This window comes from Netta rufina, assembly GCF_964035555.1.
Source record: "Netta rufina genome assembly, chromosome: 4".
Taxonomy (NCBI): Eukaryota; Metazoa; Chordata; class Aves; order Anseriformes; family Anatidae; genus Netta; species Netta rufina.
Genome location: NC_140127.1, coordinates 22,894,140 through 22,966,228, shown reverse-complemented (window position 1 = coordinate 22,966,228; position 72,089 = coordinate 22,894,140).

Genomic DNA, 72,089 nt, shown 5'->3' with positions numbered 1-72,089 from the left:
GAGTCTTCACTCTTTCTTTTTATACACTGGTATTTATGCTGAATATTAGGCAGCTCTATAATATGTTCAGAGCTGCAGGTAATTTTAAATACCTCTGTTTTAAAATACCTTCAAGGAATCGGTTTTATGTATTTGGAAAAATAATACTTTGATTAATGGATTCTGAAAAGAGAATGATATCAGATATTCTTTATAGGGAAAAAAAAAAAAAAAAGAAAGAAAAAAAAAAAAAGAAAGAACAGTTATATAACCCCTGGTATGGAATGGATTCACAAGAAAATGATTTTTGTCCACCATCAGACCTCTTGTCATATTGCCAACCTCCATGCTCAACCTTACAGAATTGTCATCCACCCTCTCTGGCACATGGCATACAGCGAGAAAAAGTTCAACACACTTCTAATTTGAAAGGCAATATGAAGAAGTGAGGGGACAAATAGAAGCATCAGAATATAGAATAAATATTGCTATATGTCACCAAAGAAACAACAGGATGTACAGCAAGAAGTTTATGACAACAATCTTGGAATAAAAAGAAGCTGTATACCCAACTGGAAATAAATCATTCAACAATATGTAGAGATCAGAAAAACAAACATCAGAAAGCTGGAGACAGCAGAACCTCAACTTATATCCACTAAACATCCTAAAAAGCAGGACATGCAAAAGCTAAAAGTAATGACAGTAAAAAATAATGACTTCTGTGGGTCTTTATATTGCTAACAATATATTTACCACAAATTGCTTATTAGGCATACTTCCATAGCAGCAAATAAAAATGTTTTTTTGTTTGTTTGTTTGAAAACTCATGTGTGAATAGTGCAGGTATTGTTAATTAATCTGGTGACAGCATCAACATTTTACATTTGTTCTGGTTGCAGGGGATTTAAGGTGAGGCTACCACAAGAACAGAACCACACCACTTAGGGGCATATTATCTAAAATGTACATGCTAAGCAGGGTGAGCATGGAGAGTGACTGCAATTTCTATTCTATTCTATTTCCAATCTGTGACACTCAGCACACATTTGCTCCATCTCAGCTCATATGGGCACTGTTTCCCAGAATCAGGACCCTCAGTCCGGCTGCTCCAGCTGCTCTAGTAACTCCAGACATCAGGTCCTATCCTGTGGCCTGGCCACAATATGTCCTGGCTCCAACTCAGGCTCAGCCTTCTGTATATCATCAGAGGTCCATTTATGTGTTTCTCAACTTCCCTGGTCTAATAAAAGGTTCTACTCTCTTATTTTTACTTCTGTTATGAAATGTTGAATGTTAGTAACAGGTGTATATCTATGTCGTCTACATCTTTCAAGTAACTATTAAACCAGTCAGCTAGAGGTGGGCAATATTTTTATTTTAGTCATATGTCTAATGAAATATTAGTCAATGTTTTGGTTTTGGGGGAAATGCTTTCACATAAGCTTCAATCCATGGCAATTCTGAGTTATACAGTAAGCTTCATTCAAAGATCTCTACTTAATTTAAATTAACGGTGTCACACTTATGCGCACCATAAGTAAATTATTTGTCTAAATTTTTAGATGTCAATTTTTATTTTTTATTTTTTCCAGCTGTATGATACAAAAACTTGTTCATGGGTTTCTCTTCCAGTGTAAAATTATGTTAGCACAAACCCTTTCAGTTCTCTGGTTTACACTCTTGCATGTTCAAGTGACTCCATACTAAGGGCAAGCAAGCTGTTTAAATAGTTTAACAAGGTGATATCCACATGATTCTAAGTAATTCAACAGAAACAAGAAAAAACATTACCTAGCAAGTTGTTGATACAAATGCACAGATGGCATATATTTACTTTTTACACAATAAATAATATTCATGTGCATCACATAAACTTTCTGTGAATTCATCATATAAGGAAAAAACAGATTGCCCTCTTCATGAAGCTATTAATTATTTTAGTGGAACCACTCTCATGAGAAAGGAGAGGTAGTTCATGACTTGTACAGCATGACACTGTGGTGACAGGTATGTAACCATGATAAAACTCTGGGCCAGATTCTTAGTGTAGATCAGTATAGCTTCACTGAAGTAACTGGAAGTATGCCAATTTATATTTACTGTTGATGTGGCCTTCTGCTCATATTATAAGATTATCCTTAAGTAATTTGTCTTCCACATTTTATTCCAAGGTCAGACTAAGAACAAACTCTGCCAAATTCTCCCTGAATGTGCAGAACTATTGCAGTCAGCAGCTGATATAGATACTTTTAAAAGGTTTGTTATCTGGACTATTGGAAAGTAGGGACAGATAAATTCATCTGATTTGATTTCAAGTCCATGCAAGCATCATAGGTTCAAGAGGCTAACTGAAGCACAGAAGTCATCAGAAATAAAGACTTAAATTCTTTAAAGAAAGTATAAAAAGAGTAGAGGGAGGAAAAACAGAGGATATATGTAAAACACAGAATTAAATGAAAATTACATAGAAGCAGAGAGGAAGAGATCAAAACCAAAACTGTTTTCTTTATTTGAAATTATTAATTTTGATTTTTTTTTTAATGGACTTCTCATCACAATCATATAAGTTCGAATTGTCTTCCACGTTAGTATCTCTTCATGCTGCTGTGATGTTAAAGTCACTCTGAATACATGATATTCCGAAGACTTTATTAGTGGAAGTATTTTCCTGTGGTATGCTGTAAGATGTTGGGGTAATGGAAGCCCAGCTCATTTTTCCTTGGGTCAAAAGTACTGGGGAAGAGGATAGCAGGTTGTGATTTATAATTCTGCCTCAATGATATCGTTAAAAGTCTCTACAGGGATCTACAACCTCAAACTAATTTTGTATCACTATCAGTCACATATGTTTTTCACAATTCCATGGAAACGGGATTTCATGTTCTCTCTAGAAAATACGATTTTTAAAAAATAATAAAATTTAAAATCAATTGTTCTTTATGTTATTGCTAGTATTTGCATTTCATTCAGCTCAGACACCTACCATTTCACACACCTTTCATGCTTAGCTTCAAACCCTGTTCTCAGATGCTAATCTAATACTGAATTTTCAGCTTGACATTTCTCTGTCTGGACTTTTTCCCCCAAGCTTCATAGGCTTTGTCATTACCTTGGCTTCTGAGAGTCAAGCAGTTTACATTTTTGTGCTTCTCAGACTCCTAAATAGACAAGTCACTAGCATCTTTACAAACAGTCTTGTTTCTGGTTATCAAATGTAACCTGATGGCTTTGTCTGTTTCATGCTTTCTTTTTTTTCACAACAGGTGTTCTGGATATACTGCTATAAACTTCCATGTCATACACTCATTGGTGAAAACCTTCTGTGATAAAAAATAAAGCAAACAAGCAGTGGTATGAATCTGCCATGCACACTGCCATTATATAATTTGGCTTCTGAAGGATTTTTCACAGAATGATGCTTGCAATAGGGACAGGATGCTGAGCAGGATTCACTCAGCTTAGCTTTTATATAAGGATCAAACCAATTGCCAGATCTGAGGCAAAGAAAGGATCCAGGTCTTCCACATCCATAATCACTTGGATAATAAATGCCATTTCCTACCTTGGCAGCTTCACAACACTAGCCTTAAGGATTTTGTTTGTTGATTTCTTTGCCTTCACAGCTGAAACTGTTCAGCAGATTCAACAGGAATTCATTAGCATTTTTGGAATACCAAAACTCTGCTTTATAACAAATACACCATTCATTTAAAAAAAGAATGCTAAAATCTGGCTGTGAGGCTTGAGTTACATCTGGACTATCAGAATCCTTGAATGTCACGACTCTTGATTATCCAAAAGTTACATTTTCTTGTTAAAAATATGTGATAAGGCCTATCAGAAGAGAAACAGGTGGCTTGGAAAAGAAAACAAATTAAAAAATGGAGAAAAAAAAAAAAAAAACTACCAGAAGAAATCATTCAATTTAACTGTGCTTTTTTCAATATTTACTGATGTTTCTCTCTGTTTGTTCATATTGCAAGATGTAAATTCAATATAGTGAATGAGAAAACAAAAAATCAAAGCAAAATACTCCACTACTATACTAAATATCCAGGAAACTGAAAGAACTGCAGAGTGGTAATCTCTCAGGACAGCCATTTTAGCTTCAGCAACATAAACATCTTTTGTTGACCTTTATTCGTAAAGAAAAAGCTATATTGTTATGTTAAAAGGAGCACTTTGGAGCATGTTGAAACGGATAGATTACAAGAATCCAGGCACCGCATCAATGAGATTGACAAGTTGTGACAAGGGAATGAAGAATTTTTTTACAGAACTAAAAGTCAAAATTTAGATGCTTTGTTGACAATACATGATATTTTAATAAAAGGAAATTGTTGAAAATGCTTTTCAATATACTTCAGATTAACAGTCTAGATGACTGAAATTAGGTGAATATTGGACTTATTGTTAGATCCAATCTAAGAAAAAAGTTTCAGAAAAATAGAGGACATACTGAGAAGGTTTTCTTCAGACATATACCTGCAAAATATCATTTGATATTTAAGGTTAAAGACAGCCTTGTTATTTCAGTGACAAAGTATACACTGGCTAGCAGCAAATGATTGTCAAGATGCTTCTACTGTTCACTGTCAAATTCTATAAAAATCATGTACATGGTGTCTTATAAGTCTTGAAAAGAAACAACTGGGAAATGTGCAGAAAAGAAAGAGAAGGCCCTTCTTCATACATCCTAAAAATTATGATTGGATGAAATTTTGTTTTGAGATAGGCATGTACTATATTTCTATGAATTGTCATCCAGAACTTATATTCTCAGTACTTGTAACGCTATGTTCTTTGAAATACTGATTTATTCTTTCCAGAATAGGCTAGAATTTTGAAGAGGAATGAGTATCTAATTTTCAGAGTCTTTACAGATGTCCAAAGAAGAAAAACTCTGTTCATTACTTTCTATATACACTTATAAATTTCAATGGACAGTGACAATTGTTGTGAGTCCTTCCTCAGAGAAACCATGTATATATGCACAAGTTGGAAATCAAAATATAAATTACTACTAATATTAGTAATTATATTAAAACTTATGGCCAGATTAGGTCTTTGAAGATTTTCAGAGCAAGTAAAAGGAAGCCTGTTTCTCTGTCTGTCTTGTAAAGGCAAGAAATGGGATCATTTCTTTGAATTTGGAAGGTGTCATACCTTATGATCATTCATTTCATATAACTCATTTGTATGATTAGACAGGTAAGGGACCTGTCTAATTGGTGTGAGAATGCTATTGCTATTAAGAAAGTGAGAGAAAAAAAAGTGACTTCGCTGCATTACTGTTTGAGGAATAGCAGCATCAAATACTCATTTTAACAATGTGATCAAAAGTAAGGTTTATTTTTATTTTTTTTTCTCAATCTCCAAATCTCTCCTGCTATCATAGTAGATCCAGATGCTGGGAAAGCAACAGAATTCTGGCCAGAGAGAGAATTTAGTTCAGGGAATGTCAAGGTTCTGAAAGACAAAAATGTGGCAGCAATAGAGATGGGCTCTTTTTCTTCTTGAAGAAAATTCAGAGTACCACTACATCTTGTAAGAAACTAAAATAAAATCTAAGGTTACATTAGTAACAATTATCTTGGTATCAAGGAAAGAACTGGAAGCTGTCATTCGCTCTTTCTTTTCCTGCTACTCTTTCTGTTACTAAGAAACAAATGCTAGAAAAATGAGTGTAAATGCACAAGGTACCTATAGTTCCTTGTTAGTAATAATTAATTACACAGAAGATACTTATTTTCACTGGATAGCTTTGTTTGTTTGTTTGTTTGTTTTTAAGGAATTTTTACATAGTACAGCTTGTACAGCAGAGAAACATTGTTTTTTACTAAACGTGTTAGTGGCTTTTGAATATCACTGAGAGTGAGAGTCAATGGAAATAACACAGTGACAAGAAACATTTGAATCTGGCCCTTACAAAATAAATCTACAGCATCCATAAAAACTATACATACAACACAACTCCAGGAGAAGAAAGGACTACTAGACCTTCTCATATTGTTAGAGATTGGATTAAACTTTATTTTAACTGAAAGCATTAACTCCATGTTTCGCATGGAATAACTCAAATAGATCAGTACATTGAATGTTAAGCCTCCACCACAAACACAGCCTAGTGTCTTTGGCCAAACAATAGCAGAAGGCAGTTTAATGTAGAATCTGAACAAAAATTTTCCTTGAATAGTCTTTTCCTAAATGTGTATATTTGACAGAAACAATGGCAGTAAAGAATGAATTGGTATATTCATGGAAGCACTAGTAGTTTTGACCAAAGTCTAAGAAACTTTTTCTCATGAGCATTATCAAGTCTAAAAAAAACTTTTTTTTTTTTTTTTCCCCCCCATCCTCTCACCAAGGAAACAACCCAAAGGCCTGGAATTTTGGCTAATGGCAAGAGTCACACTGTCTTAACCACTGAGGTGGGCCACGTATTCAGTTCTACTTTCTTAACAAAGCAGTAGTGCTTTTTACCTCTTGCTGCAAAAAAAAAAAAAAAAAAAAAAAAGTCTTGCAAATTAAACTATACAAAATTAAACTATACAGACAATGCCTGGCAAAAGTTGGTCTAGATCCATAGTTAGTTAATGTGCCTGCTCAGTTACTTATGAGCTGATTCTGATGAGGTCTGATGGGGACCTAACATCCTGGTTTCTGAATGTTCAGAGCAAGAAGTGAAGATTCCTGATTAGCCAGGAAAATTCCTATTCAGTCCATGTACCTGAACTTGAAAGCTCAGAGGCTGCTTGGAAATTTTTGTCTATTCTGAAATTTCCTAACTACATAAATCTCATTCTTTTGTTTGTTTGTTTGTTTGTTTTTTTAAAGAAGGATAATACATGTATATATCGTTTTTATCTGCCATTTCTGTATTCTATTTTTATCCCCAATAGTTTGGATGAATCTGCTACCAGTTAAGTTTTCTCTAAATTGTCTAGATTGTAACAGAGGATGTCACAGCTTACCTTTAATTTTTTTATAATCTTATCCTTAACGTTCACTTATGTCCATGCCAGAAATGTGGTATTAAGCTTGTTTATCCTTTAAAAAGTCACTATCCTGATGGTCTTTGTCATAAATCAGAAGTCTGTCTCTAAAGAAAATTTTAGAATAGTGCATATGACAACAGCCTTATTTATTAAAATACCTTCCCCATTTCAGTGGAGTTCTATGTGGATTCATGAACTAATCCACTCAAAACTAATTGCATATTTAAAGCACAAGACAATACACAATAAGAGTAAGAATGGAGAGAAACATTCATGTTTTTACACATACATGTATTTTAAACATACATGTATTTTACACAAACAATATATTCATAGCAAATATGCTTATACATTATGATTAAAATGAACATTTGTACATTTCTTCCAGTTATTTGGCATATATTTCACAGGAGATACAGACCAGATTAAAGGATGTCTTAAAAGTATCTTATCAGAGAGAGTTTCATGTTCAAGGATAAGAATGGAAACAAAAATGTGTCACATTTTGGGTTATCACTAATGAAACAGAAGAGATGCAACATACAATAATGAATGTCAGAAGCAGAAGAGTCAGTGGAGCAGATTTCCGAGGGATTAAAGCTTTTCATTGTATATGTATAAAGAAAGTGATTTATTAAAAAGAGTTGCTGAAGAACAAAAGGGAAAAAAAATGCACATTCTTTTGAAAAGCATTTTCCCTAGCCACCCTAGGAACATCATTATAAACCTGTACAGTAAATAGGAAAGCTAAGCAAAGAATAACATTAGTATATGCACTTATAAAAAAATATAAGAAGTGCAAAAAAATCTGGCCAGCTGGTAAAAAAAAAAAAAAAAAAAAAAAAAGGTAGAATTAATGTGCCTTTGTGTATCAGATTTGCAAGAATGCAAATATTTCAGCTTTTGGTCAGCTGGTTTAGAGATTAATTTCAAACAAGTAACTTTTTTTCCTTAAGGAAATGGACTAATAATAGACAGGTCATAAGTATGCAAGCAGGGCTGACTCTGCCATAAAAGCAGAATAGGTTGCCAACTAGAGCAGCAAAATATCAAGGGCAGCAAAATTAATTGTGAACATCGTTTGTGGGTCTGCAGATTTTTTCTGCATTATCTTAAAGTGCAAGTCTTTTGGACTTGTATGCAATCGTATGGGTTATCCAGCAGATCAAATAAATTTTATTTCATTGGTCATTTAAAGCGACAGATGTATATTTAAAAAATCTTTGTATTATCACTAAATATATTATCATGATCAATATAACTTGGTTTAAAACACATCATCACCTAACATACTCCAGAGTTTTTTCTCAAGTTTTCCTATCTTTTTTCCTAAAAGAAGAATGTGAAATGCAAGATTTACTTCCTTCTTCTTTAGAAGAACAACTCAGAAGATTTGTGGAGCAGATTTAAAAACAAAAAAAAAAAAACAAACAGTTAACAGACAAACAAACAAACAAAAAAACAAGCACAACAAGGTAACATGATTTGATAGTTTCTTAGATTTCTCAGCTGAGGTGCTGCTTCCTCCTTCTGTTGGTGGACAATGTTGGAATTCCACATGAAATAAGCCCAGTGGCATAGATGACATAAAGAAAAAATTGAGAGATTTAAATAAACTATATGGGCTTGAAATGGAAAAGGTACTGTATTAGAAATTAATTAATAGAAACCTTAAGATCACTACCAGTTCACACTACCAACTATTTCTATTTCCATTTGTTCCTTGTCTTTCGTATTATGAGACATATTCATACCTTTGTAAATGGTCCTGAAAAGCCTGAAGTTTAGAAGATTTAAGACATTTTCTTAGCAATTTCTTAAAATATTTTCTTCTGCACATTTTACAAAGCAACAGTCTTTTACACTACTGTTGTAGAGCACTCCAGCAGTAGTGAAAATCTTTGAAAAAAAAAATCAAATGTAATGTGAAGGGAAATAGCTGTAAGGGTAAGGATTTGTGTTTTGTCTGTGAAAACTGAAATAGTGAGGCAGCAAGGAAGGAGAAAATAAAGAAGTGAATGAAGAAATGAGGGTAGGAAGAAGAAAGGGGGAAAAAGGGGGGAAGAGGAAGAGGATGGCAGGAAGGCAGGAAGACAGGCAGGAAGGAAGGAAGGAAGGAAAGGAGGAATTTAATTTTGTACAGAAGGATTCATTTTATACATGAAATATGAAATAGAAAATTATGTCTAAGAAAGAAACATTCCTATCTGCTAGGCAGAAATGATGAGGGGACTGCAGAATGAAGGTAAAAGAAACTTGCAGTTTTATGTTTTCAAAAATGTAGTGTTTCCAATAGTGAAGTTTAAGTTGCAGTGACATATTATTTTGGCATATTGTTATTTTTTGCTTTCATTATGGTTAAGACTCAGCAGAGATGTTATATCAGTACTGTAAGGGACTATATTTATTAAAGAAACTTCAAGAGCACATCGTACTGCTGCTGTGTAACATCATTTTTAAAAGCATTTACATTCATCAGTGTCTTATGGGGTTGCTATAAAACCCAAGTGCTGGGATTTGGGCAGTTTGGCAATACACAAACATCATATGCCAGCCATTATATGATTATAATAAATTGCTGATTAATAATGCTGAGAAATATTTTAGTAACTTAAATAGTAACTTTTCTGGGCTAGGATGTAATCAACCTTTCCAGACTACATATTTAGATGCATATTGTAACTGCAATTTTATGTGTAACTAAAATAAACAAACAAATGGTGCATTCTTAAAGCCCATTTCATCTTTACATATCCACATACAACTTTCTGCCTTGCATAGCATGTGTTATATATTCAAAATAAAACAGACTTCTGAAATCCATGTCAATATATGCTTTCAGTAGCTGCACAACCAAAGGTATTTTTAACTTCTTTTATAAGATGTAAAAATGAATATTTTAAAAGCAGGGACTACTATCCCTGAGTTTGAGCAACTTGTGGCAGAGTTTTATGTCTGTGAAGAGCCACGGTTGCTCTCATGTTAAAACAACTAACGGTTTTTAATTCTCACAGCTTAGTATTTCACTCAAGGCCAATCTAAATATGGATGTGTTTATGCACACACAAATAGTATATAAAATAATATGTAATTACCTACAGGTAAAACAATCTTTATACTTGTTCTACATATTACTATGTGGTAGACTACTTCCTACTAGTAAAATAAGAAATATTGGTGTTAAAAACATATATAATGAAAATAAGCTGGTATTTTTCTGGTGTTTTAATTTTTCATGTGAACTCATTTTCACTTTCCTCATACAAGACCAGGAGTAAAATTGCCAGAGCACTATAGCAAACAAATTTCCCAACTGTTTCTGATACAATTGCAATATTTTATCACACAGGAAAACCAATTAACTAGGTAGACCAAGTACATAACTGATGCCAGTAAATAAATGCCAATACAATATTCAGGCTCTTCAGGAACTGTTATTGAGCAATAAGCATGAGTAAAACATGTAAATGAAACCACTAGCTAGCTACTCAGAGGAGCTACGACTAGGACTCACTTGGCATGGTTTATTTACTGACCCTTTCCCACACACAGGACAGGTTGTTATAGTCTATCAAATTGATCATCTCCATTTTCAAACCAACAACCTCATGCCTTGCCTATGAACAGGTTATGCATCTACTTTGTACCCTCTGTGCAATTTGGATAAAAATTATCAGTACTTCCTAATTGGGTGATCATTGTGTTTCTTGGAACTGAACTGTTACTCCATGATCTCCAATGCCTATTTTAGATTTCTGTGTGCCACACACACACAAAAATGTCTTTCAAATCAGAGAAGAAACTTTTGCAAGACTGCTGTTTTGTGTAGATGTTGGGAGCAGCATATAGCTCAGTTTATACCAATGGAAAATGGCCACACAAGCACCAGGAGAGTTCATCACAACAGCGACTCAAGGTCTTACTGCAGTGGAACAGCTCTGAGAGCTCATATGTGATTTAAAGAGACCTGGAAGGTTAAAGAACAAAGTTCAGTGCTCTGGAAAAAAGGGAAAACAATCAGTGTGGAAACAGATATAATTGATTTGGATGACATGATGCATGCTGCAATTGTTGCCCTGTATTGAGGCACAATGGTGGCAGAAGTTCTGTAATTGAAAACCAAGTGGTGAGAAAATTGAAGGGCTTTCTCCAATTCAGAAGTGGTTGCTGTCACTTTAGGAACTTTCCAGCCTTTTATAGCTTTATGCTGCCAGATCAACTGCCAGAGACAACTCTTGATATTTTTGTGATGCTATTTACCTCAATATCTTGGATGTAGCTGAACATATAGCTGATTTTCATTGATTTGAGTTTCCAGATTGTGTTAATAACATCGATGTCTATAAGCTCATCTCCAATCCCTGATCTGTTGCTGAAAAGCACACAGAAAAATAACATATACAAAATGGGTAGCAATGTGAAACTATTGTTTGGTTGGTTGGTTTGTTGTTTTCTCACCAGTGTGCGAAATAAAAATGAAAAAAAAAGCTTTTCTTTCATGTAAGGTTGCTGTGACAATGATGTGAATCACATGATTATCAGTCACTGCTGATGTGCATCAGATCCAAGTGTACATGATGATGTACATAGATGTACATAAATCTATGGTAATCAATCATGCATCTATTTTTTGTGATCTTCTATAATAAACTTTAAAATATAAAATGGAGCCACATTACTAAATCCTAAGAGTTTTGTACAAAACATTTTGCAGAATACTCCACAGTGCTGCTCCTTTGATCATTCAGATTAGGCACAGAACTGCAATATTTCTTCCACCTTTCCATGAGGAGCACATCTCTTTTTTTCTTAGTGAGAGAAGTAGAAAAGGATGCAGGGCAGGAGGTGAGTCTAAGGTACAGGAAATTAAGTCACAGACTCAGGACCTAGAAAGCAAGTCTTCATCCTACAGATTATACATAGTCAATAGAAAGTTTTCATTATTTTTAAAGAACATTTTTTTCTGAATGTGAGTTACTTCCTCTGTTGTTGCAGCTGAACAGACTTCAAAACCAGGTTCAAGCACTGGATAACTTTATCAGACACACAAATATGATCAATGTTTAACAAGAATGTGGTCAGATCTGCAGACTGCAAACAATAATAAATGAGGGGTTTTAAACAGCAGAACAATGTACAAACCAAACCAAGCCAAAGCTCCTCATCAAGCTAAAATTCAAATATAATTTAAAGAATCAGAATGTTTAAAAGTAGAATGCGATCAGACCAGAGAGAGCAGCCTTTGCTACTTAACTCGTTTTTTTTTTCTCTTTCCACTTCTACCACACATGGTATTACACAGGAGTAATTGAGAGTAAGAGACCTGGCTAGCACCCACTGTTCTCTGAACTCCTCTGCTCTGAAAGGTCAACTACCATTTCAGCTTTCTGTTGCCTGCTTCACAGCTCACTGCAGAGCACAGGAAAGGCTGGAGGAGCTGAGAAGTCCTGCTGGTTCACCGAAGGGTTCCTCTTCAGTAAACTCTTACTAAATGCAGATTTACATGTGTGGACCTTTGTAGTATAATAATTCACAGTGCTTGTATAGGCATTTTAAGTATTTTTGACCCTGTCTAAGGGCATATCTCTATCCAGTCATTTCTACAAGTGCTTATAGTAGCATCAATGTCTGCATGAACTCACAGTAATCTCTGATCTTGATCCTCCCACTTATGTCCTCTGCAGAAAGAATCGAGTAGAGTATACTTACATGCTTCAAATGTTACTTTCATGCCTTTACAGTAGTTTGGTGCATATGTAGGAGTTTTAGTGGGAGTTTGGTCTGTGGAGAGATTCTTCTTTTCACACTATAAAAAACTTAGATAGCGATAGATAGTAATCTGTCTTCAGGTGAATGATGGAGGCATTGTGAGTGGTTTTCTGGCTGAACTCACAACAACATATAAGCACATGTAAATGATGGGAAACAAATAGAAGGTCTGGCTGTAAAGTGCCTGAGGGACAGGCTGACTAATCTGTGCACAAACTGGTATTGCTCAATGGCATACGTTTACCTCAGGAGCTTTCATATGGATTAATAACTACAGACTGTTTAGGTTTACAGTAAATTCACAAATTATTGAATATTAGGCAACAGAACTGCCCATATAATATGTATACTAATTAATAAACTCATTTTACTGAAATATTTTATTTACTTTTCTAATTCATAGTGGTTACATTGATCAAAAACTGTGTAAGGAAAAATACTTCAACCTTGTAATTGAAGGAGCTATATGATTATCTGATAGTATTCAGAATTGCAAAGACAGCACTACATGACATTTACAAATGAACTTGAGACATGAAAAATATTTTCGGAATGCCTTTTAGCTGGTGACCATTGAATCAATAATGTGTCATGATATGGAAGCAAGGAACAGGTCAGATTGAGCATTTCAAAGCTGAAATACTATTGAGAGAAGAGCAAAAACCTAATATTTCTCCATAGCTGGAGAAATAATTCTCCATATATACTGGAGCAATTCTGAGCTGTCTAACATGAAAAGTAATTTTCATATGTAAAAATGCACCCTCTCTGAACTTTGTCCTCATGTTCCTTCAGTTCTCTGTATGTCAAACAGTGGCAACAACACATCAGGAGAACTGATAAAATCCCCAATAACAACACATGCACATCACAGATGTCTGTGATGGAATCCAGTTGTGCCCCATTTGAAGTTTCTTCTGTCTGTTCTTACCAGTATAATGGAATGATAAGGCTTCAAACATCAGGGGAGAGAAACAGATTATGTACAATTGCTCCTTAATCATATTTCACAATATAAAGTTACATTTCTTTTGAATTTTTACTATTAAGTTGCACCATTTTTTCAAACCTTATGTTCTTCTTTTTCCTCTCTACTTCCTTATCGTCCTTATCTACAGCACCTAAAAATAAAATTTTCATATATGCATAATTTGGAAGTTCCATCTAAAACAAACAAACAAACAAACAAAAACAAAAACAACCAACCAAACAAAACAAAACAAAACAACCAAACAAACACAAAAACAGTGGTTCATGTACAGCAGAAATATGAACAGTAAATTTTTCCTTTTACTTCTCAGTGGAAAAAAAGAAATAGGAACCAATGGGAAATTCACACCACGTTTACTGTTTCCAAAATGTCCCCCTCTGATTTAACCATCTGTAGAAATAATTGTGTCTCTCTGGAAAGACCTGATAGGTTTAAAAGTTTTTTTCAAATCTCCTTGCTGTAGAAAAAAAATAACATTAGAAAGAGGAGTTCCACACAGGAGAGCTCTGATGCTGTACTATGTAATGCCAAAGTGGATTCAACTCAGGAATTGCTCTAATCTGTCCTTTTTTATGCATATACAACATAAAAAATGTGTTGATCTTTCTAATTTTTTTTTTGTACCTTTTCTCGTTATTGTACCATCCATTCATTCACAACAGGTTGTCTTTTCATGTACTGGATTAAAGTGTGTAGTGGGATAATTCTTGTATTGAAATCAAATACCATTTTGTACTACAATTGAGAGCTTTCAGATAGAATGGGTGCTCCACTGAATAAATGAAATCATTCAGGAAGAATTCATCTTCCCATAGTTTGGTACGATTATTTTCTTCTTTTCTGACCACAAATAAATACATCTATGTACATAGTACATATAAGGAGAAGAAACAAGACAACACGTAGTGCAATCTATGTGCAAAACATTAAGTTATAACTCTTTTTTATTATTATTATTTATGTCTTTCCCATAGTTAATTAGCACACCAAAACCAACTACACCTCTTAAGGTAAGTTAAGAAGAAAAAGTCTCCAAAAAGCAGTAGGAATCTTAGACAAATAACCATGTGTTTTTTTTTCTGCTTGGGTAGGAGCACTAAGAATGCAAAAGTTGTAAAGCAAGAAATTCTAGAAGAACTTTGTTAAATATAGTTTCTTCACAGTTTTTTAAGGTCTCCACTTTAACAGCATAGAATAAATTGTATTTATTTATTTTTATATTTTATCCAATTATATTTGCCTATGTAGATAGGTATGATGAGGTTTGATTTTTCACTAGGTTACTCCATATACAAAATTGATGGCACACATTCCATCCTAAAGTTGTATAGCTACACATTCAAATAATCTTGAGTGTTATCAGCTGAAACTGCACTGAAACAGAACAATACTTTTATCCCTGTCTATAGAGAATAAGAGAAGTTTTCTCATTGAAATTCTAGGGAAAACTAATCATGAGTTCTAAACTAACTTGAAGGTAACATTTTTGGAATATGCTTTGTGACTGACTGCACAAAGATGTGCATGCTTATATACTCACTGAAACTTAAAATACCATGATGTGAATGAAACACAACACTGTGGTGTCTTTCTTTCATAGACATTTGGCTCACTTTAAAGAATGAATGAAAAGCATGCATTAAATGAGTAATAAATATAAATAAATAAACAAAAGCATGAATTTAATGAATTAAAACCTGTCATAACCTACCAAAATGATAGCATTTATCCCTACTTTGCATAGAAACACTCCAAATAAGTCTATGAAACATTAGGTATGTTGATATTTAGCTCTACCAACAATTAATTCTCCACTGACTTATCAGAACCATCATCTGTTTTTACTTTTGGTAAGAAAGAAAGAATTACAGTTTCCACTAATGCACTGTAGCATCAGCAAAATACCTTTTTGACCACTCCTCTTTTAGAAGTATTTTGACCTCTCTCACACTTTGTCTGTACCCCCCAGAGATTCTTAGTTCCTTAGATCTTGGTATCCTTAAATGGTACCTTGAAGATAATAACATATTTTCTTTCACTCTGTTAAGAATCATTCTGCATTTCCTAGAAGGCTCAAATTTAGGCTGAAAGCTACTGGATGTCTGCTGCTTTCTACAGTGACACAATATTAGTACTTGCATTAAAATAAATAAATAAATAAATAAATAAATCCAAACCAACAGTTCTTTCAAATGAACTGCAAACAGGAGTTGTAGGAAACTTATAAAACCTGGTAGATTTCATATTTCGTAAAAAAAAAAAAAAAAGTGATTTTAATTAAAAGATGAAACATTCCAAACCTGTTCATGTCATGACCTTGTCATATTACATATTAAAACAGCAAAGTGACAACTGTTTTGTCAGTATTTACACTTAATACCCTTTTTAATGCTTTTGTTAAAGATAGTTATTTTGACAAAATTGCCACAGAATGAGCATATTATACTATTTTGTCTTCTGACCAAAAACATTGCCCAAAGTTTAGAACCATGTGGATAAAAACTTCCAAAAATGGCAATCTCTTCAAAGGATGAATGAAACAGAAAATAAAAATAAAAAAGTAAATAAATAAATAAAAGTTTTCCACTCACAATTCTATTTCCAATTAGGAAAAAAACTTCCCTAAATCTGCCTTTTTTCTTTGATGTTCCCAATGTTTGCTTGGGTTATAACTGGTGCCCTCTCTTCTCTTCAGTTTTGGTCTATTGCACATTTTGCAGTTCCAGAGTATATCCCCAAATGAACTAGTGAAATAAGTCTTCCCACATGTGCCTTGCCTGTACTTCAGGTCTACTTGTCTTCAAACCAGTCTTCAATGGTTTCAGCTCCCTGGTGCCTGTAGAAGGTTAATGGATTTTTATGTGGTGCTTTGACACTGAGGTTTCCTTAAAAATCACCATTTAACTGAACTCCAAATTTGTGGTTTTGAGAGCCTTTTCATGAGTTGACAAGAAGTTTAGTGTAGTTTCCAAGCCTCCTCTTCTTCAGCTGAGGGATGGGCTTTCTGGGATGTCACAGCTCCAAGGAAGGCCCCACGGACAACTAGACATCCCCCTGTTTCCCAAATTTCCATTTAATTGATGGCCCATCTGGTTCAGACACTGGACTCTGCACGCTTAGCAAAATTGCTCAAGAACTGCAAGCCACCAAAATTGTTCCTTAACAACTATCTTACTGAATTTTGCCAGGAACTCCCATTTCTTCTTCCCTATTCACTTGTTTGTGATAATCAGACAGGTTTAAACCTGTCTACTAGAGTATCTTTCAATTAAAGCAGGCTGGCGCTCATGTTGCCACTGCAGATGCTGGTGTAAATCCAAATTTGATTACGTCAGTAGATATATCTTACGTACATTCCTGGGCTAGTGAAGATTAGGTTTGAACTCTCCCTAACAAAGGCAATTTATTTGTGCCTTTGAACATTTTCATGTCTAAATCCTTGCCATATTGCTTAATTTTAATTCTTCTGTAGACATGCATTTTGCACTTCTGCCACCCAGCTTTGACTGCAATTTTTTCTTATCATTTGCCAAGTACAGCTCTGATTTCCACATACAACCTTGCTTGGTCAGGACATTCAAGCCTGTTATTATTTCCATTTCAAAGCACCTTCAGCAAAGTATCAGCAGCAGCAATTCATCTCTTCACAGGAAGCCATCTCTGTCTGTAATGACTGTTTCATCAATGTCCAGGACAGAACATCTATAACCCCGATCAGTGTTTTTCTTTCCTTCTTTACTTTCTTTCTCCTGATCTTGAATTTTTACTTCCCACATTAAAGATATATTTTTATTCTAAATACCTTGGTAAACTAAGGAAACTTAGTTGCTATAATTTGGCTTTCAATCACATGGCGATTATTGCACATTACACTGCTTGGTACTAGCATGATTCTTTTAATCTGCTAAATGGCCAAACAGATGTTACAGTTTTGGGAATAATTTTTCCCTACAAAAGTTGTGGACATTACCACCTCAACCTGGTAACACCAAAAAACAGGCGCAAGCAAAAAGTTCAGGCTTGCAAAATACCATTTTTTTTTTTACTTTTAGCAGCTTGATCACCTTCCTTGCAATCAATTTTATAAAAATGTAATTACATCGTCTTGATGTTATGATGTTCTGTTGATATTATGTCGTGATTACACATTAATCAATATAGTTTTTATTTGCACATATAGATATAATTTCTAATTTAATTGAGAATTTGCATAATATGCACAAGCACTAGAATATTATTTTTAATGCTGTCATCACCATTGATGGGAATGAAAAAGGCATTCCCTTCTCTCATGATGCACTCCCTTTTTCTGACTTTGCAAAAGGAGCTAGAACTGTTGTGATTTTTTTCAGGTTGCACCGTCGAATATTAATATCTAGAAGTGAAAATCTAATGACTGTTAACGTATCCTATGATATAGTGAGCATAATAGTGAGTATTAGGTCAGCAAACTTTATTTTCTATTCTTAGTGACTGTTGCAGCAAGTTCTTGAGTTTAATGATATAAACCCTTCAATGACAGTATCATAACAATGTCGAGTTAATTGTATGCTTATTTTTTTCTCGAAACAGGAATGTTTGTTGCTTTTAGACAACAAAAATATTGCATTAGATATTGCAATTTCTAAGTTTGTAAAGATTTACAAGGCGGTTCACCAAAAAGAATGAGAAAATCATTTTTGAGGAAACAAAATGGAGGGTCTCAGTCTTATGAGGATGCAGAAAACGCAAAACATGCTCACACACATGTATTCAGGGCAATCTAATGCTAAATCTATCTAATGCCAAAGGTCCTACTTACAAGCCACTTTCCTCATCAAATTGTCAGGCCTGTATTTGCAAATGTCACCTTGTGAGAATACCACAGTGTGGAATTCTTATGGGATAATTAATCAACACGTTTCAATGTAATTAGTCATTGTAATATGACATGTTAATGTATATTTATAATTGAAGTACTTGAACTACTGTCAGGTCAATGTGTGTCATCTACTATTTTTCACACCATTCATTGGTTTTGAAAGAAACTATTGAAAAATGTTACTGTGTAACAGAAAAAAAATAAATCTTGATAATCAAGAAAAGCTTTGTTAAGGTCAAAAATTAACCGTATAATATAATGTATTTTTTCAGGCTTTCAAACTATTCAAGCATCAGTTATAAGTATTCAGTGTCACTAATTTAATTGCTGTTCCAAAGGAAAACATAACCAGATTTTGCCCCAGTCATTGCTGAGAAGGATAAAACAGTTCAGTAAAGAATCAATGTGTGTAGTATTTTAACATGATCAATGCAAAAGTCACTAATGAAATGTCAGCATTTGCCAACAATTTTCAGTTACCAAAGATACTTCAGTTACTCATAATTTTAAATATATATATATATTTTTTAAAGATGTCTTATAGCTATTAACAAATATTGACAACTTTATTGATGACTATGGACAAAATCTTGCCCCTCTGAAGGTCAATAAAAATTACTGCTGTTAAGTTCAGTGAGACCAGATTTTCACTCTGTGTATGTGACATTTCACGTACCAGACAAATTACTTCAGACTATATCTTGAATAATATCTTTACATGAATAATATCTTTCTTCATATGAGTACAACATGCAACAGATAAATTACAAAAACGTTAATATTAAAAAAAAAATAAATCACCAATTTTCATGAATTGCAATTACAAGGTAAAACTAGTGAGTTGTAGGCAAAGTAAGAATTGATCATTAAATTAACCTCTGCCTAATAACCTCAAAACTCATATGATCATTCCGTAAACAAAAGAAATCTTACTAGAATCACATACCTGAGAATCTTCAAAAAAAAAAGGTATATGCATCATTTTGTGAAATTGCATCACTTGATCATAATGCCATTTCTTTCTACATTCTTGTTCTGTAGAGAAAATAACATTTAATTCCATTTAGTAGCCGTATTAGATTAAATGCAGTCTGCATGAGGTTAAATCATGCAGTTGGTCATAATTTTTTTTAGAATGCTTGTTTTTTTCAGTTACTGTTATATTTTTATTTCTTGATTTTTCCTTCTTTTCAGAATTGTGTTGCTGGTACATACTTTCACTCAAATTTTATGAAAAGAAGTATTGCTGCTGTAATCTGTCTCTCAGAAATAATAATAAAAAAAAATCAACATTATTTTGGTACTACTCTCACTTGATCTTGGGCACTTGTATTACGCATTTGGCAGCAGAGTTGTAACAGATGCCATCTGTAAGGTCTTGAACTTCAAATTTGGGAATTTATGCCTTTCTAAAACAGTAAAATGCTTGTTTTGTCACTACTATTTTATACAGATACTTTTTTAGCCAGTTTTTCAAGCAGTAAACTAGATATTCCTTTTTGATTCTAACATCCATCATCTTCATATAAATCCTCTGCAGTCCTCTTAAGCAGACCTGTGCTGTAAATCTGAATAATTTGAATCAACTTCAAGTGTGTATTCATCTTTTTTTTTTTTTTTTTTTTTTTTTTTTAACATTAATTGCCAGGAAGAGTATTGAAACTCTCACTGGAACTTCATGGTATGGCACAGAATAAAAGTTTGAAAGGACTCAACTCTCCTATTAATTTTTTGTTTTTACATTACTTTCCCTGAACTTTGGAGATCATAGGATCATAGAATGGCTTGGGTTGGAAAGAACCTTAAAGATCACCTAGTTCAAATGCCCCTGCCACAGGCAGGAATGCTATCCACTAGACCAGGTTGAGCAGGACCTCATCCAACCTGGTCTTGAACATATCCAGGGAGCCAGGGATGGGGCATGCACAGCTTTTCTGAGAACCCTGTTCCAGTGCCTCACTATCCTTACAGTGAAGAATTTCCTCCTAAGTTCTAATCTAAATCTTCCTTCTTTTAGTTTTAAACCATTCTCCCTTGTCCTATCATTATCTGACCGAACTAAAAATTGCTCTCCATCTTTTTATAAGTCCTCTTTAAGTACTGGAAGGCTGCAATGAGATCTCCCCAGAGCCTTCTCTTCTTTAGGCTGAACATCCCCAGCTTTCTAAGCCTTTCTTCACAGAAAGCCCTCTGATAATCTTTGTGGCCCTCCTATGGACATGCTTTAGCAACTCCACATCCTTCTTGTGCTGGGGGCCCCAAACCTAGATGCAGTACTTCAGGCAGGGCCTTATGAGGGCAGAGCAAAGGGGGACACTCTGCTAGCCTGCTTTGATCACTCCTGCTTTGATGCAGCCCAGGATGCAGTTGGCCTTCTGGGCTGCAAGTGTGCACTGCTGGCTCATGTCAAGCTTTTCTTCCACCAGAACCCCCAAGTGTTCTCTGTGAGACTGCTCTCAATGAGTTCTCCCAGTCTGCACCTGTCTGGGATTGCCCTGACCCAGATACAGCATCTTGCACTTAGACTCGTTGAACCTCACTCATTAGGTTCACTCCTCATTAGGCCCACTCCTCAAGCTTGTCCAGGTCCATCCCTTCCTTTTGTTGTATTGACTGCATCACTCAGCTTGGTGTCATCTACAATCTTGCTGAAGATGCATTTGATCCCATAGTCTATGTCATTGATATTTAACAGTACCAGTCCCAAGACAGACCCCTGAGGGATGACCACCCTCCATCACAGAAGGCTCACCAGACTGGTCAGGCATGATTTGCCCTTGGTGAAGCCATGCTGGCTGTCTCAGGTCACCTCTGTGTCTTCATGTGCCTTGACATTGCTTCCAGGAGGATCTGTTCCATGATCTTTCCAGGCACAGAGATGAGGCTCACCAGCCTGTGGTTCCCTGGGTCCTTCTTTCTACCCTTGTTAAAAATGGTAGTAATGTTTCCCTTTTTCCAGTCACCAGGGACTTCACCTGACTGCCAGGACTTTTCACATATGATGGAGTGAGGCTTGGCAACTGCATCAACCAGTTCCCTCAGGAACCTGGGATGCATGTCATCAGGTCTCATAGATTAGTACCTGTTCAGTTTCATCAGTCTCAAATCTGCACTTTGCTTACAGTGGGAGGGACTTTGCTCTCCCAGCCCTTGCCTAGACAGTCAGGCAAACGAGAGATGTGGGAAGCCTGACTGGCAGTGAAGACTGAGGCAAAGAAGTTGTTGAGTACCTCAGCTTTCTCCATGTCTGTCATTACCAGTTCACCCTTCTCACCTATCAGAGGGGGTACACTCTCCTTGGCCTTTCTTTTCTGAGCAATGTACCTACAGAAACTCTTCCTGTTATTTTTTGCATTGCTTGCCAAGCTCAGTTCCATCTGTGCCTTGGCTTTCCCTGCACAACTGGACAGCATCCCTATGCTCTTCCCAACCCACGTGTCCCTGCTTTCTCTGTCTGTGCATTTCCTTCTTGCATCTCAGTTTGACCAGTCGGTCCCTGCACAGCCATCCTGTTTTCCTGCCCTCCCTGCTCATGTCTTACACAGGGGGATAGAGAGCTCTTGCACTCTAGAGATTGTGCTCTGGAGATTGGGCACAGCACATTTCTAAATTGTTGTTCTATGATCTGTGCCTGATTTAGTCGTAACATTAATATCTGCGCCAAGCAGTATATGTTGGTCAAAGAACTCATCAGATGGGGTTGCCATTTTCCTACCTTCTCCATCCCTCTGTACCTTCAAGACCTTCAAGCAAACTCATTCAGAAAGGTAGGAATTTACACAGTGTTAAAATCCTCCTTTCATGACTCCTTCCCCTCATCTGCAGTTAGTTGCATTCTAAAGAGGTATCAACTATGTGGTCAGCTTTTATTCTAAAGTACGCTACTCTTACATTTTTTTTTTAATTTTTTTTTTTAAACGTAAGAGATTAAACTGATTACTATCCAAATCTTAAAGTACATCTCAAGTTATGGTTCCATAACTCGGCTGATACCCCACTAAAGAATTCATAAATATAGCTTTCACATTTTAACCTTGTAAAGGCTGTACTTCAAGGTACAAGATAATTTGTCACGAGACTCAGGTAATAGTAAGATTCCTCTAATTATGTTTCACTGAAACAGCTCAGAAAGCAGGTGGTAAATGCTTACTGAGTCAGTAGTGAAACACTCACTGACCTCGGGTGGCGCAAGAAATGCACTAAACCAACTTTTTTAATCTATACATCCCTTGTAAGAGCCTGCATTTTATATATAATTATACATATATAATATATATGTATATATTATTTTTCAGTTTTGTAGCACATTTTAGTACCCACAGATGCTCAATGCTGACTGTAGTACTGAAGTATATTGATAGCCAAGAGGTTGCCATGCAATGCATTTACAACTATAAAACTGCCCATGAAACTTGACTATATCTGTAATTTCCGGAAGTGATAAATATTCTACATGCAGAAGAACACTTATGTAATGTTTAGCACTCTGTGTACTAGGTCATTCTTAAATACTTCTAAATCTAAGTGAAGTACAGGCACATTTATCTGAACAGACAATATGACTTGTTTTCTCTTATGTTTTTTCTGGAGCTACTGTGTTGCCATACTGACTATTTTCACTTTATAAATTCTTTTTAATGAAAAGTATCTACCTCATATATGGCAAGGCAGTTTTAATTTCAGAATTCACTCTCAAGGGAATAGCTCCAGTAGAGAGACAGTAATAGCAAAACTCTTCATAGAAAGTATAGCTGCTAAGAAAACCACTACTCCTTGTATTTATTTGATCCTGGCCTGTTATTCATCCTGGGTTTCTGCTGTTTCAGCGTGTAGTCTCAAACATATTGTAAGCAGAGTTTGAATGGACTGGATATATTTGCTTGAAGTGAAGTGTGCCAGCTTGTTTTCAGACTGCAGCTGGGTCAAAATGTTTTGGCTTTCAAATAAGGGTTGAAGTATCCACAGATTCTCCAAACCATGTCCAACACAAAGCAACAGCTGCTGAGTATACCTACTAAGCCACGGAGCAAGTGGCAATTAAGCCACCAAATTCCAGCCATTCAGCTGGAAAGTTAATGCACCAAAACTATATTAATGTCCAAGCCAAAGAGAATTATGAAAAAGGCATTGCTAACATTGGCATGATGAGTTTATTTGACAGAAAACATTTTTAAAAAAATCACAAAAGACTTCATATTTCAGCAAGGATGGTTTTACAACAGGAAACACTGATCATTCATGTTTACATATTTTCAGTTACATTATCATTTTCTTTATTCTCAGCTCCAGTATTTTAAAAAGTACCTAGCATTAATATTCTCAGCCAGAATTTCTCTGGAATTCATCTCCCATTTTTAGCATCAGAATATGTAGTCTGTTTTCAGAAGACCTTAGCAGATTGGATACCTAGCAATTTTGAAAAAATCAGACCATGAAAATCTAACCTATAATAGCATTGAATCATTTCAAAATATTTTCACAGAAGATGACTTCAAGCAATTGGAAATCTGGCCCAACAATTTAAGAAGTCAGTTATACATGTAAATAGCTGGTACTGAAATCTAGCATTGAATTTCTGCAATTAAGCTTAGAGTACAGTAGACACTAACAGTAAAAAACCTAGGTGAGCAATTTTGCTTAACTAATTTCTTTTAATAGATGGAGGGGAAAAAAAAAAAAAAAAAAAAAGATTTGAAATGGGTTTGCCACATATCTCCTGAAGATGAGATTCATACCACAATTTTATCCACTTTAAAGATAACTGTCTAGCTCCATCTATGGGTTCTGAGGGAAGACCCACCAGAGAACAGGTGTAAACATAGATAGATGGTATGACTCTGTGCTGAAAACACTTCTCTCTTACTTTTGATTATTGAAGGATCATAGGCTACTAGCCCATAATAGACATTTAATTTTTATCTGGATTAGGGCAGAGAAAATATATCTAACTGTATATGCTATTGGGCAGGCTATTGGGCTTCTTTGTCTGTCCACAGAAGTATACTGAATCAATGTTTTAAAGTGACTTAGATTGCTACATGGAAGTTGTTAATTAAATGCATGGTATTATTATAAAATCTGCTTTAGTGTAAACTTGTAAACTTTAGTAAACTTCTGTAAACTTTAGTGTAAAGCTTTGTACACACTTTGTACTCCACACACAAAGAAAAAGAGGTCTGAGATGTCCAGACAGAACTATTAAGTTGGGGATTTTGAAATGTGTGATATCGGATATAGGTAGAAGACAAATACCTGACACCATTCTGCAGATATGTTTGTCTTCTGTAAAGTGAGAAGGCTACTGACCTTTCTGTACTGCTTGATTTTTGCCTACTTTAAGCTTTTGTAGGAACCAGTTGTATATCTGAGCACTAATGAAAATGGTTCATTCTGCTATTTTTTGTTCCTAATCTTTATTTGATAAATTCAGAGTCCTCACATTATTTTTTTTTCCAAAGCTCATACACAATGAGAAAATTATGGAAATTGGAGTATTTGAGTGGAATAGCTCCTAGTGGTGGTTAATAGAGAGTAATGTGGGAAACTCCGTACTTTTAATAAGGGAAACTGTACTTTTATATTTCTGAATTTTTGTATTGACCTAAAACATCCTTTATTATTATTATTATTTTCACCTGCTTCTCCTTAAGATTCACTGTGCTTTGAAAACAGCATTACTCTCACATCATTCCAACACCTCCACAGTCATAACTTAAAAAAATTGCAAATTAAATGGAAAAGGGAAAATGGAAGAAAATGAAAGGAATGCATTGTATACATTCCCATTTCTTAGGAAAAATCTTAGCTAAGCCTTTTCAAAAAATCACATTCTTTTCTAAAAATTGAGAGCTTTTCTATGCAAAGGAGTCATTCTGCCAAAGGGAGATGTGCAATATTATACAACCTTTACCTTCACTTGCTATGGTCAGCTGAAACTAAAAATTGCAAAAAGATAAAGTGCTCCATTAAATCCCTATTTTATTGTGTAAGTGCCCTTATGAAATTGTATGGCTATACAATAGCATTATATCAGGCTAGAATTAAGGCTTACAACAGACGTTAAGCCACAGCATTACAGTGACCAGATGTAAGGCTTATTTAAACCGGATTTTAAAGTGAAATATTTATGAACTGATTTAAATACTAATGAACAGACACTCCTACAGCTGTCACAGTAACAGAATGATAGATGTGTTACACAGAAACCTCTGTGTCATATAGCTGGCCATTTTTCAATAGTTTTGGACACATATTTCTTAATAATACAGACAGAAGATTGTCAATGAACTAAGAGAGAAGAAAGACAGTTAAACAATTGGAAAAGTTTCCTTTCCTTTTCCTCAGTGTCTTTATTTGATTTTTTGGTATTTTTCCACTGCTTCCTAGTCCCTCTTCACCCTTTTTTTTTGCCTCTTTCAGAAATTCACATTTCCATCTATGGAGATGTCAATACTGTCAGAAGGACTTATTCCTAACTTTAGTCAAGGCTGCAGTTTCTTCATCCATGCTGCATGAATATTAGTTCACTCCCAGTCTCCACTGGGACTTCTAATTTCCAAGACAAAACAATGGTGAAGTAGATAGGACAGCTGCCGACTGACTAGTAAAGTCAATTTTTGCTACTTCCAAGAAGGACAGTCCTCAAAACAAAACAAATCAAAACAAACAAAAACAAACAAACAAACAAAAAAAACCAAACACATACACTTCTCCAGCATCCTTGTAACCCTTCGTATTGTGCCCCACCATGGATATCTGGGTCATTATTGTAACAGTCCTCTGGCACATAGCAATTCTGCTTACTCTTATTGCTGGCACTTAGTTCACAGAGTAATTATGCCTTGGGGTCAAAAGCAAGTCACCTGGGACAGAATGGGCTCTAACCTACTTTTTATAAAGTTTGCAGGCAGCCATCTTACTCCAGAGTGTTAGGAAATGAGACTGTTTGAACCGGTTTTCTCTCAGGTGCAGTGTACAAAGACAATATTGACATGGCAGTAGACCAGCAAGTCTAGTACAGGAAGTCTAGTACAACTGATCCAGTGGCTCTACTGTAAATTTTATCTTTGATTAAGTTCCACTATGTTTTGAGGGGGTTAATAACTGGCTTCTCCAAGTAAATACAGAAGTGAAATTTTTCATCTGCAAAACATAAGTAACTATATAAAATGTAGCATAAAGAATCACCAGAGTGCAAAATGATTTAGGGAAAAGTTTCAATCAAGTATCTTTTTTTTTCTACTGTCACCTAGTGAACACTTGATAGCTTCTAATTTAAGGACACATGATTCTTGAATTACTAAAATAATGTATTTGTCCTTCAAAATAAATAAATGTAATAAAGGAATCTGCTTAATAATACAGCTGCTATTAAATGCTTCTTCAGTTCTGTGATACATCTTAGTAACAGAAACTAAGGAATTGGTAAAAATAGTCAAGTAAGCAAAAAGTTTTTTAAAAGTGTGCATGATCTGTCAAAAGTGCTAGCAGACTAAATTGAAAATTTTAACTCATACCTGGTGTCAATGACAATATACTTTTGATTCTGAATAATTTATTTGCCATGTCCAGATCATTTCCATCATAAAATAGCTGCTTTATTAAATAATGAATACATGTAGTTAAGAACATCACCATGAGGATAATTCTTAGTGATAGATATACTGGGAAAAATTGTTAAGAAACCCAACTGCCTTCCTAGGAGGAAGGCAATATCCTCGCTTAAAGTAAGGATATAAAAGTGTTTTAATTACTGAATTTGAAATGTTGAATAAGGCATTTTTATATTGATCATCATAGAGATTTTTAAAAAGATTTTTGAGTAGATTTTCATAGCATACAAGAGTCTGTACACACTGTGCAGGTTGAGAGCAGGGTGCCCTCTGAGCAGATGTGGTACTAAAGTAAAAATTTCCAACAGGATGGTTTGTCTTCAGCAATCTGTCTCTTATTAATCCTATGAAATTAATTAATTTTATTGTTTTAATAGAAGAGAGTGGCCTATGATCAATAAAGTGCTGTTTTCATCTTAATTATTGATCCCCTAATCAATAATATAGAGTTTTCCAGGTTACTATTAACTCTGTTAACAATCTTGGAGTAAGTTTGGCATAACTCTGCTATCTCATAAATTACATGAGTATCCTGAGAACATACTAGTGCCTAAAACTTTAGATGTGGAGATACTGCATTCTGATGACTCTCCAGTATATTGTATGAAGGCACTTACATTATGCAAATGTTTTGCTTTTAGCACTGCTTTTTCAGTTGTTAAGCAAACACTTCTTAGTGGAAAATGCAAATGTCCATATGCAAACATTTTAATGCCACTGTGTAATCATTTGCATCTCTATAACATGAATGCAAAATAGATGTGGAATAATGTTGTTTTATAGTATTGTGGCTACTCCATTTACAGGTGTGAATGAGTATATAAGGAACAATGTATAAAGATTATAAAGTATATAAGTATATAAGTATATATAAAGTATATATAAAGTATAAAAAAGTATATATAAAGTATATATAATAAAGTATATAAGGAGCAATGGAAACAGAGCATCTGGTTAAGAAACTCTCAGACACAGAAACAGCTACTTTTATAAATCTTGACTGTGCAAATTAGTTTTATTCAACCTTTGTGACACTCACATATTTAGTGGGTTGTTATTCATTCCAGGTTAACTTTTTCTATCTAAGGAAGTATTCTTATAACTCATCTCAAATCAAAACTTCATTCAGACTGCTTTGAGCAAATTGGTCACCACCTTGCCCTCTAACTTCTGTAGTGCAAATAAATGCAGTGCTGGAAAAGACACTTGTGAGTTTCTGTTGTTTTCAGGAAGAATGATGATGATTCTTTAACCACGAAGGGAGAGGATGGGGATAGAATGCAGTGTACCTATGTGAAATGTGAATAGCTGAACAACAAAAATGAAAGGATAACTTTAGGAAGCTGAATGTCTCAGCTAAAGGAATGTGGGAAGGAAGAATAAGAATTCAGTAATGGAAGAATTTGAAGGGTGTAAGGGAAGGATTAAAGGTAGGAAACATGAGGAAAAATAGAGGTGACTACTGAAAAACTAATTAACAGGACACTGGGGGAGCATGGGTGAAAGAAATTAGAAGCACAGCTCCTTAAGGATGATGTGATGCTTCAGTGAAAGCTACTTGAGCTGAACTATTCCATTGCATTTATGTTGCTGTATCTGCAAAGTATCTCAAATGTATTTACGCTGCATGCTCTGTGTGTTTTAGCCCTAATCTCCACCACAAATGGTTTGTACATTTCATGAAACACCTTCTCTAGTTTGTGAGACATCCCTGAACTTGTTTCTGTTCCAGTCTTTGAGGAACTGCCCTCCATCACCAACAGTGTTCCAAACAGGGTGTCAAGCTCATGTATGTGGTTATGGTACAGCAAGAGAGGCTTCAAGGAACTTTCAAAAGAATAATGGTAAAACCTGTCAGCACTGAAGCAGGGTCTTGATACTCACTGCTGAACTATGAAGTGTCCTTACATTTATTGCTGTAAACACCCTCACACCAGTCTGCCAACAGCAGGCTGAGAATAACGTTGAATTTCTGCAATAACATCAGGCACACTTCATGACTGTGGATTCAGATCACCATCCAGTGGTGGAACTGCATCATTATTGCACGTAAAGTGACCAGGACCTGACCTGTACACTTCCTGGCAGAAATGGCTCTTTTCCGTCACGTAATGCCTATGCGGAAGACCTACAGATATACTTCAGACATACAGAGAAATGACAGGATAGTTTTCCACTAGCAAATATGTGGTAGCTACTGTCTGTGAGAAGATGCAAAGGGCTACACATTTGCTAGTTCACTTTTATCTGCGTGTCACCTGAGATGTCCCAACCACATGCATTGCTTTCCACAGAAGTGTTACACCAATCTATGCTGAAAGTGTCAAAGCACGACCATGCTGTCCATTAGTGAGGTCCAGAATTGTTATGAGTTAAAGGGGCATGTAAGCTATTATCAGTCATGAATGGACAATTTATATAGACCATCATCAATTCTGTGTCTTTTTGAATGAATGAGAAATGTTCTGAAAATGTATTTAAGTTCTTGTGAGCCATGCTGTCACCTAATTCTGATTCAGTGATAGACGGCTGTCAAGGCATTTCAGTGGAAATGGATCTTGCAAAGGAACTGTCATATGTAAGACCATCTGCAGCTATACTGTTGGTATCACCTCTCTTTCCTGATTCAAGCCTGTTTTCACCTATTCGTACTTATTAATGTGAATCTCAAATCCTCTTTACTGCCTTTTTACACCTCTTTCTCGCATTTCAAAATACTATTCCGGTGTTCTATCTGCCTTTTCTTTCCAGATTTATTCTGCTCCTATGGCTACATGCCACAGCTTGGCCATGGTAACCCATTCAGGATATCTTAAAGGTCTATGTGTTGGTTTCACAGTGATGACTAGCTGAACTCTACCACATGCTCTCTCTTTCACCCTCCTCAGACAGAAAGAGAAAATAGAATGAAAAAAGGCTCAAGGTTTGAGATAAGGACAGGGAGGTCACTCACCAATCATCATCATGGGCAAATCAGACTTGGAGTAGGAAGATTAATAAAATTTATTACCTATAACTAACGAGATAGAACAGTGAGAAACTAAAGCCATATTAAAAACACCTTCCTCCCTGCCACGGTCCAGATGGGGTCCCTCCCATGGGATGCCGTCCTTCCCAAACTGAGCCTGTGGGGGCTGCCCACAGGCAGCAGCTCTTCAAGAACTGCTCCCACATGGCTCTGTCCCACGGGGTCCATCCCCCAGGAGCAAACTGCTCCAGCACGGGTCCCCCACAGGTGGGAGACAGCTCCCCCCAGACCCCCTGCTCCTGAATGGCTCCTTTCCATGGGCTGCAGCTCCAGCCTGGGGCCTGCTCCAGCGGGGGCTCTCCATGGGCCCCAGCCTCCTCCAGGCCACATCTACCTGCTCCACCGGGGGCTCCTCCACGGGCTGCATTATGGAGATCTGCTCCATGTGGGACCCATGGGCTGCAGGGGGACAGCCTGCTCCACCAGGGACACTACACAGGCCGCAAGGGAACTGCTGCTGTGTGCCTGGAGCACCTCTTGCTGCACTGACCTGGGGGTCTGTAGGGCTGGTTCTTGCTGCTCTCTCCCAGCTCCTGTTACACAGCTGTTTTTCACCCCTTTCTTAAATCTGCTCTCACAGCAGTCCAACCAGTGTCACTCACTGGCTCAGTGCTTGCCAGAAGCAGGTCCTTTTTGAGAGGATATTTACATGGCCAGATACTTGCCATGTAAGCACAATACAGCCTGGTATAAACTGGTATAATGTTTGCATGTCCTGGAATCGGTTCTTCCACGTCATTTCATTTCCACACACACACATACCCTCTCACAGTTTTCTGACATATGCTTAATTGTTATTCTTTTTCCTGTTGGGTCTATGGGCATATTTTAGATTTAGCAGATGCCCCTTATACAGAGAAAAAGGCCTAGCTAGACAGCTTAAAATTTACATTCCAAACCATAGTTTATTGTGCTGCAGCAAGAAGTTATGTTGGTCAGATGTTTCACATTTGGCCACTTTAATTTATTTATAAGATAAATACGTAAAACACAAGCATGTGCAAGATGGCCTCCAGGCATACTCGTGAAACAGTGCCTTAAAGAGCCAGAGGACTTCCTTCTTGCACTTTCTGTTACTTCTATTCTATTGCTAAGAAAGAGAATAAATTTTATTTGCCTGAAAAGAACAGAGAATAATTTTTAAGTGTTACTGCAAGTCCTGTACGTACATCAAGTGGTCACTGGGGGACAAATCTTTATCCTTCTGCATGTTCCTAGGCCTGGCTTCAGATCAAGTTGCAGGGACTGTGTGCAATGAAGGAAGGAAACCAGGAGGAGTTGCAAACAAGCTGCAATCTTCCATTGCTGTTGATCAAACTATTTCAACTGAACATAATTTTAAAAAGTCTTTTCCCACAAACATTTAGACATTTATGAACAAATTCTGGGAGATTTAGATTCTTCTTTTATTTGTGAATATTTCTAGGCTTGAATTCAGTGATTAGTTATCTTTATTAAAAAATACAATACTTCATTTCTCATCTGTTTTTCCATAAGTATACCTTTCACTAAGTTAGGAAAATAAATAAATAAATAAATAACCTGTGCTATTATATAAAGGAAGCATCATAATTTCCCTGAAAATCTTTTATAATTCAAATTAAAGATTAGATTTTTAAAAAATATATATATATTTGTATTGTATTACCTTTCTCACAAAAGTTTGTTATTTCTTATAGATGAATGTACCAAAGCAAATCTGTGTTGGAAATGAATGAAATAACGTTCATGATTTCTCTACGTCAATAGCCACAAAGGCTGTCTTTTCTCATCCTTTATATTTCCTAAATGCTAGTTTGTAATGAATATAATTTAACTAAACTCTTTTTATTATTTTGTTATTCCAGTATTGGTTAACTCCTATTTAAAACAAATTTAGCCCAGTGCACAAGCAGATCTGACAGTAACCTCATCCCAGATGAATTCCATTGCATTTTTCTTCTCTACTTCAGAAGTAGAATAGGAGCTGCAGCAGTTTCTTTACTAAGACTAGTGTGAGTTAAAATAATCCTGACTGTAGATTCAGCTTCATTAAAGCAAAATACATTGAATATTTCACTATTTTCCAGTTTAATGGCACAGTGCCTTGCTCATGAGTGTCTCACTCTGTGAGATACAAAATATATATTTTATGAAACAAATATTATTAGGAGTATTTAGTGAGAGGAAAAAATATATGACTGATTTATTTTTCAAGATTAAGATTTCTAAGATCATTGCAATGCTGAGATGTATATTTACCACTTTTTTTTTTTTTCATTTAAAATGCATTCCTTGATATCTTGAAATCATTTGCTTACTAAAAGAATGTTCTCAAATATGGCCATCAGAAAAATGCTAGGAATTACTTATTTTTAAAGAACTGTTTAAAATGACTATTTAAAAAAAAAAATAAAAATTATTCATTCACTACAAACTGCAGTACCATTGGAAATCTCATGATTATCAAAAATCAGGTCATAATCAGTTTAGTAAATATATTCAGCAAAGGACTAGAAGGCTGCAAGAGGCAAAGATACTTCAACACAAATAAGAGAACTTTCTAGGTCATCCAAGTTACCAGGGTGTCTTCCACTCCTGCACAGAGCAGGAGAATCATCTAAGAAACTGCACTGATTTTAGAAATCTGTAATCATTGGTCATTGAGAATCCACTGAGAATGTGGCCCTCTTTACCTGGGGACCACAAGGCATGGAAAGTTTGTAGCCCATTTAAGATGCCACTCTGTTCCAACAGAGATTCTTTTTTCTGGTCCTTTTGGGTTGGATTTTGATCCCTTTACAGCAGTGCAAAAGAATCATATCAGGATTAAAGACCTGTCTCATTCACTTTAGTGTATCTTTGTAATTTACCACATTTCATCCTTCCCATGCTAGTACTGATGCCTAGGGCAGAAACTACATCTTTCTGCTCCATTCTGTCATTTTCCAATGCTTTCAGCTGTTCTATGGTGATGTTATTGATTGTTCCCCCTGCCTGCTAATACTCTTTTTCTAGTTTTCTTAAATGTTTTTTTTCTGTATACTAGCTGGTTTCCACTGACGGTTTCAATGAGTGTGTGTATCCTATTTCTGAAGTGCCTGTCCCAGATGCTTACTTTCTGTTGTAGACATGATGGTGATTTTTTTAAAACTCTTCATTAGTAATTAGTAATTTCAATACATCACTTTAAAAAACTTTATTGATGTTTCTGCCTGAAGATGTTTTATTTTCAGGCATTCTGGTTCTGAAACAGAAAATTTGCAAGCATCATACATCTCATATATTAACACTGAGATAACATTTAAGGCATGTAATTTTTTTTTTCCATGTTAGGGCTGGCTATCCTTTATTCCTACACATTATTGTCCTAATACTAATATTATTTAATTCTTAACACCTCCATTGGCTAGCACACTGTGGAACAGGTACGTTAACTGTAATGCTTTCTCTATATTTTTCCTCCCAGTGGGATATTGGTGCTTAATATGTGAGTTGCAAGATTTGTTTCAACTTAACTGATTTAAAGCTTGCTTGGTCTGTTACTCTTGTCAGATTGTCTTTGTTTAAAACTTTTCAGGGATGTCACCTACTGGAGTACTGGTGTAATATCTTCTAGGCACTTGCCTCTAGCTCTGCCTTTCCTTTTTTCCTTTTTTTTTTTTTTTGAGCCTATACACATCTTCATTAGTCACTCTGCCATTTAAGGGTGACTAGTTCTATTGAAGGTTTCTTTGAAACAATCTTACCAGTCTTTTCTTTTTTCCCTTATGTCTACCTACTTCAGTTATGAGCATTTTTCTTTAGCTTTAGCTCTGGTCACCTGGCAAATAGATCCAAGACTTCCAGTCATGAAAATAAAATCAGTTTTAATTGTTAAGGCCACAACACATTCTATTTATGTTTTTTTTTTTTTTTTTTTTTTCCCTCATTGCAGTCTTGTTTTCTTACTCCTGCTTTTTGCAGTATTCTCTCACTAGTTTTAACATTTGAGACTGTTTTAGAGAAGTTGCTTCCAATATTTTGCACATCTATAGCTTAGCTGACGATGTGTATACATTGTCTTTCCTCCAGCTTGACTCACTTTGGGAAATGTGTTAAGGTTCACAAGATTATTGTTTGGTTTTCCTTACTATTTCCTCTAATTCAGAAAATGCTTGGCTATCTAATTAAGAGACTAACTTGAGCACAAGCACAAAATTGTGTCTGTACATAGATTTCAAACCACAGAAAGTATATGTTTCTTTAGTTTTCAGTGTGGATGGAGTTAGCTGGCACCCTGTACCAGCTAACATGTTAAAAAAACAGCTAACAGGTACAGGGTCTCTGCTTTCTCTGAGGACTGTTTTGGCTTGATGTTTTTTCTTGTTGTTGTTTTGGTTTGGTTTTGGTTTTGTTTGTTTGTTTTAGTTTCACACTAAGTCTTAAATTCCTCTCTAAGTAAAACCAGGAAAAAAAATATGAATGGTTGCTGTCTCCATTTCAAGAGAAGATTGCAGCAAGTTGCTTAAAACATTGTGAAAACCTAATAATTTTACCATGACTGCAGAACTTTACTTTAAGGACAGTAGTGAATGGAAAATTTTGATTTGCAAAGAGCTTTGGAGCATCCCTTCTCCAAAAGAACAGAATAAAATGATGCTGGTTTATCAAGAACCTAAAGAATATAGTAGTAAGAATGAGTTTAATATCTAGTTAAGAAAGAATTAGATAGATGTTTGCCCTCTTCTAAATTAAAATTTGAAGTTTCTCTGTTTTAGAGCTGGGGTCATTCCATAAACTGTAATCTGTTACCACTGTGTTCAAAATAATAAAATTAGAAACACCAGTTGTAAAATGAAATTAAAAAAAAAAAAAAAAAGTAAGAAAAACAAAACCAAGTATTGTTCAAAATAAAATAATAATAAAAAATAATTAAAGATCTCTGCAGGTTAGGCCTCTTTCATGTACAAGAGTAAAGTAATTAAGGTTCTAAACTTCTTACTTAACCTAACAAAAATACCTCAGATATTAGAAATTGCTGCTGTCAAGAACACCTAGAGTAAACATTTGTCTCTAAGGGATAAATTTTATTAAGGATTGGTTTAAAAACTGCTTTTCATTAAAGAATTTGTTACATGTAGAAACTTTTTATTGTTTTTATCTTTCTTAATGCTTTGCAAAATGGAACTGATTAATTTAAATGTTACAGACAGTTAAAAATAAGAAATGAAATACTTTTTTTTTAAAAGCAGTAATCTATTCATAATATAAAATTGCATGTAATGCACTTGTAATGAGAATATATTGAATTATTCATTGAAAACAATGTATCCTTTGAATTCAGCCTCGAAGTATGGTTGCAAATTGTCAATGAGCAGTCATGAATTTTACTAATGCACATTTGATATTTAAAATATGCACTTTGATGGATTCTGCATATGAATATACTTATACATATAGATTATTTGTGAACTCTCTACTGTATTCGTTTATTCAAATAGTCAATATGCAGATTTTTGTTTGCTTTGTTTTGGTCATTTACAGGTACCATTTTTGTTCTTGTTGAAAAACGTTATAATTGGAAGATTCAGAATCAAGTTCAATCCATCCATAAACTATCTATCTGTCAACTTCAGAGAAATAACTTACCTCTTAAAAAATAAATAAATAAATAAATAATAAAAAATAATGTGACTTCTTTACCACCCAAGGCTTACTTATGACATTGATAGAATACCAGTATAAGTACAGAAATACTGTAACCATAGTCAGGGTCAAGATGCCAAAAAAATACACTGCAGTCTTTTCTCTGTCATGAGAAGATGGAAAGTAATACAAAGAGATAGCTCTAATATAGGAAAAAATACACACCACATCACACCACTCCAAAAATAAAGAATCCTGAAAACCACAACCTGTGGGATTTCCTGGTTAGTTTGCAACTAACTTTTAGCTGTTCTGTGGAAGCATGGTCTAGAAGAAAGAAAAATAAAAAGTATATAGAAGTCTTCTGTAATTTCTTTCTTAGAAAAAAAAAAACTTTTTCTTTTTTTTTTTTTTTTTGTAAGATTCATAGAGATTTGTACCACTTATGTGACAGAGAGCCAACAGTTGTCTCCATTTTTCTAGTAATGTGAATGTTTAGCCAAGACCATAATGGAGAAGCTAGGCTTCTCAAAACATTTTTTTCACTACCAACTTCATGAACTATGTGAATGCAATTCATTTCTTCCATTTTATTGTACTATCACCAACCTTTTGATCCATTTGTTCATCACATCCAATTAAACCATTGCCTTCTGTAAAGAATATGCCTTCTCAGTCTTTGATTGACGTAACACCAGCAAACTGGGACTTTGTTGTTATGTTAGGCAGTGACCAAACAGCAGCATTTCATGCATCAGGCATTCACTGAACATATAAAAATTTTATTCGCTGTCACTATTCTCTATATTTTCCATCAGTTGCAAATTTTAGGTCCTCTATTGGTCCTAGCTGGCGTGTAGTAAATACTTTTTTTAAATACTGTCATCTTAATTTAGGAGCTAATTATTTACTTATTTCCTAACATGGTGTAGTCATGATACTGTTGTCTCACTAAGTTCTAAGTTTCCATGCTGATAAAAAACTTCTGATAATGTCACATGCAAAATATTGCACTTACCTACTAAAATAATGTATTTAAACAATCAGTCTCTACATTTGTCAACATCTGTCAGCATAATGTCAAATTATTGACACAGAGGCTTTGTCTATAGGTCCATTTACTTTTTCAATAGGAACATTACATCTGTTGTAAAAATAGCCTCTATATGGGGGAGTTTCTCCTAGGATTGGGATTGCTCAGATCACTCACAACACACATACTCACTTACTGCTGGATCATATACATCAATGTTCTGTTACTTGTAGTTACCTTTACAAGTCATGAAGAAAAAAAAAAGTTATGCCCTACACAGACAGTCAAGTCTCTGTGCTGTTTTGTCAGTTGAATGTATGTTTATCTTTATATTATTTATGTAATACTACAGCCAACTACATAAAATTTTCAGAATTCAAATCTTTTTTTTAATTGATATTATTAAAGTAAAAACCCGAGTACAGAATGAATCCAGACAGATTTTCCCAGTAAAAACAACTAATTTAGTCTATACAATTGATATAGTCACTGTATAGAAATAGGTCCCTCCAGAGCTGATAATAAAATCCCAGTATAGGTGTTTCTGATATGTACATTGAATGAGCACTGTCTACCTCCTCCATTATGATTATGCAGATGAATTTAAGTGAAATGCATATACTTATATGTAGAATTTTTGCCTCTATTACAAACGTGGTTGCCTCACCTTTCATTCAGCATGCTGCTGCTATTGGTGTGTAAAGACAGGTATCTGTCTTATGTTAAAAATTTTGTCCGTTGTTGAAAGTGTTAAACTCTAAAGAAATAAGGGAATGTTGTTTCCTATCCATTTACATATGGCTGCCTTTAAATTTTTGATGTTGCTGTGAGGTTTACCAGGTTTTGTTTTTAAACTTACATTTCCAGGATATTTGAAATGTACTATGTTCTTATCAAAGGATCTTGGGTCAACTTAGAATTACCTATGTTATGCTGAGTTTAAGAATTGGAGCAGGAATAATTGTTGCATTCCTTCTTTATTTACACATCAATTTACCAGTCCCTATTTTACTTTTTCCTTACCTCACCACATGCACAATGACCTGGTGCCACAGTCATTGCAATTTAAATATTTATATTTGTCAAACAGTATTTTCTAGACACTAAACTGGTTTTATTACTGATGCACTTGTTCTACACAGGTATAACATAAAACTTGTGATATGTTTGTTGAAAACGTGGTTTTCCAAATAATAATAAACCCAGTTTGAATCTCTTTCTATCTAGCAGTCTTTACTTAAAAGCAGAAAATAAAATTAAGAGATTGAACTACACCCATGCTTCACAGAAGACTGCAATTTTATGGCCATTTAGCATTTTTTAACCTTTTTGTTTGTTTGTTTGTTTTTCTTGCCAAGTCTTTCCCTGAGCCACAGATGCCATTTCCTATTCAGCTGCTGCTCAGTTTCTTACAGACGCCCTGCAGATCATATGGGTAACATTCCAACCTAAATTGGATCATTTGAGTAAGAAATAGCTTCTCAAAATCTGTTACTGTTTTTTTTTTTTTTACATTCTTTATTTGGTTTGTTGAGTAGTTGTTTTTTATTTTGTTGTTTTTATTTTTAAACTGTAGTTCAGATCTTTAATACAGACTAATAAATAAATTGGATTTTAAAACTATGTGTTTCAAAAACATTGTTATATCTAAAAAGGAAACCAACATCCAGCCCAACAAAGCCATTTCTACTTTTTTTGTTTCAACATAGTGCAGGATGCAGTTTTTCATTGCTTTAGTCTTGATATATTATTTCAGCAGCATTTTTTTTCTTTTTAAACAAACCAAATAATACCATTTTAATGTCAATTTTAAAGGAATATCTTTGAATTTCTCAGCTTCACAGTATTTAGAATTTGGAATCAATAGTACCTTTTTCATGTGGCCTGAAGACAATTTATTGGAACCTTTTAAAATTCTCAATGTTTTTTTCAAAGCAAATAAATTATTCAGTGTGGTAGAAAGGGAGTGATTGAAATATTGTTGGCCAAGGGCTTGCAATTATCTTTAGGCAAGTTTGAAAACTGGACTTCTGCATACTACTTTATCAATGAACCTTTAAATCTGTAGAAGTTTGACGTACATTAAAATGTTTTTGTACTTAGAGATTTTTATTTTTTTTTTTACAGTCCTAAACTTCATAGGAAAGAGATCTTCAGCAGTATAAAATGAGGGTAGACATAATGGTTTCATCATGGTGTTTCACAAAGTCTTACTTCTTCCCCATCACACACACATACTTCTTACAGCACTATTAGAAGTATTCCCAGTGCTAAAACATATACTTTAAACAAACATAAGCATATTTCTTATCTTATCAAAAAGATTATTTTTCTACCTTCCCTTTGATGATTCTGAGCCTGTCCACTTCTGTTGTCTGCTGGAAACCCTGGAGGGTCTCTGAAAGAGAAAATGACAGAGCATTGGGTACCTAAGCAATCTGAAGATTTTTTTCCTTTATTTTTCATGACTTTCCAAGAGATTCTAAAACAGTGAAGTTGTTCAAAGGCCTTGCAGGAAATGCTATGTCTCAGAAAACTCCTGCTGTGCTTTAATGGCTTAAATTTATCACAATGGTGTCTAATCTAATATGACCTAATTCCATAAAAAACATCTGATATATTTTTTTCTTATATTTTTTAACAAACTGACCTCTGACCCATGAAAATTATATTGTAATCCAGAATGACACGTAGTATATATTGCTTATATTCTTCATTAGATTTTTAAATGCAGTATTTTAGCACAGGCATTTTCTGCTTGTATGTGACATGTGCCTTGAAAAGATGAATGAATCCTTGTGGGTCATTTCAGCTTTCTGGTCACTGCTCTATCTAGAAGTATCCCTGGGGTTCAAGTGTTTCCTCTATCCTCCTTCTACCAGGGCTTTGGAAATTGGAGAATCCTTACTCCCATCTGCTCATTTCTTTACTGTCATAACAATCCCATTCTATATTGAAAATTGGTCTACTCTGAAGCTTAAATATTGTTTTATACGTTTTATAGTTTCTATATTCCAAGTGAAAACTAAGATTTATGATGCCCTGGAGAGACCACTTGGTTTTGGTCCTTCAAAGAGAAATGTTACATTAAAGACACTGTTGGTACCCCTGCAGCGTATCAAGAATTTATTATGAAATATAAACTGCACAAGAAACAAGAGATAACAGTGAACACGGATAAGGAACAGACACAGTGTATTTATTTTCTGTTTTAATGTGGGGTTATGAATATTTATTGCATTTGTGGAAATTACAGTTTCTGAGCATAAAAAAATTTTTAATAGTTGAGTTTTAATAGTTTTGCCAGAAAGTAACCCTCCAACTCATGTCAAGTTCTCCAAACATTCCACATATATCACCATTCAGGAAGTTGCTCAACACCTCCAGGGTATTCATCAGCTGTCTTGCAACAGAAAGATTTGTCTTTTCTTTTTTATATATGTATAACGCTTTAATAAATTCCACTTAATAAATGTGGCACATTTTTTAGCATCACTGTGAGCAAAAGCAGAAAAGATTTTCAGTCAGTTGATACTGTGTAGTTTATCTTTCTCCAGCAAAGACAGCTGCTCGTGAAGCATTCTTTGATTAATATGAGAAATCCCTGACAGGGAGCTTTCATCTCTGGTATCCATTAAATTACAGGGCCATGTAGTTGGAATTGTATCTCATCATCTGAGGCTCAAATCTGGGCTTTCAGCACTGAATCTACAGATGGACAGTCAACAGGTGCACAAATAGAAAATATTGAGGCAAAAGGAAAAAAAGCAGCCAGACTTGATCAAATTGGCAAGCGCATCTGAAAAAATAACATGTAAAAGTTTAAAGGACAAGACTCCTAGTCATCAGCAGAACAGCCTCAGAGAGAACAATTGAACACATCCGTGTAGTATTTTGGAAAGATTTTGCTGGCACGGTTATAGCAGAAATCATTAGCAGCTCATAAATGTTGATGAAGACAGTCAGCAAAGCTGGGTGACTGACAAGAACAGGCCAAACTATGTCTCCTATAATTATGTGAAAGAGTGATTCAGGTATATATGGGAAGATAACTGTCATTGAATTAAGAAAATGAGCAATCTTTTTAAAAAATAACAGCAGTCTAGACTGCAAAGAGTGTTGAAAGACAGTGTTACAATTCTAAAACAAAAATAAAACCAAAACCAAGCATGTTAAACAGACATTGCTTTTAATGATATGTAAAGAAATAATATATGTGGACATGATGTTTTAAAAGTCTTATTACTCTACTGGTCCAGATTATAATAAATTACTGTATTCAACTAAACATGTCATATGTTTCAGATACTCATCAGAATTCAGCTTCACAAGTGACCTTAAGATTGTAGGTAAGGGATTACTTATGCTACAGAGAGACTTTGAAGAGAGTACCTCCATTTTTCTCATCTGTTTTATTCTGAAGGTATTTTTGCAAACCTTGGCAACACAGTTTAATGTTCAAGAATCACATCTGTGTTAAAAAATAATAATAATAAAAAAAAAAAAAAAAAAAAACAACAACTAATTAGCAGCCTTGCAGAGCCTTCTTGTAATGGTGTCAGAGAAACTGCTCCAAGATGATGGCAAAACACCCCAATGGCATCTGGTCAACCAGCTTTTACTCCCAGGATTTGTTCTGGCTTAAACAGGTTCTGTGAAACTTTCCTATACTCCCTCAGTATGCAGTGCTGGTCAATTATTCCCATTGCTTTGGAAGGGAGTCTGCACAAAGAGCCTAATATTAGTATTTGTAGCAAGTTATTCACCACTGTATCTAATTTATCAAAAGAAAGTGCTATTTATCTTCACCATCAAAAGTATGAAAGGCAAACATGGAGCAACCAGGCAGTACCGTGTCACTGTTTCCCCACACAGTGACATGTTACTGCATGGATGTAACACAATGTTACTGCATGGCTGTAACACAAAAATATTTTCCCACAACAAAGAAATAGGTGGGCATCTGTTTGGTAATTCCACTTTAAAATGCTGGAAGGAATCCCCTGAAAAACTTATACAGCCCTAAGATTTCTGTGCACTACCCCTTCCTATATTTCTTTTCAGAGAGCCTGGCAGTGCCTGTGAGGCACAACAGAATCTCCAGAACAATACATAGTTGAAACAGAGATGCAGACCATCAGTGGAACATTACAGAGGTTTTGCCACCAGCTATCAACAGAGAAAGTGTTAATATTTTATAGATTTCAGCCCTTACATGGCTCAGAAGTTCACCTTGAACTCCTCTGCTGCTTTTGCCAACATGCTTCAGAGTATTTTAAATAGCTACCATTTTTTTGTGGTCGTTGCATGTTTGCAGAGTTTCCTTTAATTTGACATCATGTTTAAATTCAGATGCTATGGCAAGCATAGACATTTTGTTGTTTTAGATTATTCATACAGCCATTCAATTGCTTGAGATGATGCTATCTGCTATGACCTTATTGCATCTCATGACTCAATACTGTCTTAAAAGCAGTTACAGGAATTTTCATTTAGTGCAGATGTGCAGACTGTATTTCTTTTATTTGACTAAGCTGTTTCCTATTACTTATTGTACTCTCTTGACAGTAATAAATTTCATAATGGTTTCTAGATTTCAAATCAACTATTACACTATCTAGATGGAACAGTAAATCAATAATGGATGATATACAAATCATATCTAATAGCTGGAATTAAGTTTTTTTCTTGCCTTAAGGTGTGACACTCAGTAATCACTGTAATATTTATTGAAAAATAGCAAAATGCTATAAAATCAATAATAAGTTGCTATGAATATATGAAGACATTTTCATAAGCACAGAGAACAGGCATGGGAGGATAAAGGGTACTGTTACTGTGCATGCATTTACAAATCCTTATCTTTGAAAACCCAATTAATTAGTGTGCTTTAATACATACTTTGTTTTCTAAGTTCCTTTTGAAGATCCCACTTCCAAAACTAGATAAAACTAGATTATAGCTTGGTGAAATACTCTAACAAAAGGTGTTAAAATTTGTACTTCAACAGATCTGGATATTTCATAGTTTTGCTTAGGAAAAGTTTTTAATGTGCTAATTTCTCATGTATTCAATTTTTATGTTCTACTCAAAGGGAGTCACAATAACTTCACGGGAAACTTTGACATTATGGTCAGTATGACCAGAAAATTAAATATCAGTGTAGATGCAATAAAAATAAAAGCTCAGTTAGGATTCTATGCTCCATGCTGCACTTCTTATTCTTGTTGGGTAAATATGAGATTGGAATTTACAAGTAACACATAGTCAAGCTTTGGATTGCTTGTTGAAAGATAATACCAAAGTATAACCCCCTTTTTATATAACCATAGTTATAATTTTATTGAAAATACAACAATATCCTTTGATATTTTGTAGTTAATTAAATTTTAGTAGTCAAGTAGGTACCCTTCCCTTCCCTTCCCTTCCCTTCCCTTCCCTTCCCTTCCCTTCCCTTCCCTTCCCTTCCCTTCCCTTCCCTTCCCTTCCCTTCCCTTCCCTTCCCTTCCCTTCCCTTCCCTTCCCTTCCCTTTCCACTACATTTGCCACAACTTTTGTGAAAACAGATTTTGGCAACCGAAAAGATCAAATAAACTAATCAGTTCAGGTAGCTGAAGTAACCATAAGGTGTCCAGGGAATGAACTGTCATAGTTTTCATGTCCTTGAAAGATTTCCTTCCTGCCTCCCAGATTAGTTATTTGAAGTAAATAAAATAAAGGTGGATATAAAGCTCCAACAGCTTTCTACTGTTGTCCAAATGCCTATTTCTCTGCAGAGAAAGAAGGAAGAAGTATGATGCTTATAATTTATTTCTGTGGCTAGTCAGAAAGGCCATAGAAGTCAATGAAAACCATTTGTCAGCAAAACCTAGAAGCTAGTTTTCTAAGGGACAGAAAAAGTAAAGAAAGTATTTTTTCTAAGAAAAGTCACTGATTGAATCATTTTTGTTGGTACACGCTTTGGAGAGGTGTTAAATAGTCTTCCCTGACATGTTTCAAAGATGAATAATTTTACTCTTCCTGTCCTCTTTTAGGAGCCAGTAACAGTTATCACATGCGGCAATCAGGCAAATTAAAGCAGGAAAAGGCCTCTGTGATAAAGGAAAGAGCAGGAATAAAGTCTCATTTTGCATTAAATTGATTAAAACATATCTAATTTCCTCAAACATGAGACATATGCAGAAATATGAAAGTTTAGTAACTAGTAGTGACTCTTTTGAACTTTTTAATTTGGGGAGTAGAAGTATCCACTAGAATGATTTTTAAAATAATACCAAGGTTATTTACTGCACAAGATAAAGAAATAAATACCATTTCAGATAGTTCTTATTTCATTTGATCATTACCTGATTGCTTCTCTCAAAATAGTAAATATTGAAAAATGTATGTAAAGTTCTGTGTATCATAAGTCTCTTTTCTCTGAATACACTTCTTTAGACTGTACAGATAAAAACTGTCTTCCCTGGCAAAGGAATATTGCAATACTTAAATATACATGTCTGTCCTATAAGCATCTTGAAAAGAATCTGCTTTTGCAAGTTGTTTGCTTCATGATATAATGCACCAAATGGCTTGCTAAAAAATTGGACAAATGCCAGTTGAACAGGCAGTATTCAAATTGATAGTGACAGCTCGTTCTGAAAAAAAAATGTTATTTTCAAGTGATTGATATGAACTCAAAGGGGTGTGAAGAACTATAGTGTTCATATTGCTCATGAGCTGTTGACAGTTTGGCACATCCCTAATGCTGATTAGAAACAAGCCAGGACACTGCAGTTTGCATTCACATTAAGCTTCGAAACCACATTAAATTATTTGTTTCACATGAACACTCAATACACTAAAATATGCCAAAATTTTCAAAATTGAATGACCTTCATATCCAATAGTTCAGTATCCATGAGGACAGTACTGAGTGATAAAAAGGTAGTAGGAGATTATTAGCAGATATTAATTAAACTGAGCAAGAGACCTTGATGACATTCGGTTCTCTACTGAATTGCAGATGTTTTTAGAGATATAATACAATGAGAAAAAAAAAAAAAAAAGAAAATGGAACTCAAAAAAAACCCTTGTGTATATTGTTCACATTTGGCCTGTACATAGCAGAGATGGTACTTTAAAAGCTTTTCTAGTGTTTATTCGCACATTCCTTATTTCATCTGCGCAAATGTTAATGTTACTAGAATTATTTTTTAAAAGCCCTTTATCTGTGTCCTTTCTCAATTATTGTGCTCTTACAGAAAACTAAAAGAAAGCGTTAATGTAGCATCTTCAGTATGCCTTTACCTCTCCAGTGTGCTCTGTAAAATGTCATCATTGGGAAAGGTAGCTCTTATATCTACCCCACAGTGACTGATGGGACTTCTCTGGCTGAAGACCACTGTGGTGTATTTGCCTTGTTAGATGCTTCCTATTTATTAAAATATCACTACTATTACTTCACATTACCGAAATTAGGTGCTCCAAAATAGGATGATCACTTTCAACCTGTGTCTGAAATCCAGGCTATTCCACACCTAACTGCATACCAGAGAGACTCAAAAATATTTATTTTTCATAGGTGCCAATTTTGTTAGTTTTCAGTCAGGTATGAAAGGAAAGGCAGAGAAAATTAAAAGTTCCCTGGGGCTGAAAAAGATGCTTTTCCCTCTTTAAGGATCCTCCAGATACAACCCCCTCCTCTGGAGTCAGATGACATGCACAAGACCCTGCTACCACCTATTTGTAGAGTTCAGAAAGAGAATCACTATCTTGTCTTCTTCGATGCCAAGCGGTGAAGGCAGCCATCTTTCCATCTGTCAAACTTTCAAAAAAAAAGTGCACTTCTATACACAGAAAGGCAATGAAGGAACGCTAGGCTACAGGACACTAAGCTTGCACACTTTCTCTAGGAAAAAAGGAAATATATTTGGTGCAGGAGAATGCAAGGGATGGTGGGCTTTTCACCATCTCATCAGCTTTGCATATTTTGACCACACATTGTTATTTGTTCAGTTCTACTCGTCTTGAACAGTACGAGCCAGAATCATAACCACATTCTGATTATTGCCAGTACAAAATTCATAGGGCATCCATTATCAACTTTACATCCATTATCAATTTTACATTCACAAATACAGAAGATCCTGGTTGGTTTTTTGTTTGTTTCTTTGTTTTGATTTTGTTATGGTGCATGCAACATGGATGTATCTCAATGCTATGAGACAAGTTACAAGCTTAAACTGATGCACAGACTCAGGAAAAGGGCAAAATGCAACAGAGATATACTTTGAGAGGAGTGCTTATGTATAGATTGAATTCAACAACTAACATAAAAAGAATAGTAGGCAAGTTATATTGAACCAGGAGAAAGTTTAACTTGCATTTCCAATATTTATGCAGCAGATAGCTTAAGTTCTCACAGATCTTGGCAAAATTATGTGGGTAATATGGTCACAAGAGTGAACTGCTATGGAGTTTTGTTCAATCTGTAGTGTTGTGTTTTCCTTTTCAGCATTAGGTATTTTATTGCTTCTCTGAATATTGTATAATTGAATGAATGCATATGCTTTTCCAATACATACACAATGCATGCACACAAAATTTTATCTTAGCTGAATTCCTTGACGTAATATACCTCAGGTACAATGCAAGAGTGGTGGTGAGACACAGCAGTCCCAGTTCTTGGGACTGCTCCATATTCCACCACCAAAGAGGAGCTTTGAGTGTATAGTGACCTTCTACACCAATAGTTACATCTTGTATGAATAGAAAAAAAATTATTAATTTTATTTCATTAAAATTCAAAGTACATAGCTCTCTCTGCCACATCAGTCTAAACAGTAAGGATGTATTAGTAGCAGTACAGCTTTTGTAAATTTAGTGGTGCAATATTTCGAAAAGCAGCAGGGACAAAATTTTGGGACAGGAGTAAAGAAATGATAAGTTTCTATTTGATTCAGTGCCAGTAGTAATAAAGTCTGTCAGAAAGACATTGTTGTATTACAAAATCATAGATTTATTTGTGAAGTGTTATCACTTCTCCACAAGATGAGATCTAAAATAGCTAAATCCATTCTTAAAATTCTTTCTTTTCCTGCTCAAGGAATAAACAAGAACCATCATTTAATAACTGCCATAATCTCTTAATAGCAATAGAAGATTCGTAGTGGTAAAAGGTAGGTTGGTTCTCTGAGCACAACTTTGTGTTAAATATAGATGACTAAACAAATATTTACATATCCTATATCTCACTGAGCCTTTGGTTTAGAATCTGATATGCAGGTAATGATAGCACTCTGCCACTAGTCTCCAGCTAGAGTCTCCAGTTAAATATAATGCTACACAATGTGCATGGCAGTCCTAAATTGTGTAAACAAACCAAGTCTACTGATAGTAGTTGTCATTTACAGATGAATCAAATTTAGAAGAATAAGCTACCAGATAGATTTATATCAGGCTTCTTACATATACAGTCTAAATAAAAATGCGTTGTGCACTCTTGTTTCCACCTAACGCATCTTTTCAAAAATATTTATCTTCTAAGACATGATTATTTCAAAAAGCTGCCCCCCCCCCCCTTTTTTTTTTTTGCCTTATTCAGAATCTTTCATATTGTTTTCAGTAAGAATGCACTCTGCAGCTTTTTTTCAGAACTGAATGAAAATACACAAAAGCTGAAACTAAACACAGAAGACTACAAGAATGTCTGATAGGTAAATATACCTCAGCTACTTTTATTCATTAAAAAGCAACAAGAAAGTAACAGAAGTCTCTTGACTGCCTTGAAGACATCTGATGTCGAAAAATAAAAATTGGTAATAACAATGCCCCTTTTCTGTTTTCTAATAATAATTTATATATATATATATATATATATATATTTCCCAGAAAGTGGCAATCTTTTCCATAATATGTTGTGCTGAAAATTTCTCACATAATATTTTATTGCCTTGTTTTATTTTATTTTTCACTTATTATCAGAAGAGTTATGGGGTGGGAAACTAAACTAAGTATGGAAAAACACATACCTAGAACTTTTAGATGTCCTTTGAGTATTCCTGAAAAGAACATGCTAAGAAAGTTCACATATCTTTTTGCTACTTTGGTCATTTGCATCCTGCTTTCCTGTTTCCTTGCTACTATTTTTGTTGTAGTTGTTGTTGATGATGTCAGTTTGGTTTTGATTTGGGTTTGTTTTGCTTTTTGTTTGTTTGTTTGGTCTGGTAGTAAAATCATATTATTATCATAGACATTTTTTCATTCAAAAAGTAGTTATTTCTTTTCAAAATATTGAAAAATGTAATAAATGGCTTGTTTCCTGCATTTTTACAGAAAAAAAAAAAAAAAAGTAAAAATTGAGTTCTCTTAACAAAAAAAAGGGGGGAGATGTTTGTTGGAAACAGTTATCTGAAGTGCTTCAGTGGAGACTACTCATCTCAAATTGACAAGCTAAGATTGTTTCTATCTTTGAATAAATACAGTACATAACAACATAATACTGCTTTAAGTTATCACAAAAATATAATTTAGTCTAAAAGCTTTTGTAAACCTGATATTAAATCTCAACACACTACACATTTTAGATGAAGTCACAATTAATAAGCTTATAAATGAGTAATAATAATAAAAGTATATTCTTTTCTCAAGGGTTACTTTTTAAAATGTAGATCAATTTCACATCAGATGAGATGATAATTTGTTCTTAAGAAGACGTGCAATTTCATTAAAAGTTGTGGAGAGATAACCAGCTGTATGGGGACTTCTTGTGATACAATATTTCATAGAAAAAAAGAGGTATTGTTCTGAGGCAACATAATATTTTCTTGTTGCAATTATGTATTACCTCACTCTTCACTCAAGCACTACTCCAGAGTGGGAGCAGTGTAGACTTTATTGAAATAAAGAGGCAAAATAAGATATCAATAATAATTCTAATTATTATTCTTTATGCTCTTTGCTGTTTGATGTATATCTTGAAGTGTGTTATCAATATCTGTAGAAAGACATGGGTGAGATAAGGACTTTCATTGACAATTTGCAGTTCAAACAAATTTGCAAATATATTTCTACTTTTTCAAGTACTTAAGGGTGCTCTATGCTTTAGAGTCCATGTGTGCGATGGGATCTCAAGTGCCCTTAGTTTGTGGGTTCCAGCTTTATATAGTTTACTCTTCCAAAAAAAAAAAGAAAACTAAATAAATATCTAGTTATATACCACGGTGTTTCACGTTTTCTTCTACTAGTTGTTTATGTGTGTGTGTGTGCATATATGTGTGTTTACAGTTGGTGGAAATATTTCAGAGGAACTGAAGAACCAGATTTTGCAAAATGAAGTAATCTGACGTTAATGTCTAGCAACATTTTCAAATTATCCACCTGTCAATGTGAAGTTCAGCACTGCATCAGCTGACTCCTTGGTATCCATTTTCCAAAAAGGAATTTCTACATCCTTGTTAGGTTTCCAAGTGATCTGGACCATTCATGAAGAGAGCTCTGATGTTTCACAATGCAATTCGTATTCAGAACAGCCAACACATTAAAAATCTAAGATACCTCATCTAGAAACTTGAACAGGTGTTAGGTAGAGGAGGCTTTCAATTTTTCTTTCTTATGGCTGTACTTATTGCATTGCATGACCTTGTAAGGAGTTGTTAGATTAGCTCAGAACACTTTCATGGGGCTTGATGTAAATCTTTTCCTTCCACAAGAATGCAGAAAGTTGCAGTTTTCTTTTGAAGATTTTGAGGAATGGTAGTACAACTTACCCTTTTGTTGAACAGTCTGGTGCTAGGCCACTCTCACATTTATTTCAGTCTCTTCCTCTGTGTTAGGATGTTAAAAAACACTGTCATTTCCTAAGAGAGTACCCAATGATTAGGCCTCAAGCGATTTTCCTCTCAAAGCTTTGCCACTGATCAGAAATAGTTTAAGATTCATCAGACCGAAACTTTCTAGCTGAGCAATTTGGACACTTATCTGAGAGAAAGAAAGATGTGGATTTTGCTTTCTCCCCAAGCCCATTGACAGAATTTTTCATCAAATAAACATTATTATAAACAATATAATACTTAGACATATTTGTTAGAAATATATATATATTTATTATCAAAAGCTGAGACTTGTTTAATGAAGCCTAGAGGATTCTAGCTTCTCTACTAGACCACAGCAGGTAAGCTGGAGTCCCCACTGCCAAGCACCTGGAGGCATTGCAGCTGGAGAGATGCCACCTGCAAGTGTGCATTGTCAAAAGTAGAGAAAAACAGTTAATCTAGGTCATCTTCTACCAGGTCAAGTTCTTTAACTAGAATTTTGTGTCAAGATGAGAGGACGGTACCCACATAGGTCCTCTTAGCTTCTCTTGTTGTTGTAGTTTTGTTTTCTATACTATTATCTTTAGACACATTTTTTTGTCCTGAGTTCAGTGCTTGTAGGATGTTGTGGTTGTTCTCAGACCAGGCTAACTTCTCAAACTTTCAGAGAGAAAGAAAAAGGAGTGTTGTTGTAGTTTAACCTGGCCAGCAGCTAAGCACCACACAGGGTGGACTATTCAGTGAGTAAGGAATCGGTTTGAAGGCTGCACCCAGAGAGTTGTGGTCAACAGCTCAATGTCCAGGTGAAGGCCAGTGACAATCGTTGTCCCTCAGGGGTCCATACTGGGACCAGTGCTGTCTTTATCAATGACATGAGCAGTGGGAACGAGTGCACCCTCAGCAACTTTGCAGACAAAACCAGGCTGAGTGATGCAGTCAATACAACAAAAGGATATAAATACCACCCAAAGGGACCTGGACAAGCTTGAGAAGTGGGTCCACGTGAACCTAATGAGGTTCAACAAGTCCAAGTGCAAGGTCAACTGCATGAAGTTCAACAAGGCCAAGTGCCGAGCCTTACACCTGGGGTGCAATAACCCCAAGCAGAGCTACAGGCTGGGAGATGAGTGGTTGGAGAGCTGCCAGGCAGAGAAGGACCTGGGAGTATTGGTGGATAGTCGGCTGAATATGAGGCAGCAGTGTGCTCAGGTGGCCAAGAAGGCCAACAGCATCCTGGCTTGCATAAGAAACAGTGTGGCCAGCAAGGCTAGGGAGGTGATCGTCCCCCTGTACTCGGCTCTGGTGAGGCCGCACCTTGAGTACCTTGAGTCAGTTTTGGGCCCCTCGCTACAAGAAGGACATCGAGGTGCTTGAGCGGGTCCAGAGAAGGGCAACGAAGCTGGTGAGGGGCCTGGAGAACAAGTCCTACGAGGAGCGGCTGAGGGAGCTGGGCTTGTTCAGCCTGGAGAAAAGGAGGCTCAGGGGCGACCTTATTGCTCTCTACAGGTACCTCAAAGGAGGCTGTAGCGAGGTGGGGGTTGGTCTGTTCTCCCACGTGCCTGGTGACAGGACGAGGGGGAAGGGGTGAAGTTGCGCCAGGGGAGTTTTAGGTTAGATGTTAGGAAGAACTTCTTTACCGAAAGGGTTGTTAGACATTGGAATGGGCTGCCCAGGGAAGTGGTGGAGTCACCATCCCTGGAAGTCTTTAAAAGACGTTTAGATGTAGAGCTTAGTGATATGGTTTATTGGGGACTGTTATTGTTAGGTCAGAGGTTGGACTCGATGATCTTGAGGTCTCTTCCAACCTAGAAATTCTGTGAAATACTGAGAGAGAGAGAGAGAGAGAAAGAGAGAGAGAAATGGGAGAGAGAGAGAGAGAGAGAGAAAGAGAGAGAGAAATGGGAGAGAAAAGAAATAAAGGAAAAAGAAGGAAAGAAAACTACTCTTGATCTGCTTACACCAATATTTATTTTTTAAAGATTTCTTTTTCTTTCTTTCTTTGTACCCTGCTCACAAACTGTACATGCTTGCCTAATGCACAAGATAGGGTTGAGGTCTGGTATACATACAAATTGTCCTGTATGTCAGGTCCTATTAAAAGGAGATTATTTCAGGCTGGAAACGGTAGCAGGGGAAGGCACTGTTGTTTTTGTTCTTTTAATACAGTTATACCTTTGTATAATGGTCTCTTGTGATTCATTCAAATGCAAACAACTCCCTCCAACATCATTATTCCTAACTTATCCAGGAAGCAGTTTTGACCTTTTCTTCTTGATGTAGAGATGATTGCAATTACTACTCTGTCCTGTATGTGAAGATATTTTTTTTTGAGAATTATTCAAATATTATTAAACCATGAATCTGCTAAATGTACAGCATCATTTCATAACTATTAAGGCAACAGTGAACTCATAGCGTGAAATTTTTCTCTATACTGAACTTTATTTTTAAATAAACGTTAATGGCAACCTTACTTCAAGCAAACATGGGAAACATGCCTGCTGCTCATTACTGGTTTGCAAATGAGACAAAACACAACATCATCAACATCAACATGAACATCAATGCCTTATGCTAATGAAAGGCTACCAGTCCCAGGGGACAGCCAGAGCTGTGAGAACTATTCTCTGTAGTAAATATTTTTAAGAAAACTCAGAGGATTTTACACCTGAAGATAGAAGATGATGTGCTGTATTGGGTTTATGTGGCAAGGTTTTGGCAGCAGAAGGAGGCTGCAGGGGGTGGCCTCTGGCAGACAAATCCAGAAGCTGCCCCATGTTAGCTAAGAGCCCGTTTCAGCCGGCTCCAAAGGGACCCACCACTGGCCAGAGCAAAGACAATAAGCAATTGTGCCTCTGTGAGAGCAGATTTAAGAAAGGGGAGAAAGAGTAAAACACCTGCTTTGCAACAGCAGCTGGGAGAGTGAAGAGTGAGAAGCAGCCCTGCAGACCCCCAGGTCAGTGCAGCAGGAGGGCAGGAGGTGCTCCAGGCATGGAGCAGAAGTTGCAGCCTGGGGAGAGGCCCCTGGTGGAGCAGGCTGTCCCCCTGCAGCCCATGGGTCCCACATGGAGCAGATCTCCATGATGCAGCCTGTGGAGGAGCCCCCGGTGGAGCAGGTAGATGTGGCCTGGAGGAGGCTGCGGCCCCTGGAGAGCCCCCACAGGAGCAGGCCCCGGGCTGGAGCTGCAGCCCATGGAGAGGAGCCCACGCAGGAGCAGGGGGTCTGGGGGGAGCTGCCACCCACCCGTGGGGGACCTGTGCTGGAGCAGTTTGCTCCTGGGGTTGGACCCCATGGTACGGAGCCATGTGGGAGCAGTTCTTGAAGAGCTGCTGCCTGTGGGCAGCCCCTGCAGGCTCAGTTTGGGAAGGACGGCATCCCGTGGGAGGGACCCCATGGGGAGCAAGGGCAGGGAGGGACCGTGAGGGAGCGGCAGAGACAAAGCTTCAGGGACTGACTGACTCCATTCCCCTGTTCCCCTGTGCGACTCAGGAGGAGGAGATGGAAGAGGGTGGATGGGGGGAAGGTGTTTTTAGTTTGTTTCTTTTTGTTTTTAACTGCTCTAGCTTGTTAGTAATAGGTAATAAAAGTTATTAATCTCCCAATGCTGAATCAGTTCTCCTCATGACAATAACTGTTGGGTGATCTCCTTGTCCTTACCTCAACCCTTGATCTTTTCATTCTATTTTCTCCCCCTTTCCCTTTGAGGAGGGGGAGTGAGTGAGTGGTTGCAGTGGAGCTCAGCTGCCCAGGTCAGTAAAACCACCACATATGCAAACATAACCTAGAATACTATACATATTTCAAAAGCTAATTTTAAAGAGCTCGGAAAGATAGAATGGGGAAATAAATAAATAAATAAATAAATAAAAATGTTTACACTGATCTCTCCCTGCTCATCCTATTCTTCCAAGTAACTCCTATTTTCTAAGGTCTGTTTTTTGTTAACTTGTAGACTTTCTGAGTTTCAGAAAATTCCCCAGAATCTCCCTAGTTCTAGAAACATAGACCTATAACAATTCTATATTTTAGTAAAAGCAGGAGACAGTGGTTATTGTTCTTAGAAATGTCAGTTCATCTTTGTATTTCCATTTACAGCAGCCTCAGCTATATTCAATGTACTCAAAATTGAAAAAAAAAAAAAAAAGTGTTTCTTAATTCTGTAGTAAATATTCAATTTGTACTATCACCCACTGTGTACAATCACTGATAATTTCATTCATTATTTTTATATAATTCTTATATGCAGCTCACAGCTTATATACAGAGGTAAAATGTCTTTGCTAACCTTTTCCAGCAACTTCTGCTCCTAAGTAAACCTAACAGGGAATCCAAGTGGCGCCACCTCTATGTTCAAACATAAGAGATAACACAGGAGTTTCTGGCTGAGATAACTAAGATAACTTCTTATTCTAGCAATGATGTGAACATAATTTCATCGTGCTTTTAGTCAGAGATGTGTGCTTGTATGAATGAACCGCCAAATACATTGACACACTGTCTTTTGCTGCTGTTACAGGTATTATCTAGGCTGAGAAAGAATATATTCTGTAATACATTACAACTATCACGTGTAAAGTGTATGGCATAGCCATATTCATTAATAAATATTAACCTAGTACATAAAAGTCCAAGCTTTAGGCAGTTCTATCATGTAGATGCAACATGCCTTAGTCCCTCTTGCCTATTCAAATCTGAGTTAAGTTGCTTCTTATTTTAGATTTTTGTCCTCTAGTATCCTCAAAGCAACCGAAGTACCAGCAGCTGTATGTCTCGGGGCTAGAAGCTCTTATTGAAAGCCCATGCTTGCAGATGCAGTTTAGATGAGAGAAATTCCTTTTCTCCTTCCCTAGATCTGAGTTGTCTTCTGACCTGAAACAATTTTTCTTCTCTTTTCAAACAGCTACTGAGTTGTCAAACTAAGCTTCTATGAAACAAGCATGAAGACAGAAATATTTTAGATTTAGTGTTGATTTTTTTCAGGTAATGGAGGTTGACTCCAATATTACATATATAATTAGAAAAATTATTTTTTATTATTTTAAGGAAGACTAAAAGAAGAAAAACATATTAAGGGATATACTTATAAGATTAGGGAGTGCTAAAAGTATTTTTTAAATGAACACAATTTTGCACAAAACAGTTTCCTCATGGTTGATGTACTTCTTCATGCATCACAGTACTTTAAGTATTTTAAGGCCATACTGACTAAGCTTTTGCAAGCTGATCACTGACAGAGGAAAAGTAGATAAGTCATGTTCTGTGATAGCTGTCCACATTACATTGTGTAGCTACATCAAAAATTCCTTGAAGGAGAATAAAATACATTTTAAAAGTTATTTTTATTCCCTAATACCCTAATGCCCTCTTCTTTCCTCAAAAACTTCAGTGTTTGGGAGTATAGACAAAGAAGTGTGTTCAAAAGATATAAAATACAGAGTTACTGGGTCTAGAAGCAGTAATAAATATCAAAAATGTGAAAAGAGTAAGTATACAGCAGTTAGGAACTCAAGATACAGTTAGGTCAGCTATGATGGATAGCCTTTTTTGAAAGGATTTTCCATCTGAATAAAAAAAAAAAAGAAAGAAAACAACAACAACAACAACAACAAACAGCTTCTTTTTAATAGAAGCATGCCAGATGGTTTAACAGAACATCCATTAGTCAATCTGATAGCAGACCCTGTAATTTACTGCCTGTAATGCTAACGATAGTGCCTACTTCTATGAAATAGGTCTGAATCATTTTTACATAGAAGCTTGGTGGGCACTGAATTTCAACAAGAAGAGGAGAGGAAGAAGTCTTGAGACTGATGGTATGTATCATTCGGTTCTTTCAAGAGGCAATATGGCCAATTTGGTTCCATTATACTAGACTCAATGAACCAAGTTATGAATTAACAAGTTGCAGTGTGAAGAAGCAATTATTAAAAACAACGTGTTAATCAATGATTTAAGAAAATATGCATGCACACATAGTGTTCCATTTACTAAGAGTAGTGAATCATTGAGTCTGACTTGCCTGAAAGAAGAAAGGAGTATCTTTATTTACATTTGAGTACTCATCTTCTCCACGATACAGGAACAAAGAGCAAAAAGAATGTAGGTACAATCTGTCCATCGAGTGTTATTCAAAACCCAAATGAACTACAGTCTTGTTCTAGTAACCCTACAACATGATAAAGTTATCTCTATTTAATAGTTATTAAAGTTGCAACCCCTGTCCTCCTTTTTATTGTCATTCTCTTCTCAGGAAAGAAAAGAAATAGGAGAGAGAGGAAGTATTGTCACCTTCCACAACCATTTCTAAAAGTTTCTGAACGCTCTCATTTGGGATTTGGGTAGCCCCATATCTGTTTTATAGCTGTCCAATGGTAGTTGTAAAAGAAAAAATGAAAAACTATGAAAAAGATTAACCTATGAAAAAGATTAATAATGGAAAATTATAGGAAGTAATTCTGAGAGCAGAAAACCCATGCGTATGATCGCATGCATTCTGTTGCTCTCTAGAAGATTAAGGAATGTCCTGCTTTAAAAATTGCACAAAATAAAATATAACCAAAGCTAAATTGCACTTTGAAATATTTTAGTTCTTTGTGAAGTTGGCAAATCCTTGCAAAATATCACAGATATTTTCTCCTACTCATGGGCACTAAGTCACAGCTCTTTTTCTCACAAAAGCTTAGTTCAATATTAAAGCTAGCCACACAATGAAATATCAAAATTAAAACCCCATGTCCTCTAACTATTTCTACATATATAACTTCTGCTGAAGTGACTAAGTACTCTACTTACATAACTGATCAGGTAATTAAGATCCTACATTATTTTTCCTGTGCCTGCTGGTTAATTCTAAGATTAGTGTTTGGTTTTATGTTGAGCTTCACACAATGTTTCAATATCATACCGTAGAGAAATTGTTGGAGTCCCAAGCGTTAAATCAATACATCTTCTGTCTTGTTCAAATAATCATGTTTTCCTTAGGTGAGACCCATGCTTATCCCCAGTGTGAAACTCATTATGCTTCTTGTGGTCTAAAATATGACATGTTATTTAATAAATTATTGCTACAACATGTTATAAATAAGAATGAGTCTACTTAATAAGAGTTTGTGTTTTTTACTGTCTTGGAGTTCATTTTAAAGTAAATGGGATGACATAAGCCTTTAGTTAGAAGAAAGAAAAAGAAAGAAAGAAGAAGGAAGGAAGGAAGGAAGGAAGGAAGGAAGGAAGGAAGGAAGGAAGGAAGGAAGGAAGGAAGGAAGGAAGGAAGGAAGGAAAAGAGAGAAGAAAATGAGAAAAGGAAAGAAAAAGAAAAAGAAAAAGAAAAAGAAAAAGAAAAAGAAAAAGAAAAAGAAAAAGAAAAAGAAAAAGAAAAAGAAAAAGAAAAAGAAAAAGAGAAAGAGAAAGAGAAAGAGAAAGAGAAAGAGAAAGAGAAAGAGAAAGAGAAAGAGAAAAAGAAAAAGAAAAAGAAAAAGAAAAAGAAAAAGAAAAAGAAAAAGAAAAAGAAAAAGAAAAAGAAAAAGAAAAAGAGAAAGAGAAAAAGGAAGAAAAAGGAAGAAAAGAAAAAAGGATTACAAAGGCCAGACTGGATTATGGAAAATGATTTACAAGAAAAATACCTAAAATTTTAAAAGTTTAAGTTGACAATAGTACATACAGATTAAAATATTTCTGAAAGAAAATTAGGCAAAAAAGAGAGAAGAATGGAAAGACTTACAGCTAGAGGCAAGCTCTAATGTGAAACACCAAATCTGGCAGACTGACATGATTAGTGCTTACTATGATCCATAACTTTGGAAGAATCAGGCCCAGCACTGATTGCTTGTAGTGATTGTTTCTATTATGATTAAAATAGGACTTCAGGGGGAACACACTAGATTCTTCATATTATCGCTCCAAGTTGGAATCCAATTAAAACTCTGAATTTTGAAAGTAGTGCTTGCTCTGAATTCTACTAAAACTGGATTATTACCCCTCAAGTTTTGTATTAAATATATTGAATTCTGGAAAGTCTTAAGTGGATAATACAATATATCATAGAGAGAAGAACGTACAGAGGGAAACTACTTGTTAAGAAATTGGAAGATAGCTGTAGAAGAGAAGCACTGCAGAAAGGCTATTGTCAATCGGAAAATAAATAACCAAATACTGAAGAAGCTTTATGATATTGAAGACGGACGTAGGAGTTGATTTGGCATCAAAACAATCATCTTCCAAGAATCTGGAGACTGTTCATAGTCAAAATCTGTTTTAACACTTTTTCTTCTTTCCATATTCTATTTAAATTATGTGTGAAACAGAGAAAATGATCCCTAGCAGACAATTAATTCCTGAAGCAAAGGGAAACCTTTTCCACAGGAAAGGACCCACATTCTTAGCAATAACAAAACTCAGGGTAAAAGGAAAGAGCTCATAGGAAGAAGTTATAGCAATGGTAGGCAACGTTTTACCACTTCATCATTTGCAGTCACTCAGATTTCTACTGCAACTTACAAATTCTACAAGACTTTCAGCCAGTGGAAGTGCCTCATTTCCAAAATTTCCAAGGAATCATTTATTATTTCATCACATTAAGGCCTCTGAATACAAAACAAGGTATTTGTTTAGTCAAAATCAAATTCAGAGGCTGCATGTTCTCAGTGAAGATTACCTTAATCTTCATGAACATGAATCATATATGAACAGATTCCTGGTGCTTTTTTGCATGCCTCTACTAAGCAATTGTAAACCTAGTGTATTTGCTCAACAGCTGTACGCCTCATTATAATCTCTGGCATTCGTTCTACATTTGTGACCACTTAGTTTTACACAAGGAGCAATGGTGAATGGATTTAAACTGTACTGTATGCTTTTTAGTAGAAGGAACTCTCACAACCTTCTTTCTCCCACTGCTCCCCTTGAGAAAAGTTGTTAAAGACAACAGTAAACAACTCAAAATTGTGACTGATTTTACAGTTGGCAAGGAATTATTTTATCTGAGCTTCAAAAATGGGTAATTTGGTACCACAGAAATTACGATACATGGTCTGTGATTCCTTCACATTTTATTTGTTTACTTTTATAACACTTATGAATGTAGTAAACAGTTTTGATCTCTCTCTGATGACTGTAACATTCTCTGTATTTTACAACAGCTAACATCGTACATCAAGTCCTACTACATTACAGATTTAAGAATAAAACCCACTTCTGCCAATTGTATGCATGAACAACCTCACTAAAGATAACACAATTATTTAGATTTGTAATGGGTTTACATATCAAGATTTTCATACAGAAATATTTGAAGAGTGAGAGCAATAGTCTGCAAATCTTAGTGAACAGAAACCCCAAAAATGTTTGCTGTTGTTGCTGTCTTAATTGACCACTATCAGCTTAAAAGTCAAGCTAGTAATACATACTATCACACTTATAATAATAATCAAAACATAGTCAAATATATGCCATTTGTCCATCACTGAGCAAAACTCTAAAAGAAGGGGTTCTTGCATAACATAGTCATTTTTTAAACATAAGGTGAAGAGCTCAGAATAAAAGTTGAATTTGCAAACTGATGCAGGTATTTAAAATCCTGAAGAAAGTTGCCTAAGCTAAGTAGAAATGCTGCCTTTGGTTTCCTGTGATTGAATGGTTATGATTCTTCCTTAACTCTGATATGTAATTTTTAATAGTTTCCTTTCCATTCTGTGGAATACTGTACACCCATACAGAGATGATGGTAGAGGCATGTAGAGACAGATAGTAGGCAGAGTTGCTTTTTGCCCACTAAGCTAGCAGTGAAGGAATTACTACTCCAATAACAGCTCCTGTGCATTCTCACAGCCCACTGCCTATAGGAGTAGCAAATAGAGTAGGTATTAAAAAAAAAATGTAGACTAAATCAAAGCAGTAGGCACAGAATTACAATATCTGTTGTTGTGAGCAGCACAAGGGAATCATTTATGGCCAGCACATAAGAAAAAAGTATTTTCCTAGATATGTTAATCTTTATTTTATTGTAGTAATTTAGATGTGTTTTTTTTTTTTTTTTCCCCATCAAATGAATTTTTGTTTTATCTTAAGATGGTGATGTTTCTCCACACCTTGATAAATATTTACAACCTTTACTATGATTTAATAGAGAGGCCTCAGATTGAAGATAGACTCTGATCAGAATTACATATGATTAATAGCACTATGTTGCAAAATAAAATACATTTCATAATTTTATTCCATAACCTTATGAAATACTTCATAGAGAATCTAACTGTTCATTTTGATCTTCTTTTTTATTCCTTACATTAATTTTCTTCACAAAAGCCATCTTTTAATATCAAGGTATCTTTAATTGGCTTGCAAGTGTATTTTAATAGAATTTTCTAAGATAACCTTTAACAGTTTAAACAGATTAAATTTTAATGTCATTTATGTTGGAAAGGTGTTCAAAAATATTATACTATTAAATATTTAATGACATCATTATGGAAAATTTAGCTATTTCCAAACCAGACTCAGGAGGCTAGAGGTATCATTGCACACTAGTTCTTCAACTGTTAAACAGGTCTTCTGAGGTTTGTACTCTTTTTCAAAATTTAATAATATGGCTTAAGTTGCTGCTAGCTTTGCAAAATACAGTATTCTTGCACAGATGTGACTGTTAATTAAAAATTCTCTTGTGAGGGTGAATGGGTTTCAGGGTGATGTTTTTGTTCATGTTTGTATCATTTAGGAAAATTTGGAGTATTCAAGCATTTCTGTATTCATAAACATAATGTACCTGAAAGACAGGTACAGTCAGTCCTAACTACTGCGTAGAAATATAAGAAAAACCTATTTACAGCTGCCTTCAGTAGCTTATATCCACAATATTGCTGTCACTAAAGGAATTTATCTATGATTCTTGTCAATCAAGCAATTTGGTAATAACAGTTCTACTATAATTCCACTGGAGTATCAATTTTTTAAAATATCTGCAGATATCAAGTATCCAAAAGGAAAAAAAAAAATCACACAAACAAAAAAAAAACAAAACAAAACAAAACAAAACATAAAAAGTTTATTTTATGACTGTCTGAGAATGTTTTAAACAAGCTTTACAATTTTCTATGGGAAAAAATTGGCAGGCTATTATCAGGAATCAAAAGGAAAACACAGCTATATTATAAGCTACCCTCCTTTTCCTTGTAGGAGGAGAAATATTAAAACACTTAAACCCATACTATAGGAATGTGAGTTAAAAATGTGTTGTCACCTAAGTAATAGTAATTATAATAGAATATGGAAAGACAAGCCTTATATATTATAGAGATTGTTAGAGAAGAGAAAGATGCCACTAGTTTCTTACCCCAACACAATGCATCTTTTTAAAACATTTTATATTTTCTTCAAAATATACTATAAAAGTAGAATCTATTCACTTGTTCCCACATAATTCTGTTGAAGCATAACTCAAATGTAATATTTGTAAGGCATATTGCAGTTAACTCCTTTAAAATTACTCCCTCCAGATTTACAGATAAAAGCATAATAACAATAATAATAAAAATAAACTGTGTAAATTTATCTATGTAACTTCTTCTATTTATTGATTCTTTCAGATCAATCCACTGCTAAAAGATGTAAGTTTTATTCCACTATGCAAAAAAAAAAATAAATCCCAACCACTATTTTAATTATTGTTTGGGGAAGTATTAAAGTAACATAAAGAAAATTATAGAGAAGAAAATATAACAGTCGTGAGATAAAGGAAATTTTAGATTATTAATTTACAAACAGTATTCCTCCCCATATACGTTTCTGTCTGAGGTGGACTTTACATTTTAGAGTACTTCCATGTAAATTAAAAGTTTTCAGATTTAGAGAAATAAAATGTTAGATAAATAAAACAATTTACCTATACTTAATATGCTGTCTAGTAATATTTATTAAATAATAATATATTATCAACTGTAAATACAATCAGAAAGCAGTCTTAAAAAAATTCAGTTTCTATGTGAGAAATACTAGAAGAAAGGAAATTAAAAAAAAAAAAAAATCTGTTAAGCTCTGAATTAGCCTCCAGAATCATCTGACTGGTGTAGATTCTATCCTAGCAGAACATAACTTTGTTTCAGTATTTACTACATTGTTTTGATTCTTTTCCCCATATAACCTTTGCAAGTAAGCAAAGGAAATGAAACTGTTCAACCTTAACAGAGAAAATAGGGTTTACATGTAAGTTTATTTTAACATTAGTTTTTAGTTAGTTTCTTAAAATAACATTAAGTTTACTTTACTAACCACCTATGTGTGTGCATATGTAGGAATAGGTAAAGTTCAGAAAATAGTGGCATGGGCCAAAATGCACATACTTGTTTGTATAAATATGGCACTATTTTCACTGCTGAAAGTCTGACAAATGGCCAAGATCATAGAAAGAGTATGTGGTATATGAAAGGATAAAGCCTATGATCAAGACAAATCAGAGCTAAAGCTGAAGTCCTGTGTTCTAGAACAGATAAGCTGATGACAATCTGTACAATTTTTTCATCATTTTAGATTCTCTTGTGTGAATTCCATCTGCAACACAGCTTTCTCTTCCTTGCTTCGGGACAATGCTGTGCAGATGAGAATTTTTGCCTGAAAGGTTTAGTAACACCGAAAAAGATGAAAACTTCTTATCTCTTATTACAGCAATTGGACCTGAAATTTTGTCTCTGTTGTTACCACCTCCTCTTGGAAGTTTATGGTAGAGCTGACAAATTAATAGAAAAACACAAAACAAAACAATTTGCAGGTAAAATATGCAATCATTACTTCTTCAGGGATGAAGATTTAAGAAGGCAATACTCCCATGGGCTTGGGTGGTAACTAAGGTGGATAATATGTGGAGGGTTGTTGCTTTTTTCTTTATGTAAGTAATTTACATAGATATTCATTATGTCATATTTTTTTACCAAAATTACCAGAAAGTAAATGAGAATTTTAGGAATTAACACAGAAATAATGTTTAGCTTAGAAGCTTCATTATCCTTTCATATAACAGTTTTCAGTTGTATAATTGCACAAACAGTTCCACAAAATAAGAAAAAAATAAAAAAGAAATAAAAAAGAAACTCATATACTCAGAAAAGATTAAACAATCTCATTAGGCACATTGTTTCATTACACTTAGATCCATTAGATTCTTTCTCAGTATATAAACATAAGGAAGTCCAGAAATATCTTTTATTCTGAAATGTCTTCATAGAATTATTTATTTATTTATTTATTCATCTATGGACCTATGTTCAAGCTCTAGTCTCAGTTGAAAAGTACTGATATGCACGTCTCCCAAAAAGTTAGACCCAAGGTTGTGATAAGCATTTGGTGACAATAGCTCAAGACTTGACTACTCCTTCTTTTCTAATTCAATTGATTAGAACAGTTCTGAAGTAAGAACATCAACAACCAACATTGCAATTTGTCATGAATAAATAAAATGTGTTGAATAATTTTAAAGTCTCGTGATAGAAGGCAAGAATGCAGAATTGGAAGGGGAAGAAATAAATGAATAAAGCAGTCCATGGTATTTCAGACAACCAAAATTTTCCAATCTAGATAAGTACAAACACACACAAGAACAAAAAAGATGGCAGTGCTGATGTTTAAAGCAGAAATATGGCTTTTGATTTGTAGTGTCTACAAAGGAAATTAAATGCTAAATGAGTGATCAATGTTATACTTCTGTAAATATGAGGATAGATGCTAGACTGTTAGTCACTATGGAAAAAAGAAAAACACTTGCAAGGTTTCAGCATGTAGCAAAAACAGAAATGTATAGGATGCCAGTCCATGTTGTACATTGAAAACTGATGAGGAAAACAAAGCCATGAGTCTCCTGACAATAAACATAAGGGTATAAGTGAACTGGGGAAAACCAGGGAAGAAGTATGAGACTGGCCAGGAGACAAGCTTCTGAAGAAACTCTCTCTTTGCCTTGTTTGCCCTACTGCCTAAGAAGAAACAGGGTAAGATAAAAATTTCTGCAGAGCGGTGTAAACAGTATGTTAGACTGAGCCCACTGTACTATAACATTAAAGTTTCAGTACCCTGCTTCAGTTTTTGTTTTATTTATAAAAATATTTCTGAGATTTAAATTATTAAAAGCAGTAGAAACAAATTCAAAGATATTTCCTTTTGACATTTTGGATAGATAGGAAAATTCTGCAGATGTAAAGAAAGGTAATACAGTTTTTTGGATGGTGATTCTCAATTTTTTATCAAGTCCACAGGGAAAACTGCAATTGCTCCCAGTCTGTTCTTCAGATGTTGATATACTGTAATTACTGCACAACTCTTTACTAAAAAATAGGAAGTATAGCAAAAGACTATCTCATCAGCACCCTTAAGCTAACAATTTCACCAACCTTTTAAAATAACACTACCAAGTCCAAAAAAAATTACTGAATAAATGTGTTTATTTAGACATATTTTTAGTTTAATGAACTAGAAAATTCCATTTCATATAAATAACTATCCAGTAAAAAAAATAGTGTAAGTTTGCTGTTTTCCAAGTGTGTAAGATTGCTTTAGCATTGGTATTCTCAGTGAGGACACAAGACAGGACTAAGTCCTAACTTCAGCTCTTTTAGGTAAAAGAATCACAAGCTGTATGACTGTATAAAAGGCCAGTATTACTATATTTTGTTCACCACATAGGGCAGTACCATACTGGAAGGATTTGCTCTTCTTGGTTGACCACAGATTAGCAAAAAGGTGCTATTTGTCCCTTGGATGTCCTGGATAGATACTATTTCCCCACAGCACACTTGCTACATTTCTTGGAGCAGCTTAGGCTTCACTGTGTGCCTCTACACCTCCTCTGATAAGTACTAAGGGTGTTTCCTGTATCAATACTACTGGATCAAAAGAGACATCTTTTCTTCCAGAGTTAATCATCTAAAAATGGCTAAAAATCACTACCCCCGACATAGCTTAATGTCTAGCTTCCTGACCCTAATTTTTCTTGTTATAACACCAGTTACTAACAGTATCAAAATTAAAACTTAAATGCATAACTCTTGTAAACCTTATTTCAAGAGTTTTATATAAATCTCCACTTACCATAATTATTTCTCTAAATTAATGTAATTTTCATTTCCTGTACGATTCAACTTGACGCTCAAACTTTCTCAGATATTTCAATTTAAACTTCCAGCACTGTGTGCTAGAAATGAGTATGTAATTCTGAGTGTAACTTACTGAATCGTATATTAAAATCTTCATACTTTACATCCTTCATACTATATATTCATTATATCTAGTATATATAAGAAGGTAGAATGACAGAGTAAGCAATGATTCCTTGCTACATATCAAGAAGCATATGTTCCTAATCTGCTCTCAAATGTTGGTATGCACTTGCCCAATAGCTGTGAGAAAGGAAACATTTCTATGTTAAACATGGGGCTTCAACTGTTACCTTGCCTCCCCCTCTAGAGATCTACAGTGGCTACTGGTTAAAAGAAATGTTAATCATACGTTTTTAGTATTTTGCTAATAACAACACACAACTTGAAATCAGCTCATTCAATTTAGAGACAAACAAAACAAACAAACAACAACAAAAAAAGAGGGAAATTCTTTTACAATTTTAAGTTGTAGTCCCACACTCCTCCCATGAACACAGTCATCACAGTCATTAATTTCAACAATGCTGCTTTTGTGGAGTTCATCTTGTATCAGTAATCTGTGTTTGAATATCCTACTCATCTCTCTCTATAGCTTCATAATATAATAAATACTTTTTTTCTGAGTAATATATTAAAGCTTTGATGTTTTGAGTTAAAATTACTAAAGCATTGCCATTCTTGCATCAAGGTTATGAAACAGCACTGTAAATCCACAGAGTCTAAAATTAGTGATGAACACAACTAACACGTTAAGAAGATCCTTACCACATCACATACATTTCTTAAATATTGGTGTTTTTTTTTTTTTTTTTTTTTTTTTTTTGTGAGTATTGAATGTGAAGCGTGGATTTAGGATTCTGTTTGGAGCTACACAAGTGTACATGGTTTCAGAGTTGCCTCTGTCACATTCATCTTTCTCCCAGTGTGATGCTGGTGGCACGAACATCACAAGAGCTGTCTGAAATAGCTTGACTAGAAAAGTCTTATTGTTGAATCATTCTTTAGTCAAATTCTTATCTGTTAAAGATATCATAAAACGAGCTAAGGCAGTTGACCTTTCCAGACTATGTTACAAATTCCAAGTACCAGCATAAGTGGCTAAATATTCCACCTTGGTAGTTTCTGCTGCCCTGTCCTCACACTCCTATGGGATGCTTGGACAAATTCCAGCATCCTAGCTTTGAATTCCATGTTACCTTACTTTAGCCCTGCCAAGAACTGCAAAATAACAAACATAAATAACATAAAATAAAGCCAGCTTCCGGAATGGATCAGGGTCTCCCAGCCAACCGGAACTGACAGAAAGCATTACTTTGAATGCTGCTCTGCCTTAAGTAAAACAAACTAAATTGATGAGTTGCTTTTTGTGCTTTCTGTACAGAGTATGAGGCCATTTCTGCAATTTCTCTTTCATCCTTCTTTCACCACAATCACTGTCTTGCTGGGGTAGTGCTTCAGTCTGCCATTCTTCATCAAGAACAGCTTTTCAAGCACTTTTAACCATTCTTTGCGATAGTGTAAGACTTATGTGAGATAAAAACAAAGCAGAGCTATACATTATCATTTAATGCAGTCACTTTGCTGAGTGTCACTCGAGCAATTAGCCTAATGCCAGTATGTAGATTATTCAATACAACAGCCTAAAATCATTGATCTCACTCCAGTGTCCAACAGAATAGTCTAGTGGTTGATATACACTTTCTCATATCTACACTCTCCTCCTCTAGAGAAGCAATGCTCTCACTTCTCCATAACATTTCCAGGGGCCTCATGCCTTGGGTATTGCATTCAGTTTTGGGCCCTCCACTACAAGGACATCGAGGCCCTGGAGCATGTCCAGAGAAGGGCTATGAAGCTGGTGAAGGGCATGGAACACAAATCCTATGAGGAGCAGCTGAGGGAAATGGGGTTGTTTAGTATGGAGAAGAGGAGGCTCGAGGGAGACCTTATTGGTCTCTGCAACTACCTGAAAAGAAGCTTTGGGTCAGCCTCTTCTCACAGGTAAACTAGTGACTAGAGGGAATGGCCTAAAGTTGTGCCAGGGGAGGTTTAGGTTGGAGATTAGGAGAGATTTCTTCTTGGAAAGAGTAGTCAGGCACTGGGACGGGTTGCCCAGGGAGGTGGTGGTGTTTAAGGAAAGGTTGGACATGGTGCTTAGGGACATGGTTTAGTGGGTGACATCTGGTTGGTCCAGATGATCTTGAAGGTCTTTTCCAACCTTAACGATTCAATGATTCTATCTTTCAGACAGGTCATAAGCGCAACTTGAAAAAAAAAAAAAAAAGCCAAGCATGAAACACCTGTAATCATCTAAAATTGTCTTATTGCATTGTATGCTAGTACAGAAATTTGTTACACAATATGAAAAGTTGATATTGTGTGGTAATTAGCCAAAAGTAACTAAAACATCCTTGATGAGTATATTAGTTTGTTGAGTGTAGCTGATGAGTATATTAGAGGAGGGATGGAAGAAGAGGAAAAGGACCATTCTTTTGAGCTGAACAACTGTTTGAGGAGGGTATGAAGCCAGTCTGTTTGATTAACAGTTTAGGGAACAGAATCAGAAGTATTAGAGTAATCCATACTGTTAAGTAAAAAGAATGTCCCTCCCACTTAGTACTTAATTCAGTCAGCACCAAGAACTGACAGAACAGTTTAACTTTCTAGTTTGCTGGCAGGTTCACTGAATGAAGGGGGAAATATTTTTAAGATCTCAACAAAAGTCATAGCAAAAGAACTTGGATGAATTCTTCATGTTCCACTATGGCTATATCAACCTTCTTTCTCCATCAGCTTGAATATAAACATTATCCTTCTTTCTTCCAGAAGGTATAGCCAGCTGGCTTCTTGCATTTAAAAACCCAATGTACAGAAAACAGAATGATAACTGCATATAAATCATTTCCTGTTTCTGCAATGCCACATTTATGGAACGGCTCACCAGTTATACATAACACAGTTATTTCCTCAGAGCATGCTTTGCAATAGAAAGCTGTTCCTCTAACAGTAAACTGAGGGTCACTTCTTTTGTTTGAATTTATCTTTGTACAACCAGGAACAAGAATGTCTAATTTTAAATCCTAACAAAATCAATAGGAATCATCCATTATTAGTTTCAGTAGTCTGTATTGTCACCTTAAGCAATAAGTGGAAATCTCAGCTTTTTATATTAATTTCTTCAAAACTGCAGCATCTGTATCAGGTACTTGCAGCAACGAAAAAAGTGCATTAGAAACTAAGTGTGAGCAGCAACATCTAAAATCATTTGAAAATATGAATCACATGAAGGGTAGAGCATAATTACAGCATATGGTTACACAGTACTCAAAACATCTACTTGCATTTAAATTGTGTTTTAGATCTAACTGAAAATGTCTCTATATACAAACTACAGAACCAAAGATACTAAACGTGTTTAACAAACATCATACAGTACAACACTTGTCAGTTTAAGGTCTGAAGATGGTTTGAAGCATGTAATGAATTTATAGCTGGAGCACAAAACATATCTAAAGTGACATCCTGAAGCACAGTTAATGAGATTGTCTTATGTAAGGCTATCTAGTAATATGATCATCTGTAATGAGATTACTCTGAAGTAATCCCCTTACAAATTAAATTAATGAATGATATACATTCACCATGCAAGAATACAGAACTAAAATGTGCTCAAAATGTTTTAAGGTTAATATCAAAAGATTTATTTATCCCTCTTTGGGGCAAGTTATTATGTATATATTAAGGTATTGTATTAAGACAAAGGAGGCAAAAAATAAAAAAAGAAAAAAAAATAAGAACAACAACGACAACAACAACAACAACAACAACAACAAAAGGAAACCCAAAGGAAAGGAAATGTTCCCAAGAAGAGTATACTATCTTTGTTAGTGTCATGTTTTTTGAAGAAACAAGAGGCAAATAATCTGAAAATAGCTCCTGTCTGGAGCCCAGTATTGGATACTGCAGGTGTGAGACTCAAAAGGAATACTAAAATTTACTACTGAATCTGATGGGTTGGAGACAAAATGCAAGGAAAAATGGTTTCCCATCTTATGAAAGAAAGTCACAAAAGGAGAAGAGGAAAGAATATCAAAAGTACATTTCAGTGACAGGTTGCATTCAGCTCTAGTAGGGATGGAGGCAGGTGGGAGCTTTAAAATGGTTAAAATGGAGGTAAGGAGGAATAGATCTAGGTTATTACTGGTTTAAACTTTTTATCTGTGTACCATTTGCCATTTTGGAAAACAAACCTGCCTATAAGTAGCTTCTTTCAGGCACTGGATTGCCATGCTATTTGGAGCTGTATATTTAAGGCTAGAGGATCTCAGGCAGGATATGGTAGGAATTTTGTGAAGATAATGTGTTTATCTCAACAGTAAGTCTAAGTAATCATTAGGAGACATGACATCAACCGTATCTCTTGTTATGTTTTCTGTAATAGCATTCAATGGTGCATTTAATTGTCATAAACACAGAACCCAGGTGCCTGCACCTTGTAAATATCCTCACCCGCCTCCAGTTTATCCTTACTGGACAATGTTTGGTAGCATTGTTGCTTTTCATGAGATAACTGCACAAGAGCATTTCTGCCCTGCTGTCCCAAAAGTGTGTGGCAATAGAGACCTTTTTTGTTTGTTTGTTTGTTTTTGCTGATCATAGAGGCATTTACCCAGGAAATAAGAGTTAGTTTCCTCTCCACTTTAAGCACTTGAAATATCATTTAATTTGGCTTTGAAGTACCTAAATCTAAGCACTGAAGTGGTCCATATCACACATACAAAGTCAGATATCTGACAGAATATTTTGGTTCCTAGAGTGCAGCACTCCCTTTTGTCTGTGTCTCCATGTCTTCCTCCCAGCTACAGCAGAGCCCATGTTCTTCCCTAGTCAGACAGAAGAGCCAGCAGCAAGCAGGACCCCTGCATCTTTCAAGGGTCTCTCTGAGTAGGTGTCATCACCTTGTCTTTGCAATAGCTTTATCTTAGGCCCTCTGGTGACTGCTTGATCACAGAACATTGTTTGTACTACATAAAAGTGGAAGATTTAAAAAATCCCCAAGTGAAAGAATAAGTAGTTAATAAAAGCAGCACAGTGTAAAGTAGAAAAGAATATATAGGAAATGGTGCATTTTATGTGCCAACTTCCACAGAATTTGATGTGTTCAGTAACTCTAAAGGGCAGGCAGAAAAGGCTAACTGCAACACTGCAATTTGGAAAGGTAAGGATTACTGTTCTCCACAAGAAATGAAACACATGAAGAAAAAAATAAGTCAAATGTTTAGAATCACTTAGGTTGGAAAAGACCACCAAGATCGTGAAATCCAACTGTTAACCTAGCAGTGTCAAGTCTACCAATAAACCATGTCCCTGAGCACCACATCTACACATTTTCTGAATACCTCCGGAGATGGTGACTCAACCACTCCCCTGGGTAGCCTGTTCCAATGCCTCACAACCCTTTCAGGGAAGAAAATTTTCCTAATATCCAACCTAAACCTCCCCTGGTGCAACTTGAGGTCATTTCTTCTTGTCCTATCACTTGTTTGGGAGAAGAGACTGACCCCCACCCTGCTACCACCTTCGAGGTAGCTGTAGAAAGCAATAAGGTCTCCCTTGAGCCTCTTCTCTAGGCAAAATATTGCCATTTCCCCAACCACTCCTCAGAAAAACTATTCCCCAGGCCCTTCACACACTTTATTGCCCTTCTTTGGACACTCTCCAGCACCTCAATGTCCTTTTGGTAATGAAGGGCCCAAAACTAAACACAGTACTCGAGGTGCAGCCTCACCAGAGCCAAGTACAAGAGGACAGTCACTTCCCTAGTCCTGCTGGCCACACTGTTTCTGACACAAGCCAGAATGATGTTGGCCTTTTTGGCCACCTGAGCACACTGTTGGCCCCTATTCAGCCAACTACTGACCAATACCCCAGGTCCCCTTCTACCAGGCAGCTTTCCAGCCACCCTTTCCCCAACTTGTTGCATTGCATGGGGTTGTTGTGCCCCAAGTGCAGGACCCGGCATTTAGCCTTGTTGAAGCTCATACAGTTGGCCTCTGCCCATCGGTCCAGCCTATCCAGATCCCTCTGTAGAACCTTCCTACCTACCCTCAAGCAGATCAACACTCCCACCCAACTTACTGTCTTCTGCAAACTCACTGAGGGTGCACTCGATCCCCTCGTCCAGATTGACAAAGATACTGAAGAGAATTGGCCCCAGTACTGAGTCCTGGGGGACTCTACTTGTGACTGACCTCCAACTGGATTTAATTCCATTTACCACAAATCTTTGGGCCCAGCCATCCAGCCATTTTTTTTTTTACCCAGTGAAGTATATGGCCGCCAAGTCATGAGCAGCCAGTTTCTCCAGAAGAATGCTGTGGGAAACAGTATCAAAAGTTTTCTGATTTGATTTTTCTAATTGGTCAAGGGACTCTAAAACTTTTGTCATCATTTAATATCATCTGAAACAAGACAGTAGGGGAAGGACACCCCTTTTAAACATTGGCATTTGGTAAAGGAATAACTAAAGGATACTGAAGCAGCAGATTATATCTTGTAACCATGACGCTAGAGAGGAAACATTAAAGTTAAATCATTACAGTGAAAATGGAATCAAATTAAGTCACTTCAGACTAATTCCAGCCTGGTCCTGTGGATGGATCACCTGTCAGAGAACATTAGGTATGTTGCTGGGACACGTCCTCCAGTTGAGTTTCTTCCCAGGGGAATGTAGTGCATATGCTCTTGAGGCTGTTGCTCAGTGTGAAACAAAGCACAGTAAGTGGGATGGTGGGAATGGAATGTGTTCGCTACTGCACTCCTGATCTCAGCTAAAACTATTAGTGTAAGATACACCCCAAGCACTGCTGCGAAAAGACCAGTGAGGTCAGTTTCTTTTCTGATTTTAATGCATTAGTACCAAATTAAAAAGCACACTATTATTTCTAGTACAGGGAAGTGACTGACTCTATCCTCCCAAGCAATTACAGGACTATTCTGAAGTCAGTTGTGCCTAAACGGTACATTAGACAATTTTCAGATCTTCAAAGCTCACTTGTAAACCAATTTTGCATATGATTGTTTAAAAAGAATTGATCGATAGTGTTAATTTCAGTTACAGCAGAAACATTAAAAAATATGGCAGAATTTTTCATTTATATGAAAGGACACTTAATATGACAGCATGGAATCTTGTCCTTGAATAGCAAAGGAAAGGTCTAGGCACGTGCTCTGTGTTTCTAGAGCCAATGGAATTAACAATACATGTCATTTGTGACTCTGT